General features: G+C 37.7%; 5 protein-coding genes and 1 long non-coding RNA gene across 12 annotated transcripts; 2 read left to right on the forward strand and 4 right to left on the reverse strand.

Moving 5' to 3' along the window:
* Positions 1-648: 648 nt before the first annotated feature.
* On the forward strand, positions 649-3,879 carry LOC149401169 (histone-lysine N-methyltransferase, H3 lysine-79 specific-like protein). Its single transcript, XM_089611195.1, has 7 exons — positions 649-736; positions 1,254-1,615; positions 1,724-1,776; positions 2,034-2,074; positions 2,384-2,807; positions 3,284-3,562; positions 3,657-3,879. The coding sequence occupies exons 1-6, from the start codon at positions 720-722 to the stop codon at positions 3,497-3,499; spliced, it is 1,113 nt and encodes a 370-aa protein (XP_089467321.1). The 5' UTR covers positions 649-719; the 3' UTR covers positions 3,500-3,562; positions 3,657-3,879.
* Positions 3,880-7,897: 4,018 nt separating this feature from the next.
* LOC149401170 (uncharacterized) lies at positions 7,898-10,656 on the reverse strand. The gene is made up of 4 exons (XM_089612242.1): positions 10,176-10,656; positions 9,550-9,647; positions 9,399-9,464; positions 7,898-8,801 (listed from the first exon to the last, which is right to left on the reverse strand). The coding sequence occupies exons 1-4, from the start codon at positions 10,583-10,585 to the stop codon at positions 8,203-8,205; spliced, it is 1,173 nt and encodes a 390-aa protein (XP_089468368.1). The 5' UTR covers positions 10,586-10,656; the 3' UTR covers positions 7,898-8,202.
* An 8,030-nt stretch (positions 10,657-18,686) lies between these two features.
* On the forward strand, positions 18,687-20,598 carry ABCG10 (ABC-2 type transporter family protein). The gene has a single exon (XM_089611808.1). It carries the CDS (start codon positions 18,719-18,721, stop codon positions 20,540-20,542), a length of 1,824 nt encoding a protein of 607 aa, XP_089467934.1. The 5' UTR covers positions 18,687-18,718; the 3' UTR covers positions 20,543-20,598.
* A 121-nt stretch (positions 20,599-20,719) lies between these two features.
* On the reverse strand, positions 20,720-24,570 carry LOC149401172 (cold-responsive protein kinase 1-like). 7 transcript variants are annotated; one of them, XM_089611815.1, is made up of 8 exons: positions 24,410-24,570; positions 24,047-24,103; positions 23,395-23,544; positions 23,187-23,302; positions 22,574-22,784; positions 22,240-22,477; positions 22,000-22,150; positions 20,720-21,373 (listed from the first exon to the last, which is right to left on the reverse strand). In XM_089611815.1, the coding sequence occupies exons 3-8, from the start codon at positions 23,465-23,467 to the stop codon at positions 21,005-21,007; spliced, it is 1,158 nt and encodes a 385-aa protein (XP_089467941.1). In that variant the 5' UTR covers positions 23,468-23,544; positions 24,047-24,103; positions 24,410-24,570; the 3' UTR covers positions 20,720-21,004. The 7 variants fall into 7 exon arrangements, with proteins under 7 accessions (XP_089467941.1, XP_089467938.1, XP_089467940.1 ...); XM_089611812.1 differs by having other exon boundaries at positions 23,395-23,550; XM_089611814.1 differs by having other exon boundaries at positions 24,047-24,107.
* Positions 24,571-31,018: 6,448 nt separating this feature from the next.
* DJ1B (Class I glutamine amidotransferase-like superfamily protein) lies at positions 31,019-34,528 on the reverse strand. The gene is made up of 8 exons (XM_089612840.1): positions 34,319-34,528; positions 34,024-34,224; positions 33,590-33,742; positions 33,311-33,496; positions 32,915-32,995; positions 32,204-32,404; positions 31,988-32,128; positions 31,019-31,429 (listed from the first exon to the last, which is right to left on the reverse strand). Exons 1-8 carry the CDS (start codon positions 34,472-34,474, stop codon positions 31,226-31,228), a joined length of 1,323 nt encoding a protein of 440 aa, XP_089468966.1. The 5' UTR covers positions 34,475-34,528; the 3' UTR covers positions 31,019-31,225.
* A 20,411-nt stretch (positions 34,529-54,939) lies between these two features.
* Positions 54,940-56,299, reverse strand: LOC149401174 (uncharacterized). Its single transcript, XR_016296827.1, has 3 exons — positions 56,105-56,299; positions 55,260-55,334; positions 54,940-55,140 (listed from the first exon to the last, which is right to left on the reverse strand). It is a non-coding gene; the product is annotated as an uncharacterized LOC149401174 (long non-coding RNA).
* Between the last annotated feature and the right edge of the window lie 15,279 nt (positions 56,300-71,578).

Raw genomic sequence — 71,578 nt, forward strand, 5'->3', positions numbered from 1 at the left:
CGAGATCGAGCTGGGCCCAAAATTTATTCCGGCGGACCGATCTACAAAATGGATAATGGGCTTTGGTCGAGCCGAAGCCCATTTGAGATAAATATTTTAAATAATTGAATTTTTTTTTACCCTCACAATATTTTTTATTATTATTTTAGTACATATATAAATTAGAATTTGAAAAAAATGAAAGAAACGTATTGAGAACATAGATATATTTTTATATAAGTATATATATTTATGCGGATTTATATAAATATGTGTATTGGGTAAAAATATTTTGAGATATATATGTATATATATATATAAATTTACAAATTTTAAAATATATATATTTTTTAAAATATATTATGTTCGGTTTTTCATCCGCATGTCGGTTTTTTTTTATGAAAAACAACATTTGAAAATGACGTATTAATTGTCTTAAATCATATTTTGGTTCGTTCAATTTTTTTTTTATCGGTGTGTCGATTTTTCATAAATCAAGAGACTTGAAATGGCGTTGAAATCGACATTTCGAACCTTGGTTTAAATAACTATTTCGTATATATTTTTGACACTAAACCTTCTTTAAGCATACAAAAAGCCGTGAAGGGAAGAAAGTAAAAAATTGCAAAATATGATATTTTTGTAAGATTTGCCATTTGTGCGACAAAATACTAAAAAACCCGAAGTTTGGTTTGCAAAGCGGTTCTTCTCTGTTAGCCTTTACCTTATCGTCACTAGAAATGCCATGCTTTCAACTGTAACTCTCTCTCTCTCTCTCTCTCTCTCTCTCTCTCTCTCGCAATTATATATATATATATATATATATATGTATATATCTGCATTATGATGAACTACACTGTTGGCTCTCTCTTCCAAGCCTGAGTTTTCGTTGTTGTTTTCACTTGAGTTTTTTTTTGTAAAAATTCTTTCGAAGTCCAACTATGTGCAACAAAGCAGAGATAATGTGGCCGAATAGCGTCATTATACACAATGTTGTTTGATTAACATTGTACTAACTCCGTATTCTTTGCTCGAAGCTGTAATATCGGAGCTTGTAAAACTGTCACAACATTCCCAAGATTCGGGGTTTCATGGTTGAACTTTGGACACGCCTTGTTTTTGTGAACGTTAGGTGTTTGCTAAAGTGTCTAAGTGGGGGTATAGGAATGAATTTCAGTGCAAGCTATAATCTTTGACAATAGTACGGCTGATTCATGTCTATGGACTTACTTTCCATCAAATTATTTAGGATTAATTATAGATTTTTCGATTAGGAGATTGTGGGCATCGCATTTCCCTATCGACCACATCCAACAAGACCTCTTGGGGAATCGATTTGGACACGCGTCGGTGCCGTTCTTCAGAGCTCAGCCGAGCCATGAAATGTCTTCAGCCACGACGAGCCCGTCCTTTTCGGTCTCTCTCCTCAGTTCTTCTTCGCCGAGAGTGAGCTCGTTCCGTACCTTGGAGATATGCGCCGACGAGACACCTGACACGAGAAATTCGTCTATGTTCGACGAAGCTGTGGCGATGATGAACATCGATGAAGATCTCAAAGAGAGGCTGAGGCGAGAAAGGATAGGGATGGCGAATAGAGGCCGGGTTCCGTGGAACAAAGGCAAGCGACACACCCCAGGTAACGGGATTTTCAGAGTATTTAATTATTTATTTGTTTGCCTTAGTACATGAAATGTTGGACTGAATTTTGGTTTTTTTTTTTTTTTTTTTTTTTTGCACGACACAGAGACTCGCGAGCGAATCAGGCAAAGAACAAAAGAAGCCTTAAATGACCCAAAGGTGAAGTCATGTATGTAAGAAGTAGTGAATTGGAATATTTTTTTTCATCTTAAGTGTGGGTTCTCGGGTATACTCCAGGACTTGTTTTTTATTCAAGACATCTTCTTTAAATGAAGAACACAAAAAAAAATTACAAGAATGGCAGAATATTTCATTTGTTTTAGAGGATGATGAAAAAATTATTTGTTGACTTTTATTTTACTAGTAACATATATTTTCTTCTTAAACTTTTGTTTCGTTGTCTATTCTCAATTCAGGCCAGAGAGAAGAGGATGGCAAAACACCCACGTTCTCATAGGTGAATATAATAATTCTTGGCTCGGATATTACCAATAATGATTTGATTTTTTCTTGCTCAGATGTCACATTGCCAACATTGTGACGTATTCAAAAGCGAGTATTTGATTGAGCTCTATTTACTTAAGTAGAAAATCGATATTGAGATTATTGGGAACTTAAGTTCGGGCAAGATTTTATGCTGATTCCTCGATTTTTTTTTTTTTAATTTCATTATGCTTCTGTTTCAGAGCAAAAAGTGAGTGCTTTTTTATTGACTGAATTTGAGCTCGGCGATTATGATATAAATTTCTATCCATTTCCATTGAAGCGATCAAGTCAGGAGTAAAATAAGCTTGTCACAAAGACGGGTTTGGGCAAAGCGTTTGAAGTGGAAACGGTCGAGAGCAAAGTTTTGCGATTCGTGGTCGGAAAGCATAGCCGAAGCAGCAAGAACAGGGTGCTTGGGACAAAAGCTGCTACAGTGGGACAGCTACGAAGTCATCCGTGAAGAGCTGACCCAGATTCAGATCGAATTGGCGGTCGAGAGAGAGAAGGAGAGAGAGTTTGCAAGGATTAGGAGAGAGAGCAACCCGAGGACGACGTCTCCGCGGACTCGGAGAGCGGAACGGAAGAGAATATCGCACGAGGAGAAGATGAGACAGAAGGAAGAGATCGCGAAAGCGAAAAGTAAAGCGAGGCAAGAGAGACGAGAATCGAGGAGGCGAGAAAAGCTCAAGGAGAGATTAAGTCTGGTAATAATAATATCATCAAGATCAAAACTTTATCTTATAAAACTGTGTTTGGACTCTAAATATCAGAGAATTAAACTATAATAATTAGTATATAAGTTAGGTTTTTATTTATTTTTAATATAGATAAGTTATGGGTTTTTATAGAATACTTAGAAGTTATATTAGCCTACAAATTCGGGGAATTGGTAGAGAATATTATCAGATATATGGAGAAGAAATTATGATCTTTGGAAGAGCCAAGAGCCTCTCGAATTTCTCGTGATTTACTTGTAATCCGACTGTAATTTCAGAATTTGCAGTTGAAAACATGTTTATTCCATTTAATCACTGATTTTACACTTATCGGATTTCAATTTTGTGGTTCCTAACAAACTGCTCTCCAACAAACACAAATACTCGGTATTTAGTCACTTTCGTTCTTCGTGGGAATTTTTAGTTTTTCTTCGTTAAAATGTGTGTGTGTGTTGTGTATACAGATTCGGCAAAAGATTTTGGTTCAGCATCAAGTGCCAACTTGCCCAGAGGAGAGAGTTGGTTCTTCTCAAAGTCCAGCCTGGGAAAACCTTGATATAGAGGCTATAAAAAGAGAGAGTGCACAGAGAGAAGTTTCTTTGGCCGATCAGATAATGGCTGCCAAAAAGAAAAGAGAAGAACTCGCCGCTTCGTTGACCGTTCCCTCTATCAGATCATAACCATGAATTTTCAAACCTCAAAAACTTACCAAAGCAGAGACAGGCATATAACGTGCATGGCAGGTAAAGTAATTACTTCGGTTAATGGATTGATCATGTTTAGGTTTATTTTCTTTATATGCCTATCTGAATTTGACTTGTGATATTATTTTTGCAGCTTGTTCTCTCATTCTGATTTCTCCGGAGCAGCATAGATGGAACCTTGTGAGTCATCGGCTTTCGATGGCATGAAAGATCTGGTTTTTGAAAAGCCCGAGGAAAAATTAATGAAAAGCTCAGATGACTAGTTTTTAGAAGTTGTACAATATAATAAACCAAAGTACACAGCACACTGATCAGAAGTCTTCTTATTCTTGTATCAATCAGTACCAATTTACTACCCAGGGTTTCAAATCAGCATTTTTTAAATCCAAACTCAAGCATATAAAACTCGGGTTGTTTTCCAACTCGGCTTTCAAAAAAGGAGCTTCTTGGAAGGTAACGGGCTTTGAATACCCGACCCACAAGTATCCTTGTTTGAAGGCATAAAGCTCTGGAGGTTCAAAAAACCCAGCCCCACCCATCGTTTCTTGTTTTCTCACCGTCACCCAGCTCATCCAATGAATTCATTTCCCGTTATTTAATGCCAAAAACAAACCAATATTTGCTCAGTAAATACATGTTTCATCTTCCCACTCGCGTTGTTGCTAAAGAAAGCCGGAGATGTGTTGAAGTTAATTTGCTCCCTCGAGGTTTGACAAACATTTATAATGTTGTGAATTACAAAAATAACTCACAGCAACGAAATCAAGAACAAAAAGAATTAGGGTAACCAGTTTTTGTTTGTATTTCACATGAAAAGGTATTACACCAGGTGAGCTATGGAGGTACAGAGAAACTTTCCTCCCTGATTTGCTCTTTGACAAATACACAAAATTACAAGAGAATAATCATTCACGTGACATGACCGTGACCTTTTATTCTAACTAACTTGCTGACTAGACCACTCCCCCATTACCAAAGTACCCCTAATATCTTATTTAACTACCCTACTACCCTTGTGTCTCCCAAAAGCCAACACATCTAAGGTTGGCCATTTAATTCCCAGACCTTTCCTTGCTCATTTCTTCCTCCTACTGTAGGTAGTTGGTGGTAATGTATCAATACCGACCGCCCGACTTTTTACCTTGTGGATACCATTTGCTCCTGTGCGAACACCCATAAGTCTCTCCGGTGTGGATATCATTTCCCGATCCGCGCTGAGCTGTGTGGGCAGGTTGTGCACTGTCTCTGTTTCCCCTATGACCCGGCGTAGCTCCGACCCGTGAAACACGTCGTGGATCTTCGTCGAGGTTGGCAACTCGAGCTTGTAAGTGACTGCCCGACGCGTTGCAGCACCCGAAATGGCCCGTAATAGCGCGGGGCCAGCTTCTCATTGGCCCGCGCTGCTGCTGTGCATTGACGATATGGTCTGATCTTCAAGTAGACTTGATCTCCTACCGAAAACTCGACCTCCCGACGATGATTATCAGCCACACACTTCATTCGTTGTTGTGCTCGAGAGAGCTGACGCTTGAGTTCGGCCAAGATCTCGTCCCTGTCGATCAACATGGAGTCCAACGCGTCCACCTTAGTCGATCCAGCTTCAAAAGGCAGCAAGGCCGGAGGATCACGCCCATAGACAACTTGAAAAGGCGTGGTGTTGGCACTAGTGTGATATGCCGTGTTATACCAATACTCGGCCCATGGTAGCCACGAACTCCATTTCTTCGGTTTGTCCCCGACAAAGCACTGAAGGTATGTCTCTAATGTCCAATTCACGACCTCGGTTTGTCCGTCCGTTAGGGGGTGGTAGGGTGAGCTTTGTTTGAGGGCTGTTCCGTGGAGTTTAAACAACTCGTCCCAAAATGAGCTCGTGAAGATCACGTCCCGGTCAGATACAATGGATCGGGGCATGCCGTGAAGGCGAACCACCTCCTTGAAGAAGGTTTTGGGCACCGATGGTGCAGTGAACGGATGTCGGAGCCCAATAAAATGCGCGTATTTGCTGAGACGATCCACCACCACCAGAATGGAATCTACTCAGTCGCTCACTGGCAGCCCCTCGATGAAGTCCATTGACACGTCGTCCCATACCCTATCGGGAATCGGGAGGGGCTGGAGTAGGCCCGACGGAGATAGAGTTGAGCTTTTGCAGCGTTGACATACTTCATACTTGGACACAAAATCAGTCACCGAGCGTCTCATTCCGGACCAAAACCAATTCAGCGCCACTCGCTGAAAAGTTCGCAGAGCACCCGCGTGGCCCCCGACCGGTGAGTGATGGTATTCGCTCAAGATTTTGTGGATGAAGGGAGCTCCCGCTAGAATGACAAGTTGACCATGGTATAAGAGCTTGCCTTCAAACAACTCGTACCCCGCTGGAACAGCCTCTCCGACGAGGATTGCTTGCTTGATTCGGCGAGTGTTCGGATCTGCCTCTATCGTGGCTTCGACCTCCACGAAGTCCATGTATTTGTGGACACTCAGCGCGTGACATTCGGCGGAAGACACGCGGGAAAGTGCATCCGCTGCCTTATTCTCTGGACCAGGCCGATATTCTATCGTGAATTGGTAATCAAGGAGCTTGGTCATCCATTTTTGGTGTTCCTCGCTCACGAGTCGCTGATCGAGTAAATACTTTATGTTTTTCTGGTCCGTGCGTACGACAAAGGGGCGACCGAGCAAGTAAGGACGCCACTTTTGGATGGCAAAGACAATAGCCATTAACTCTTTCTCGTAAATCGACTTAAGGCGCGCACGGGCTGTCAAAACTTGGCTAAAGTATGCCACTGGTCGTTTGTCTTGCATTAGCACAGCTCCTACGCCGAACCCAGGGTCGTCAATCTTGATCTCGAACGGCTTGGAAAAATCTGGGAGGGCCAAAACCGGGGTGGTTGTGAGGGCATGCTTCAGTTCATTAAAAGCTTGTTCTGCCGCCTCATTCCACCGGAAAAATCCTTCTTAAGTTGATCCGTGAGCGGCCATGCGATCTTCCCGTAGCCTTCGACAAATTTGCGGTAGTAGCCCGCTAATCCGAGGAAGCCCCGCAATTCTTTGATAGTGCGAGGAGTCGGCCATTGCACCACTGTCTCAATCTTCCGGCTATCAACCTTCACTCCCTCCGCCGAGATGATATGTCCGAGATACTGTGAGTGTTTGTTCCCTCTCCCAGTCATCTTATGCTCTGATACCAATTTGTTGTTAATTACAGAAATAACTCACAGCAACGAAATCAAGAACAAAAAGAATTAGGGTAAAGAGTTTTTGTTTGTATTTCTCTTGAAAATGTATTACACCAGGTGAGCTATGGAGGTACAGAGAAACTTCCCTCCCTGATTTGCTCTCTGACAAATACACAAAATTACAAGAGAATAATATTTCACGTGACATGACCTTTACCTTTTATTCTAACTAACTTGCTGACTAGACCACTCCCCCATTACCATAGTACCCCTAATATCTTATTTAACTACCCTGCTACCCTTGTGTCTCCCAAAAGCCAACACAGCTAAGGTTGGCCATTTAATTCACAGGCCTTTCCCTGCTCCTTTCTTCCTCCTATTGTAGGTACTTGGTGGTAATGTATCATATAACAACTCCGAGACATTTTCAGTCTCCCACTTGGCGGCCTTGTAGCAAAAATAGCTATCATATGTAGATTGTGAGATATGACTGGCGTACTTCTAGCCAAACGACATCTATGAAGCCACTTCTTCTCGTCGAAAGGCGAATCATGCCGAATCAAGGCTAATCAAATATGTCAAAGCTCAAATTTTTTTATTATCGCTCTAAAAAATTCCAAGACTATATTTTGTCATAAAGTTTGCTCATATCCAACTTCAGAGCCATGAAACCCCTCTCCCCAATCTTTTTAAGATAGAGGAGTACCTCAAAATGACACCACAATGTTGTACGACATCAACTTGCCCGAGATGAACATGCTTTGATCTTCGGACACCACTTTTTGAAGAAGAGGCTTTAGACGATTTGCGAGAACTTACGCAATGACCTTATAACTCACTTTGCGTAAAGAAATATGCCAAAAGTCTCCTTCCGTACACAAGTTAACTTAAGACACTCGAAACAAAACAAAATATTACGTAAAAAATAAAACAAAAGAACAAAGATTTATCATTATATTAAAAAAAAAAAATGACAATATAAGTAAGATAAGTAGTTTGCCTTCCCAAATTTTTTTTATAAACCCCGAATTCCATAGACAAACTTTCCAAATTCTATGTTTAGATGCTTTAAAGTATATGTCATCTTCTATTTTGCTACTAATTGGGTCATTATATGCAATTGAAAAAGAACATTCCACAACAGGGCTCACAACCCAGAAGGCACCGGAATCAGTAACTGGTGCCAATCTCCACATTCTAGATTCGAATGATAAGCATCTTAAATTATAAAGAAATATACATGTCTCAAAAGTTTTTTTTTTCTTCCAGGCCATGAGAAAACTCATCAAGGTTTTACCACAACATAATAATAATAATAATATTAATCACTATTCAAGGTACAGGTACAACCAAAGCATATCTCAAAACCAAATGTGCCTCTGTCAAATAAAAAAACATCTGAAAACAAGCCTTTCTTCTTCTTCATCTTACTACTAAAAAAGACAACAGTTTTTTAGCGCTTATCTACAAGACATGACATAAAATTGCTCTCTCTGTCTCTCACATGTCCCTGTTTGGCGTGAAGTTGCTCGGCCCCGACCACCCTCCTTCGTTATTATGCTGCGGCGGCGGCGGTGGAGGCATTCCTCCCATGTTCCCCTGTGGCGGCGGCGGCGGGGGTCCACCGTAGTTGTTACGCGGATCATTCCAGTTGTTCTGTGGCGGCGGCGGTGGCATTCCATTGTAGCTGTTCTGCTGATACCCGCCCATGTTCGGCGGAGGCGGGCCCATGTTTCCGCCAGGTGGCGGACCTCTCTGGTAGTTCGGCGGCGGCGGGCCCATGTGGTGGGGCGGTGGCGGGCCCATGTTGCCGCCAGGTGGCGGGCCTCTCTGGTAGTTCGGGGGTGGCGGGCCCATGCCGGGCGGTGGCGGTCCCATGTTGGCGCCAGGTGGCGGAGGCGGGCCCCGCTGGAAGTCGTTGTTTGGAGGAGGAGAGGGAGGCATGTTCTCTCTCCTCCTCTCGAAGTTTCTGGAGCGGTCGAAGGTGCGAGGACGGTCGTTACGTCTGTTCCTCTCATTGGCTCTCGCGTTGTTCCTTATCCACTCCTCGTGGTACTTGGGATCGTACGGCACCGCTTCTCCGTTGATGAAGGGTTCCCCTGAACCACCAAAAACCATATATATTGAAAAAAAAAAAAAAACGCAACATTGTGATACCACCGAAGATAAGAATCTCCAAATTTCAATTAAAAAGAATCGATTAGAAAACGCAATACAATTGGGGTATTCGAGGGACCAGGGACTATACTATCCCAAAAGGCTAAAAGCCTCTTGTGCCATACTTAATTCATTTCCTGGCTAATTTTTTTTTTTTTTAACAACTTTTATTAATACTAATTCTGACCGTAAATAGTTAACCGATGGTTTCATTGCCCAGTTCCTACCACATACATGATTAGAGAACAATTTCCAAATTGTGTGACAATGTTCAAATGCTAGGAGAATCGAGACGCTCTACAGCTCTTGGTGTGAGAAATGGAATGGAAGACTAAAAATGCTGAACATCACAATACAAACAGGACAAAAGAAACCATATTATAAACCCTTCCATAAAATCTGGCTACACCCTTGAAAACACACAAAGCGAAAACAACCCATATATCTAAACTTTAGATAATAGCCACGACTTCCAAAACAAACACAAAGTGATTACAGAAGTAAGACAAGGTAATGCCAAGAGTTCATCAACGTTTTACCTCCATAATCTTTGTTCTTCACATCCAAATACGAATCAGGAAGGACCCAGCGAACCTTAGGCAATTCTGATACCAACATAGCAAAGACACTGTGAGAAACACACACAATTTTAAGAAAACCAAAAGGAAATCAATGGGAAAACATTTATACCTTTGAGCTTGTAAGAAAGCTCTTCAGAAACCAAAGCCCCAAATGCAAAATAGCATCTAGTCGAAACCGAGTAGATCTTCATCCTCGCTTCTTGCTCACTGTGAGAAAGATATACAAAAAAGTCCATTAGAAGTAACAGTGGAATCTTATTCACCACTAGACCACAAGTTTTAAGCTATCAAAGAACCAAGGTATTTCACGAATCAAATCACCACAACGTCTGGAAAGGAACAATTTTGATTTCATTTCTCGAATGAAAGGCCAAAAAGAAACAAAAAAGAGAGTAAATGAAACGTCGTTCTGACAAGACTTTAAGCTCTCAAACAACAATTATGACAGTAAAATCTTATATACCACTAGAACAAAAGTTTTCAAGCCATCAAACAAACGGAACATTTCACGAATAAAATCACTACAATACAACGGCATAGAGAAACAAATTCCATTTCATTTCTCGACTGAAAAGCCAAAAAAGAAACAATCATAACTGAAATCTATTTACCATTAGACGACAATTCTCCAAGCATCAAATCACTACAAAGACTTAAGAGAGACAACTTTGATTTCATTCCTCGAACGAAAGCCAGCTAAGATACAAGAAGAGAAGGGAGTAAAAATGAAACTACCTTCCGACAACCATAGCTAGGGTTTTGATGTAACTTTCAATGATGTCATCTCTGGTCGGATCACCCTCCGGTGGCTCCATGACGACGAGCCAGTGCTCGAAGTCACATCCATCGAGCAGGATCGTTTCCTTGGGCGGGCGATTGGACCAGTTAGGGTTCGGATCCTTGAGCGACGACGAGGTCGCGTTGCTCGAGAGGCATCGGAGCGTCAGCGCCGGCGACGAACAGGCAGTCACAGCGGAGGCTCCAGCGAGGGGTCGCCGGAGGCGGCGGAGGATCGAGAGGGATGAGGGGCGAGGGTGGACCAGAGCCGCCGTGGCGGCAGAGGAAGAGGCGAAGTAGGACCGAGAGAGGAACGAGGATAGCGATAGGGTTTTGGGGAGAAAGCTAGAGAAGAGATTGGAAGCCATGGCCGAGAGAGAGCTTTTGAAAAACCCTAAAAAGCTCGAGTGGTGAAATGAGAGTGTCCGAGGGTTTAGGAGAAGGCTCTTTATTATGTGTATGAGATAATTGTGATTTTTTTTTCTTCTAAATTACACAAATAACCATTAGAAACAAATTATTATAACACAATAGCCAAACTCTTAAATTTCTCTTGAAAAAACATAGCCTAAGATTTGAGGTATTTTAGCAAAATAGTCAACGCTTTATAATTTGTATAAGATATTGTTACCTTGCATATAAATTTATATGCATGAGTAAAAAATTATATACAAATGATACTTAAGAACGGAAAAACACCATTGCTCGCCATCCGTAGGGCTGGCACGGGAAGTCGGTCACGGCCTGCCATCCTCAAGACCAACGCGGAAGATTATCCTCAGCTTGTATTGTTAAGGGACTGATCTGGTCAATAATTTTAAGGGGGCTCATTTGAAAAATAATTTTAATGGGGTTAATGCTCGTGATGCCCTTTGCGCTTCGATAGTTCATCTACTTTGATTTTCGAGTGGTAGTCTCGTAGTCCTATTTTTTGGCGAAAAGACATGACATGAAATAAGCGACCTCTCATTGGTTTATATTATTTCTTAACTCCATCGCATTTCCGGCTCACATACTTTTAAATGTTAGTTTATAAAAATAATTAACAATTTCTCTTAGAAAAATAAATTCACAAATTAGTTCGACCTCTCAATTATATTTCCTAGAATAAAAAAGGAGGGATAACCAAATTCCACAATTTATGAACAAAATATCTGTACAAATACATCTCTTAATTTAGTGTTTGTGTCCACATAGACTATGTTTGACATTGCTTATTAGGCTTACTTTAAGCTCTTTTTTTTTTTAAGTCAAACCGTATTTGAGTGTTGGGCAAAACTATTTTTTTAAAAGTAAATAAGTAATTTTTTTAAATATTTTAATTATAAACAAATGGTCCCGTTTGGCACAGCTTATTAATCTTTGTTTTTCTTTTTAGAAAAAACTAAACCGCTTGTTTGCGTTTCGTAAAACAGTTTTTATAAATAACTTCAAAAGCGATTTTAGAAACTGTACATGAAACGGAAAAGTTACGAATGTATCTTGATATACAATTACTTTAGAAGAATTTGCTCGATTGCCCCCTGAACTATGGCCTCACTGACGATACACTACTTAAAATATAAAATCTGCGATATTGGACCTCAATATAATGACCTGCAAAATTTATGGGCATTCCGTGTATTTATAGCACAAACCGTCAGTTAAATGCTGACGTGGTAGTCACGTGGTACCCGAGTTGAACGAGTTTACAAAAATACCCTCGAACGTGGTTTTCTTTTTTGCTATTTACTTATTTTGATTAATACACATTAAAATCCATCAAAAATAGGAATTCTCTCTTCCCAAATGAAATCACGAAATCGACTCAGCTAGGGTTAGCATCTCTGATTCGATTTCAAGGGCTAGGGCTCATCGTGAAAGCAAATCGAGTTTGACATCGTAATGGAGAGAAGTCAGAGCACGTGTAATCGCAAGAAAGCCCGTGTGTTCTTCGACGAAACGTCAGTGCAGCCGCCGACATGTACTTGTGAAATAAAGACTGTGGATAGGATTTCACGGACGGGTCATAACCCAGCAAGATGTTTTTTGGATGTCCTATGTACAAGGTTAGTGTTGTTTTTTTTTCCTCAAATTTGGGTATTTGAATATTCTGATATTCTATTTGACTTTTGGTGTAATATTGTTGATTGGTGCAAATTGTTTGATTCCTCAGAATAAAAATGAACCAGGCTGCGGATTTTTTCAATGGTTGGACCCCCCCCCCCCCTACTTGTACCCGATCGACAAAAACGATTACAAAAGTGATGAACACAATCAACGAAATTGGAGAGTCTGAAGTTCAGAGTCCAATTACCTCTGTTAATACTAGCGATTATTTGGTCGGATTGGTAGCTAGTGAATCTTTGCAAATTAAGTTGTTGCTCCGTGTCATTGTATTGCTTTTGTGTTTGTTGTTTGTATTGCTTTTCTATGTGTTGCTGTTCAAGTAGACAATTTGGTGATGTGTTTATATTTGTTGTATTGCAAGTGTAATGTCATCTGTATTGCTTTGATTTTGGAATCAATGTCAGATGTTTGATTTGGTGTAAAGATGAATACAATTTCAGTACTAGCTATTGACCCATAATAATTGACGCAAAAATGACACACATCAAGTCAAATAGATAAATATTCCAAATCAAGTCTTTACACATAATTAAGCATTCTTAAGCTTTTACATACATGAAGCTATTACATTGAGCTACATATTAGATCAAAGTATCAAAGTTCCAAAAACGGCTGTGAGTTTAAAGGATTACACATCCATTAAGCTAGTCCCATATCAAGTTCCAAAAGGGGCCTTTACATATTTATACCCTACTATCAAAACATGGTAATCCTAGTCTCATATCAGTCAGCAAACAATCTTCTACGCCCGGATTGTACTTCATTGTTGGTGTTGCTAGTCCTGTGATTCATAAGCCGAGGGCTCATCTGAAAAAAAAAATGAGCATGAGAATGTCACACAATTATGTCACACTATCCAAATGGTCCAAATTAAATTACTCTGATTCCAGTCGTTTGACTTGTTTGAGTGGGTGCTTGAGTAGAATATTGTGCTAGTTGTGTCATCTGTGATGGTGTTGGTTGTGTCGTCTGTGATGGTGGAGTTCTTTCACCATTGTTTCATCTGCTAGTCCTCGCTTGTCTCTGTGTAGCATTAAAACATGAATTCTTAAAACAATATTTTGTCGCATTAAAACAATACTTTTTACTTGCTCCTCGTGTTGGCGTCTGAAACACGTACGGGCAATGTGACCTTTTTTGCCACATTTGGAGCATGTTGTTGTAACGTAATGCCTTGTCATCTTTGTTCTTTGGCAAGGAATAACCTCATCGTGCTCAACCCTCCTCAATTTTTTCGGCCTACCAGGTTTGACTCTGTCCTCGGGCATCTCCATAGGAGTGAATGTTGTCTTGGGCCACTGATCAGGAGGATTGATGGGATTAATCTTGTTCTTGTATGTCTTTTGGTAGCACTCTTTTTGTACCAATGGGAGACATAATTCAGTGGATCTTCATGCATTTGCCATATGCAACTTATGACGTGTGAGCATGGCTTACTTGCATATGTAAGAAATATAACCATGAATTTTCTCACTGTTTTGGAATAATTGTAAGATTTATAAATGTACCTGACAAATCCCAACGTCTACATGAGCACGATTGTTGACCAAGATCCACTTTATACATGCTCTCATACATGTTAGACACTTGATAATCCAAATCACCAGCCCAATGCGCAATATTTTCTGCACTAAGTACCTTGTTGGCTTCAATAATCTTGAAAATGCGTGGTCCAACCTCTGACTTCCACTTCTCACCGACTACTCGTTGCTTGGTGAACCTTCGCAGTAAATACATTCTAATGCGCTCAAGCATAGAAAGTATTGGTTTCTGCCTAACCAGTAATATTGCCCACGTGCCGTTGAAACTCTCACACAAGTTGTTGAGTGCAATCTCACACTTAGGTCCGGTTCTAAAACGACATCTAGCCCAGTGGTTAGTACCTTTGCTCATTAGCCGCTCATAGGCTTCAAGAACATCAGCCTGGATTAGTGACATTTCTGTTTCAAAATGAGCCGTGGAATATGACAATGCCGCATGCATCATTTTTGTTTTGACAAAGAGTCCTTTATGTACCTGCATAATTGACTTCAAAATTAGCATATTATATGACTACAAATAGACCAGGATTATGAAGTTACCTTTGTGAAGTTACCCTGTAAATGCCTTGCACAATGTCTGTGCTCGGCTTGAACAGACCCCTCTTCCCACATCCATGACAAAGCTTCATGAAGCCCTTTTTGCTTATCAGATATGAATGTCTAGTGATGACCATTCACAATATTCAAATCCATTTTGAGAAATTCTAAAAACCACGTCCATGACGATTTGCATTCGGACTCAACAACAGCGTACGCGATCGGATAAATACCATTGTTTGCATCAATACCAATGGCCGTTAACAGTTGACTTGTATGATGACCATTTATGTGGCATCCATCGAAGCCAATCACATGCCTACAATGTTTGAATCCATCTTTGCAGCCTTTGAAACACACATACATCCGCTTGAATACCGATTTACCATCTCCAACATTCTCATTTTGAAATTGGACAGTGGAACCAGGATTTGTGGCTAATAACTCTGCACCGTAGTCCCAGAGCTTAGCATATTGCTCTTTATATCTGCCTTCAATTGCTTGATTAGCAAGCTTCTTCGCTCTGTACGCCTTATCACGAGTACATTCCACTAGAAAGTCTCTCTGAAGTTGGTTCATGACATCCGGTGCTGACAAGGAATCACAATTCTTGAATTGTTGCATGTACGTACGTGACATCCATTTAGCTGTTGCAAACCTGTTAACATTTACTCGGGGGCAGGTAGTTCATGCTTATAAGTTTTGATTTGGAATAAACCTGTATGAACCAACAATGAAAACTATGAGTACTATACTTGACTAAAACTTAGCAAATAATATGAATACAAACTGTGCATATCAATAGAGTAAAACTATGCATATTAACATACCTGTTTCCCCCGACAATGAAGCGAAGCACGTCCAGCTGCATTTTGGGTCCTCACACTCTGCACGAATTCTGTTGGGGTCGTTCTTCTTAAAGAAAATAGGTTTACCGACGCGTATTGAGTACTCTCTTATGGCTTCTTTAAACAACTTACCAGTTTGGAAGATCATACCCAGCTTGAAGACTGGATTCTGTAATTCATTTTCTTTAAACTCCAAGAAGATTGGGAGTATCTTTTTCCTTTTCTTCACGTCTCTGAACTGTTGGCCACTTGAACTTTCACCGGGTGGTCGTACATCATCTTCAGACGATGAGTCCTCAACACCAATGTATGCGTCCATGTCAAAATCAATGTCCTCCGAATCATCATCTTCATCACTAACCTCATTAATGTCTTTTCCTATGCCTGCCAGTCCAAGGTCAACAACATCACCATCAACTTCTACGTCGTCTTCGCTCATTTCAAAACCAGCATATTGAACGTCTTCACCAGCCTCAATGTCGGAGCCAATAACTTCCCCATCTTCAACATCTTCATTTGGCTCACCCTCTTGATCAGGCTCAACAACTTCATTCAGTCCAAGGCCTTCATTGACCTCAGCAGCTTGAACATTTTGAGTCTCGTCGCGATCGTTTTGCTGATCGTTGTCACTCACCGCCCCCGGTCCAGTTGGGTGAGAACCATCAGGGCGGTCACAGTACACGTCCACTTCCCATTTTGTTTTCCGAGTCTCTGCTATCACTTCTAAGAGCAACTCATAAGAGACTATGCACTCCAGTTTGTCATACAACGTGGACTTCATGAAGTATAGTGGCTCCGTAGTGTATCCCAGCGTGACCGTCAGTAGCTTGTCCAACAAGCCAATAAATATCCGGTCCATGTCTACACTGTCTATGCGTTCTATAATTCCACCTTCATAGCTCCAATCACGATCAGTAGTTGCAAACAACAGCTTACCCCCATAGTGAATGTTCAAGACAAAACCATTCAACAATTCCTCTGTCAAAGAAAACAAAAAAAACCTGATAATTAAATATAGTCAACCAACCAACACAACGCTTACATTTAATATACCCAACCGACACTAAGGACCCATTGTTTACTTAAAGGGGACAACAAACAAAAAAACCCAAAAAAGAAACCAGACAAACAATATTCTTCTTTATCAAACCATGACCCCATTCGACAAATTCGGCTTTCACATTGTGGTACCCAATAATAGTCGTCTTTATCAAACCCATAAAAAAGAGGAAAAATATTCATACCACGACAATCATTTTCCCTTGGTCGAGACTCCTTGGTTTGAACAGGCGATTTTTTTCCTTCGATTTTGGATTCTCTTCAAGCGATTTCTTGGTCCGTGCAGGCGATTTCTTCTTCGATTCAGCGATTCGTTTTGACTTCGCACGAGAAGATGACGCACCCACAGACCTCCCACCACGCTTTCTCGCTGGAGAAGGCTTCCCCAGAGATTTTTCTTTCGCCATTCCCAAAAAATTTCGATATCTGGGGTTTGTGTGTTAATCGATTCACATTCAGATCTGATTTTTTTTTTGTTAGTTACTTTTACGATTTTAATTTACAATTTTCCATTTAATATTTAGATTTTAATTAAAAAAAATAAAATAAAAATACATTTCCTCACCGAACTAACGACATCTCGATATTACCCTTCTTTCAATGAACACGTGCGTTCCACGTGACTATTTAACTGACGATTGGGCCGAGTTTTTGACGAAATGACCTGGATGCAACTTTTACATAGAATAGGGGGTAACTAATCAATTTTTAAAGATCAGGGGGCTTTTTGTAAGTGACGCCATAGTTTAGCGGGAAAAATAACAATTTATTCATTACTTTAATATCCTCATTTTTTTGTGAAATCTCGAAATTATCTCATAAAATTTTTTTTATCTAATTTATATTAAAAATCAAAATATTTATCTAATTATATTAACAAAAATTATTAAAAAAATTTATTAATTTTTTTTTTGTTGATTATTAAAAAACTTTATATTAAAAATAAAATAAATTTTTGTTGTCCATATATATCTAATTTATTATTATAATTCATATATATGCATATAAATCATCATATTAATAATTATTATTTAATTTTTATAAACATGTCTATTTTAGTCTTTTTACCATAATATATTTATTTTACCAAACGTAAAATCAACTTTTGTTACGAACAACAACTGTTCTATAAACACTTTACAAAACACATGTCAGTTAAAAAAAAACAGTTTATGGAAAAAACTGAATCTAAAAACGTTTTTTTTTAAAACAAAGTTATGCCAAACGGTGTCAATAACTAGAAATTTTTTGGACGTAGATTTTGTTTTTTTTTTTATATATTTTCTCTCTCTCTCTCTCTCTCTCTCTCTCTCTCTCTCTCTCTCCTAATACTTTTATTTTTCTTACACTAACTTTTAATTCTATTTGTCAAAAAAAAATTTGATGTCACTAAAATTTATAATTTATTTTTTAAAATCTATAGACAACCTAGTTTAATATATATATATATATATATATATATATATATATCTAAGAATATCTTCTTATTATTATTAATTATATTTTATATAAATAATTATTAATTACAAATATTAATATTAGTTTTATTAAACACTGAATCTACACTTCTGCTAATAGCTACAGTTATTTTACAACAGTTTAACCAACATTGTTTCTACCATAGAATTTAAAAGCCATAACCTCCGGCACGCATATATGTATATAAATAATTACGTGCACAAGTTTCCCTTTTAACAATTGGAAAATAAACAATTCGAAGCGAATAATAATAGGATTGTAAAAAAAAATTAAAAGAGAATAATAACTAAACAAATTACGTTACGATGCAGTTAATACAAAATAATTTCCTTTCTTCTCTTTTGTTTTTGTAATCCAAAACCTTGACCAAGTAACCATATAAACTTAATAGTAATTACTGAATAGTTCTCAACCTTGACCAAAATAAAAAAGAAACTTTAATTGTTGAACATATTTTTTCCCAACAAACTATTGAGTTACGTTAGAAAGTTGGACAAACGGTTAAGGCAAAGAAACCAATATCAAACAACACACCCAACCTTCCATTTCAAATAGTCAATATTATAGCTCAACTGTTCCAAGCAAAACTCAATTCCACACTCTCTTTATTTACCTTTTTATTTTCCTTTTATTTTTTCTCCCCCTCATCTCTATCATCTCCCTATAACCATTTTAAGTCTAAGAAAAACAAATCCCATTTAACAGCAATGAAAAATGTGTTCTGTCAACACTTTCAAATTCCAAACTGACCAAAACTTAAAAGCACCAAATAACTTCGCTTATATATCTCGACTTTGACACTAATACTTTGTTTGGTGAGTTGGTTCATCTCCTCTCTCTCTCTCTCTCTCTCTCTCTCTCTCTCAAACCATATCACACACTTCCAACATATTTTTCTTTGCCTTTCAATATCTTTCTCTCTTTTCCAATGGAGATATTACCCGTTTCTAGTCACCGGAAAACTTCCATTTCGGTGGAAACCAAGAATCTCTCTTTCAAGCTGAAGACAAAGCCTGAGGATTTAAACTGGTTATGTTGTGGTTTGAGTTGGGCCAAAAACATGCCTCAAAGCTTTATTCTGAAGGATGTGAATTGCGAGGCAAATGGAAGAGAAATGACCGCCATAGCCGGTCCAAGCGGAGCCGGGAAAACCACCTTGCTCGAGATTCTCGCCGGAAAGATCTCTCCGACCCGAGTCTCCGGTCAAGTCCTGGTCAACGGCTCTCCCATGGACATCTCAAAAACCAGAAGTTTCCAAAAGATCTCGGCTTACGTCACGCAATTTGACGCCTTGTTTCCGTTGCTTACGGTGCAAGAAACCCTAGTTTACAGCGCGCTCCTGAGGCGGTCCGGGGGCCCGAGAGAGGCCGTCACTAGGGCGAAGCAGATTATGAACGAGCTGGGTCTGAGCCACGTGGCAGGTTCGAGGGTCGGAACGGGAATTTCCGGAGGAGAGAGGAGGAGGGTCTCGATCGGGGTCGACCTAGTCCATGACCCGGATGCGATCTTCGTCGATGAACCCACTTCGGGCCTCGACTCCGTTTCGGCTCTCCAAGTCGCGTCTATCCTCAAGGAAATGGCGATTCATCGAGCAAAGACTGTCGTGATCACGATCCACCAACCCGGGTCTCGGATCCTCGAGCTTTTCGACCGCATAATCCTCCTCTCTGACGGACACGTGGCACACAACGGCACGCTGAGTCACCTCCGTCGGCGGCTCGAGCCCTTTGCTTCCCCTGATAGAAGACTTCCGAAGCAAGTCAACGTCCTCGAATTCGCGATCGATTTTGTCGAGACCCTAGCGGGTAACTTCTCCGGAAAGGAAAACGAGAGACTCGAGGGTTTTGCAATTTCTGGGGGCGGGATTGAGGAAAAGCCATTTTCCTACGCGAACACCCAGTCCGGGGAGGTTTTGATACTCGGGAGGAGATTTTGCAGCAATATCTTGCGGACCAAGCAACTGTTCGCGGCTAGGGTTTTGCAAGCCCTGATCGCTGGCTTGGTGCTCGGGACGATATATCTCAACGCGGGGAATGAAACAGGACGAGTGGCTTTGCAGACCGAGATGGGATTCTTCGCGTTCAGCCTCACATTCTTGCTCTCGTCGACGACCGAGGGGCTTCCGATCTTCTTGCAGGAGAGGCGAATCATGATGAGCGAGACCGAGAGAGGAGCGTATCGAGTCTCGTCCTACGTCCTCGCAAACGCCCTAGTCTTCGTCCCTTTCCTTCTCGTGGTCTCTCTTCTCTATGCCGCTCCGGTCTACTGGTTAGTCGGGCTGAGCCCCGAGATCGGGAGCTTCGCTTACTTCTCACTCGTGGTCTGGGCGGTCCTTCTGGTCTCGAACTCCTTCGTGTCGTGTTTCAGCGCCCTCGTCCCGAACTTCATAATGGGAACTTCGGTGATATCGGGCCTGATGGGGAGTTTCTTTCTCTTCTCTGGGTACTTCATATCGAAGGAGAGCTTGCCTAGCTACTGGGTCTTCATGCACTATGTCAGCCTTTTCAAGTACCCATTTGAGTGTTTTCTGATAAATGAGTTTGGGGGAGAGAGAGGGAAAAGGAAGTGCATTGAAGAGAGCGGTGATGAGGGAAAAAGGTGCAATCTTTATGGAGATGGGTTCTTGAGGCAACAGGGTTTGAAGGAGTCTTTGCAATGGACAAACCTGGCTGTGATGTTGGGCTTCATTGTCGGTTACAGAGTCTTGTGTTTTCTCATCTTATGGTTCAGATGTTACAGAACCAGAAACTAGAAAAAGAAGAAGAAAAAAAAATTTGAGAAGAGAAGAGTTCACTAATAAAGGTAATACATATTTGTTTAAAATATTTGTTTTTGTAGTTGCAGCTTAGTAAATTTGTATTTGTATTATTTTTATTTTCATTTTTTTGTATATGATTATCTGTCCGCTCTTCTATTCAAGATGATGATACATATATAATTAGCTTTCAGTTCCATTTATTCTTTCTTTGCACCAATTGCACTGCAAATTTCAGTCGCATACAATTCACCACTACGTGAGATTTATAGGGTGAATGATGATTAATCCGTGGGGAAACAAATGTGTAAACGCCATTACAGAAACTTCACAAACAACAAATATCACTTGTTTGGCAAGCTTGTAATGTCAAAAGGAATTTTGATTCCAAGCTCAGGAAAAGCAAATAATCAAGAATAGTAAACTTCTATATACCGAATTGAGTCTCTTCTGCTCCCGCTATTTACTTCGGTCGTTTATAGAAGTGAAGGTCATGGTGGCGACGGAAACGACATTAGTGTCCGACGAGGACGTTTTTGTCGAGTCCCCGGAAATCGAGTCTTTCACGCCGGCCTTGTCTTTCCCGTCATCGTTGTCCATAAACTCGTTGAACAAACCCGGTTTCGTAATTACTTTGTTCTCGTCCCAGTCCGATTCCCCGGTCAACATCTCAACCACAGAAGACATGGCCGGTCGGAGCTTGGGCATGTCTTGGGTGCACAGAAGCGCGATCTTCAGAAACTTGCAAGCCTCGTCAAGATCGAGATCGACGGTCAGAAACGCGTCCACCAACTCCGCTAGCTCTCCTTGTCCGTACATAGCCCACGCCTGCGAAAAAAAATGTGGATATTCATTCAAGCCAACATGTTATTAAAAGTTTAAGCTTTAGCACAAATAGTCTCTGAGTATTTGGGTCTGTATGGAACCCGATAAATAGGAATGAAAATTTGAAGGAAAAGGAAAATTGAACGTAAAATCAGAATTTTTATGTTTTGTTTTGAAGTCATGCAAAATACGAGAGAAAATGAAGAAGGATAATGAGAAGAGAAACATAAATGTGTTTTCCACATGTACAAATTTGAATGAATCTCATTTCCATATTCCAAGGAAAATGGAATCTACTTTGAATAATGAGAAATTATCTCATTTGTTACCAATTTCATAATATTTTCCCACTTTTCACCAAAAGACTAATTTGGCCCAAAATGTCACCGATATGTCAATAATGTTGACATCTATGTCAATAATGGTGACATCTAATAGTGAAAGGCAAAAATAGATGTCAACATTGTTGACATAGATGGTGGCATTTTGGGCTAAATTAGTCTTTTGGTGGAAAGTGGGAAAATGTTATGAAATTTGTGGTAAATTGGACAATTTCTCTTGAATAATTTCCCTCTTATTTTCATTTTCCTCCTATATGAGTGACATTCTTGTCTCTAAAGTAATTATACCCGTTCGAGAAGATATTGGTCTCTGGCCGGTAATCTTCTGTTCGTGTTGCTTCGCCCGCTGACGATTTCCAGGAGCAAAACGCCGAAACTGTAAATGTCTGCTTTTCTCGTTACCTGACCTCGGATCGCATATTCCGGAGCCAAATAGCCACTACAAAAAAAAACAAAAAAAACCAAATTAGAACGTTGTTGAGTGACCAATGAGATCAAAGTTTAGATCTTTTTTTTTCTCATACTTACGCTGTACCAGCGACGCGGGTACTAATGTGACTGAGATGGGACGGGATGAGCTTTGCGAGGCCAAAGTCTGAAATCTTGGCGTTGAGGTCTTTATCGAGGAGGACATTGCTTGCTTTGATGTCCCTGTGGATGATATGCGGGTCAATCTCCTCGTGTAGGAAAGTCAACCCTCGAGCCACGTCAATGCAAATTCTACGCCGAGTTTGCCACCCAAACTGGATGTTACTCTGTCCTCGACCTTTTGAAAGGGAAAAAAAACTAAGGCATTACATTAAATCAATACTTTTGGAATCAAAGCAAGACAAACGCAGCTATATTATACTCGTTAGTTTACCGAGAAATACTTGTGCTAGGCTATTATTCTCGAGATACCCATAAACCAAAATCCTATGATCTCCCTCGACGCAACACCCGTTTAGCTTAACGAGGTTTTTGTGCTCTATATTTGCGATCACGCTGATCTCTGTCAAAAATTCCTGCACGCCTTGCTTTGATTCGGCCGATAATACTTTCACCGCCGCAATAGTCCCATCCTTCAGTTTCGCCTGTTTTTTTCAAAATAATAAAGAGAAATCAATCACAGAGTATGGAAGATGTAACAAAGAGCTACAATGTTCGTTCTTTCTTCCACGCATGAGTTTTTTTTTTTTTTCCTTCTCGAGTTTTTTGTAAAAATTCCGTTGAAGTCTAACTATGCAAAAAGCGGAATCAATGTGACCAAATAGCATCATTAAACTTGGTTATAGGCTCGAATTTAAGCTATAATAACGGAGTTCGTAAAACAACCACAAGATTTGGGGTTTTATGTGCAATGCAATCATCATCATCATCATCCTAAGTGCAAAATAGGAAATGCCTATTAAAATAAAGCCCAATTTCGAGTAACTCGAGCGTGATAACATGCATATATATTTCAATCGACCCTCTCTCGCCGAGCTGCGCTATACCTTGAAGACGGAGCCAAAACCTCCCTGACCAATTTTATTTGATTGGCTGAAATTATCCGTAGCGATTCGCAATTCATTGTAAGAGTAGACTGCAAAGTTTTGCGCCGTTGAAAGCACTGTTTCATACATTAATATACCTTCAGTTAGATTATAAGAAGGTGATGTTGTAAAATTCCGATAAAAACGCGGACCGCTCCAAGCTTTTTACCTTCATCGATTTCGACGGCTCGTCTAACTTCGGGCTCTCTCTTGCTCTTGAAAAAGAAAGAGCAACAAGTCATCACCAGCTTTCTTTGGATAACTGGTATTATCACCAATCACCCCAAACCCCTCCTTCCTTCCTTCCTTGTCACAAAGCCTAAACCTTGAAGAAGAAAGAGCAACAAGTCATCATGAAACTCTCCGAGAGAGAGAGAGAGAGAGAGAGAGAAAGATTGCAAAGAATAGCCTGTTCTAATTCATTTCTAGATCCTCTCGATTTTTGGGGAGTTTGAATCTGATTATGTAAGGTTGACCAAATGTCACAAGCCCATATTTCCTACATTTCTTAGACCCATATTTCTAAATTCTCCGGAGCCTGCAAATTTCAACAAGGTTGTTCTTCAAGGCTTATACATTTAAAAAAAAAAAAAAAAAAAAAAAAAAAAAAAAAAAAAAAAAAAACCCTTTCTAAGGATGAGAAGAGAACAGACATTCTAAAACTGAAAAGAGATCAAATTGGACCAAGTTCAGATAACTTATCAGAATTATTGTGTCCTCGAAAATCCACAAAATCCCTGAGCCTTTTTCTAATACCCACACCCACTAATCACCACGATCAATAATAGGCTACAGAGTTTTAGAGAATTAATAACACTTACAGTAATCAAAAAGAGCCTCTCTCTCTTATCTGTGCAGATGATTTAGGTTCTTTATTTCTGTCTTCCGTGTCATACCAAAAAAAAAAAAAATCAGGACCTTGAGTCGAATGATAAAAATCTGAGATTTACAGGGAAAACAAAATAATAATAAATAAATAAATTCATACATTTCTGAGACGATATTTCTAAAGTAGTCGGAGCGTAAAAACTCGAAGATTTCAACGAGGTTCTACAAAGGTTTCACATTTTATCGGCAAACAAACAAAGAGGAAAACAAAAGAGAAAGAAAGTAGTGTATCAAGATAGTCAACGAAGACGGGCTCAAGAATAATCAACCACCACAAACAAAAGCAAAAGACTCACCAGATGGAGATGATTATTGCATAGAAATTACTCGCAGCTGTCAAATGTCAATACTGTTTATATCAAGACTAAAATGGTCTTCATTTACATAGAAGCGATGCGGAGAGTTGAGAGTTTTCAAAAGTGTCGTCTAAGTGATAGAGCTCTTTCCACTTACATAATGCCTATGATAATTGTACTTTTGATTTACTTTAGTGATTTATTCTTTTGTGACTTCATGAATGAAGCTTTTATTAATTCTGGAAAGTAATCTTGGACTCGTGGCTCGTTTTTGTTTGTGTATTAGTTTAGTTGACTTTTGACGGATTATACCAGCAGCAAAAACAAAGTAAAAATTACTAATAGGCCTCCCTCCCAGCTAATATGTAAGATAATTCTTAAATAAATATCTTGGAACAAAATATCTTCAAATTAGTTTTATCGTTTTAATAAATAAAAAAAAATCGATTTCTTTAATGAAATAATCTGGGACAGAAACAATTAAAATCTTAAATAATTTATTAATGATTTTAAAAATATTGCTAAAACAACTAAAATAATTTTTAATTTAAAAATTAATACTAAAATAATTAACAGAAATTTGTTGCAACTACTTATTTCACGGGCTCCTTTTAAAATTTTAACTTAATTTTCATTTTATTATAAAAAGATGAAATTTGATCCCAAGTAATAATAATTTCAATTCTTTTGACCAAAATATACCAAAAAATTGTTTTGGATACTTGTAGTGGACCATGTGAGCAAGTACAAATTTACCCTTAACTTTAATTATTTTGTTAAAAATACCCACTTACACACTTTTCCTCTAAAACTTTGTTCTCTTTAATTTTTATTTTTTATTGGATGAAATGTTTTTTTTTCCAACTAGTAACAACCGTATGTCTATAATTTTACGTTATTGTAGATATATATTACAATTTTCAAAAATTTGTTAGACATAAATATCTACAAATTTATGTAACTGTAGACATATATGTCTACAAATCAAAGATTAAAATAATACTGTGAATTTGTAATTGTAAACATTTATGCCTACAATTTTGATAATTATAGACTTGTATATTTGCAATTTATGTAATTGTAGACATGTATGTATACAAATACAGAAATTGTAGACATATATGTCTTGTAGTTGTAGATATGTATTGTCAAAGAAGCGGTGTGTGATTTTTTTTTTAAAGAATGTTTTGTGTGATTATGAACCAAAAAAACAATAAAATTGAATTCCCACAAAAATGTAGCTTCTCTTCGCCCTTTGCTACAGACCCATAAAATTCATTCACTCAGGAGAGACCTTGTTCATCGAGGCCGATTCTAACTTCGCCGCGTCGTGACACGAACGTTGAATTTGCTGTCAGTGACGTAGCCGAATTCGGATCTGATTCCAGAAACACCCTCGTCGGAGCCGTGCGACACAGCCAGAGGCGGCGAAGATGCGGCGGAGCCTCTCGGTGATAAAGCTCCAACATATCAGAACGACCTTCTGTGAGAGAACGATTTCACTATACAACTCTTGGTGGGAGGATTATATTTTGAGAAAAAAAATTAGGGGGTTTTGGTTAATGTGAGAATAGAGTGCCTGAGGAAAAGAGAACGAAGAGAGAAAAGAAAAAGATGAGGTTAGAATTACATAACAAAATTTCTCTCTTCTGATTTTACTATTAGAAGTGTCAAAAACTATGTTTTAGTTTATTTTGGTCAAAAGTATTCAAACTTCTACTACTAGTGGCCAAATCCCTAAAAATAGCCCACCAGCTCTGGTAAATTAAATTAAATAAATAATATTGCGCTACTTTTTAAAAGAATGATTGGCTCTTGGGCTACTCGTCTAATTGCCCCAATAATTAGAGGGGAAATTACGGAAACGGATTTTAGTTGTTATTTCATGAAAATAACGGATTTTTTAAAATCTTATGAAAATAACAGATTTTATTTTTTTAGGACCAAAATACTCTTATTCAATGTGCTCCGTATTCAAACTATATCTATGAGATGCAAAAACACGCCAAGCTCCGCGGCGCCACATCGGAGCTCGAACGCTCGTGGGAAGCCGTCTCTGCCGTCGTCATGGTTATGACCTAATAGCATAATTATCAATATATTGTATACTATATCTTCGCCGTTGTCGCAACTTCGACACTCCTCTCCGACAATAACAGTATACAATAATCACATTTACAATATATTATATATTATATCACATAATCAGTATAGTGTATACAATAACCAGTATGTAATTAAATAAATATATGTATATATATGATAGAGATTTATATATAATGCTACTAATTAAATTATATATTGTTGATGTTGGACTTCGTCCTCAATCTAACAAGAGAGAGATTTGGCCCAGTACAAGAAAATTGGGCCCAAACCATGTACTTGCTGTTAACAGGTTCAGGTATTACGCCAGCCTATCAGAAGATTCAAATGCCAGCTCGAGATAACCACCCCCTGAAGACTCGGAGATACAGAGCTCGTCAGCCCGATCATTCCGTAACTACTCCTCATACGAATAGGTCTCCAACAACAAGTGTCCAAAGATGCAGTAGTGAGTCCCAACTGACACACAACATGTCCCTAGCAATCTGGAGCTTGCAACCTCATCTCCCAGACTATAAATATAAGACAATCAAGCCCATGCCATGCACGTTACTTTTTCATTCGATCTTTCGATTCTTATCTTCAAGTTAACATCTTTGTACTGCTTTTGAGCGATCATAATACAAATAGCCCCGAGCTTACTTTTTATTCTGATTTTCGTCCTTATTTAATTTCCAATTTCTTAAGAGTAATATTTTGGTCTTGTCACGGAGAATTGAGGCCCATCTACAAATCTAAATCGACTCATTTTCAATCATAAATTTGTCGTGACTGTTTGGTGTGATTTCTCACATCAACATATATCTATATTTTATGTTAATCATATATTGTATACATTAATTTTATTGGACAACGCTAATAAACGCGACAAAAGAAGCCATGTTGGAGCAAAACCTAAGAGCAATTCGAAAATAAACTAAGTAAGGGCAAAAAAGACCATTCACATTTAAAACCCGTTATTTTCATAATGTAAAATGTTCACACGTCGTTTTTGGAAAGGAAAAAAAAGAAAGACAAAAATACGCTACTAAATGTAATTTCTACGTTCACACGTCGTTTTTGGAAAGAAAAAAAAAAGAAAGACAAAAACACGCTACTGAATGTAATTTCTACATAATTAAATTGATAACTCCTCCAAGTCAAAAAGACATAAACATTGATACTATCACTGGAAAATGGACTAGATTGCCCCATTTTTTTAGCAGTAGGCATCCATGCCCAATTCCACATTTGTTTCAAAATCAATGTCCTTTTTTAGTGTAAAATTTTACAGAAATGTGGAGCATTTTTAAGAGGAAAAGATGAAAAGTGCATAAAAGTCTATCAATTCCAAAATAGGGACAATAAATATCATTTTCTTCATAGCACCTCGGTTTTTTTACTTCCATATCTGTGATATTTGTGTCGTTCGATACGAGAAATACATCAGTTACAAAAACAAAACAAGTATTTCAAAGTGAAATCTTTATTATATATTATATTTTATATATTTTCTTCTTCCTAAAAGCTTCAATGTTTTAGTTCAATACAATACTTTCACGACTGGATTGATATAAACATATATATAGTGTTTTAAATGCCGGCAAAATTCGAGAAAAATCGACGGCGACGCCGCTACCGGAGAAAAAACGGCCGGCGAAGACACATATTATCGTTTCGCCGTTAAATGCCGTTAGACATTCGGCAAAACGACACGCCGTTTGCTAAAAAAATGACCACTCATTTTCGGTAGTTTTAATGAACAAAAAACATTTATTTTCGTGGGGTTTCAAATAAAATTAGGAGAAACGAAGATCTGGCGAAATTCGGACCTCCAGTCCAGTGATGGAGACGTACCCATATCCGGCGAGAATCGGACGCTTCGCGTGAAAAAGATGTTACTCGCCTCGCTGATGTTTTTTTTGCCATATCTGTAGCTTTTTGATGGATTTGCAGACCAACACTGGTGTGGTTAGAGAGTGAGAGGGAAGAAGAATATGAGCCCCACCACATTCAATCGACGTTTTAAATACATGTATATATAAAGGACAAGTACATCATTCAACGTTTAAACGTTATTCAACGTTTCAAATACATACATACATATATATACATATAATATATATATACATATAATATATATATATATATATATATTATGGTCAAGGCCCACATTTCGCCGCATTTAAAACATTCAATAATAGGAACAAAGCAAGGTTTATTCGTGCCCCATTTAAAACTGAATTTTGTTTTAATTTCGATGCTATTAGCAAATGGTTGTGTTATTATCAGTGCCCCATTTATTCGTGCCCAATTTATTCGGCATTTAAAATTGATTTTTTTTTTAATTTCGATGCTATTAGTAATTGGCAGTATTTTGTGCTCCACCACATAGATTTATATGCCGTGTCATGGTCAATATTGTCGATCGTTCTCGAAAAACCCAAAACATTAAATTTCACGCGACTTGCGTGGAATTCCAAAATCTGAAGCCAAACGGGCCAGGTCACTAAAAAATCCCGCGAAGGCCCACTCAAAACAGCCCGAAAGTCCAAGTCCAAGCTAGCACACGAAGCAGTGCTCACCATCGCGCGCTCCTCGAAAGAGGCGTACGCTCGGCGCGCTCCTCAAAAGAGCGCGCACGCGGCGCGCGGAAGACATGGCGCGCCGCGCCAATGCACACCCGCGCGCTCCAAAATCGCATCACTAGCCCGAAATCTGCGGCGCGTTCCCCGAGGTGCGTCCAAGGGCCGTCCTAGGCCTCCACATCTATTATAAAATACTCTCTCTCAGTGAAGGAGAGAGAGACATTCATTCATCCTCAAGATTACTTGCTCTCAGAGTTCTGAAACGCTGTCAGAGACTTTCTGCGCACAATTTTCTCTGATCAAGTGCTTAATCTCCCGCGCACAAGTTGCGCCCGGGATTCTCTATTGAGAATCTCCCTCATCTCCAACACATACGGCTGCGCCCGGAATTTTACACTGAGAATCTCCATCGTCTCCAAAAGAGAAAACACACATTCTCTCTTGGGTCACTTGATTCTAGAGTCCTGAGACGTCGCCGATGACTCCTCCGCGCTCCTTTCCTTTGTCGAGCACACCCCCCAGGCTCCGCGCCTCAGACAACGTATACACATGTCTTGAACTAAGTCATGACTTGATCCCGCAACTCGGGTACGTAGGCAGCTCATAAGAAGCGCAGTCACACCCCCATTCACCCTCTTCCCTCCTCATAGAACCCTCCCAATGGAGGAACCACAACTCTAGGCTTTCGAGTTCACACACTTGACTCGGATGCAGCTAATTGGTCCGGCCTTGAGTCGAACTGCCCGAAACTTTAAATCGTTGTTCATTTTCGTGCGACAATCGTCAATATCATGGATTTATTCAACGTTCAGGAACAAAACAAGGTTTTAAGTATATATATATATATATATATATATATATATATATAATATTTGTATTGCGTATATTATTCTGGCAAGTTTTTAAAGGATAGTTATTGCATTTTTTTAAAACATTTTTCTTAAATACATGTACATACATAGAGTAAAAAAATATATACATTTTGTCAAAAAAAAATATATATATATATATTAAACGTACATATAATTAAACTTTTAAAGATATAATATATAGATTGCCATAAACTTTTACTCATACATATATTATCATATATTTTACGAAAATTGAAGATATATATATATATATATATATATATATATATATATATATATTTAATATATTATGCTACATTTTTTCCATTCGGTTTTCCGTTAATTTATCGATTTTCTGTCGAAAACGGCATATCAAATGCTTTATTCCATATTTTTTCTGTTTGATTTTTCATTGACGTGTCGATTTTTCATAAATCAAGATGCTCGAAACGACAACGATATATATCCAACGTGCGTCAACGGAACATTAAATCATAGGAATCTCACTGTATCAACTTTTTTATTTTATAACATACCACTTTGATGAAGTGGCACTACCTCCATGTCGTCTGTCAGGTTGGCCTTATTTAAGGACAATGGATCAATTTCCATCCGGGTAAAAATCTCGGTTTAAGGTTTTATTTTTTATAATTTGTTTATGATTGACTAAAAAATTATAGCAATGTAATAGTAAAATTATAAAAATAAAAATTGATTAAGCTCTTGTGTTGTGTGTGTGAAAAAGCGACTTTATGATTTATCAGGGTCCCACTAGCTACGCGTGTAGCCTTTTAGGGTGGATTTCACGTTTCAAGTTTCAAACGCGTCGATATCATAGGAATGTGACTACCAAACAAAGTTAAATTATTCATGGAACCATTCACCAACTACGCCAAAATAAAATTTACCAGACTCATCCTTTTTTCCGACCTTAAAAACATCTAGAAGACAACAATAATTTTTAGTCGATTTGGTCCACAAACGCAAAAGAGAGTCAATCACGATCTTTCTTACCTTAATGGTCTCAAATCACGCTTTAAATGGCTAATAAATCAAATAAAACTGAAACTATAATTTGGCAAGAAACATAAAAAAGAACCCCTAAAATTAAACTCGGAACTTCGTTGGTTTTACACATGATTCCAGCGTGGTAGTAATAATCTATATGGGGAGAAAAATACCAAAAAGAACGAAATTCCCTGTTCTTTTTTATTTATTTATTTTTCAACTCATTTATTTTAGTATACATAGACACATTGAAGATCACCAGGCAGGGATTATTATTATGAAGCTAATTAGAACTTACAGAGCATGGCTTTTGCGGCCTCTGTTGCTTTCTCAGGGCCGAAAAACTTGTCCACAATGGCAAGACCAAACTCAGTGGAAGTTCCGGGGCCTCTGCTAGTTATGAGGTTTCCATCGATGACCACCCTGTTTTCGACTTCGCTCCGATCCGACAGCTTGTCACACAGCGCCGGAAAAGCCGTCGCCTTTTTTCCCTGGATCAAAGATGAACCATCGTTCTCAAGCAGACTCAAAAGTAAGTTGCACATTTAGGCTATGTTTGGAACTAGGATTTTACCAATAAGAGGGAAGGAAAACCAGATTGAAAAACAGTCATTTTTATTTTATTTTTTTGAAGTGAAGATCTTGGAGGGAAACAAAGTAGATCTCTTACCTGTTGCTTGGGTGTGATAAAACAAAAGTTATGAAAAGTGACTTCTGTTACACATCCAAATTCATTTCGACTTATGGATTTCAGCCCTATTTTTGAAGAAAAATAAAATCTTAATTTTAGTTTATACATTTTCTTTCAAGTCATCCTACAAATTATTTTCTCACTCCTTAATTTCTCTCAATCCAAACGAGACAAGGAAAATGCTATAGGGACTTTCATTCTTATTCGATCATTTCTCCCTATTTTCCAGGTTCCAAAAATATCCTAAATATGATTAGAAATTTCTAGTCTCGAGGTAAAGATTTGCAAGAGAAGCGCAGTGGATTCACGGGTACTGAATAAAAAAGCAAATCGATAAATATATTCTATCGCTAACTACCTTGAGCAAGCCGTGGGGCTCTAGGACTAGAGCAGGGGAAGCACATATAGCACCATAAGGTCTATTTGATTCTCTCTGCTTCTTCAGTAGATTAACCAACTTTTCCGAATTCGCAAATGCTTGTGCGCCACCTAGTCCACCCTGTATAACACGTTATGAGAAATTGCATATTTATGGAAATGATGACTTGACAACCGACGTGATTAGAGAGCTTACAGGCAGAACTATTAGATCGTATGAGCTTTTTGCAGCTTCGTCGAGAAGCATATCTGCCTCCAGTTTGACCTTGCGAGACGCCACAATTTCTAATTTATCTTCGATAGAGGCCACAACCACATTTGCGTCTGCCCAGCGCAGAACATCAATAATCATCACAGCTTCCATTTCCTCAGTCCCATTGGCAATAGGTACAAGAATCTGATGCAGTTCATACAATAGGTGTATTCAAGTATTAATTAAAAATAAAAAATAAAATAAAATAAAATAAAAACTTCAAGGCTCTGAAAGTGACATTGTTCGCCAGGTTTTATGAAGATGAACTCAGCTCATTAGAGGAATAAAAAGCAGGCAATTAGTGCTTCTATTTTAATACTCGTTCTGAAAATTAATAAGGATTTGTCACTCGTTGTGTCAGTATTTTTTTCCCTGGTGCAAGGAGAAAGAAAATAAGCCATCTGTTTCAGCTCAAGTACCAGTGTTGTAAGGATTTATAGTTGAGGCTTTAAACGTGTAATGATGGATAGTTTATTGAAGAAAGGTAGCTCGATAATCAATCAATTAAAATTATCTTCAGGATAACCATCACATTCCAGATAGTCTCATGTATAGAGTTAGCAATGGCAACTGGAAGTTGAGCATGTAGAAACAAACATAACGAAAACATGTAAAGATAACTAAACAAATAAATGAATACACAAAAGGACTTACGTTAGGGCTTCCACTGTATGTCCATTCTACACGATTAAGCTCCTTGAACGCATAGTTGTCTCCTTGATTCGAAGACATTAGCTGGTTGGAATGTTGCAATTAAGCTCAGAAATTAAGATGAAAAAAGAAAGTAATATGTTTTGAGGGCAGAAGAGGGGGAAAAAAGCTAAAAAAGTGCATATGAAGTCTACAAGGGTATTATACTGGTGTCTCTGGGGTGCAGTAAATAGGAGAGGTATTGCTAAAATAAAAAAGAATAAGAAGTAGTTAGTCACTCGCAGATATAAAGCCTTTGCATGAAATCTCTTAATCCAACTCTACCTTTTTTGATGATGTCCTTCACTGAAAGACATAACAATCCATATTTTCACCATGAAAGAATAAGCAAATACATACCAAAGGGCCACAAACTTCATCAGCTTTATCTTTTCCGTACAACTGCTTAACCAGCTCAACAGACCACTCCATGCTAGTTCCAGGACCACGACTCGTCACGACTTTTCCATCGACTTGCACTCTCGCCTCTACAGCATTTGCACCATGTGTTACCAGCTCTTCCATTAATGACGGGTAACACGTTGCCTATCAAAGAAACAACCAAGTACTTAGCCGATTATAAACACCAAAGTGACCGCAAAAACTGTTTTTTAATGATCGATAGCCATATGTGCTTACTTTCAATCCCTTGACTAGACCCCATGCCCCGAACACCACAGCAGGTGAAGCGCAAATTGCGGCATGAAGCCGTCCTTCTTCAGCTTGCTTCTTAACCAAACTTTCAAGAACGCCGCAGTTCTTAAGATTGGTAGCACCACCAGGAATACCTCCCTATAGAGATTGTTAATTCAAACCAAAACAATGCCGATTTAATTCGTTTCGTTTTGCAAGTCATAGCCCAAAGCACAAAACGAATACAATACTGTATATCAACTTTAAATTTCTAGTAAGATACATCTTTTCGATGCAAGATTACTGTGGCAATACAAACGAAGCCTTAGCACAGTGTGAGCTAATATTTTTCATTTTTCTACCTTTGCCTAAATTTTCTCACGGTTCAAAATAATCCGATGAAACAATAACAGAAACATTCATGTATCTTGTGAACATACCGGTAGAGAGATGAGATCGAAGACAGTTTGACTGCAATCAGAAATGAGCGCATCGGCGACGATTTTGAATCCATGGCGAGCTTCGACTCGGAGCTGGTTCTCCACAGAGGCGACGGTGACGTCAGCTCCGCCCCGCCGGAGGACATCGATGGCGATCACAGCCTCCATCGGCTCCGAGCCATTGGCAATGGGAACCAGAACCTGGACAACAAAACGAAAAGACAGTATCAATCGAATCATCGAAAGCCAGAAAAGAAGACGATCAGTAAGTGTCCGAACCAACAAACGTGCATACCTTTCGTGCCGGAGGAGAAGAAGCCATGGCAGTTGCAGAGAAATTGGAGGAGAAAAATCGCCTAGGGTTTCGTCCGGAGTAGCGAAGTACAGAGCAACGCTGTGTGATTGGCTTTTGGAGAAATGGAATGTGTAAAGTGTGAGTTAATACTACCATGTCGGACTTGGTATTAATAATATATATATATTATTATTATTTTAGTGATGATCGTGTAGAGTGATGTTTGACGATGCGAGGAGTACGAGTTACGACTGATTTGATCCGTGTCTCGCTTTCTGTTCAACCAACTCTGCTTTGTGACGTGGAAGTGCCACTATGTTTTGCCTCGTCCTGCCACGTGTGTGTGGCTAAGTTTGGGTGATGTAGCCGCTGCATCACCCAAACTTTGTTTGCAATTTGAATTAAAAACTCATATATATATATATATATATATATATATATATATATATGGATCAAGCGACTAAATGGCCAAACAGAACTTAAGGATTTGCAAAATAGTCAAAGTTTATCAAGTATAAGCAAAATAACCAAACTACGATTAATCTAGGTAAGATTAAATTTAATCCAGACAGGATTAAATTTAATCCAGGCAGGATTAAATTAATCCATGGATTTTATTCAGCCCTAAAATTTAATCATCGTCCTTCTTCGACCTCTTTCCTCTCCAACCTCCTTCCAGTCACCGCAATCGCACAGATCTTACCTCCCGTCGGACTCTCCGTTACGGCGGCGAAGGCGAGGAGATCCACGGAGATTCGGGACTCTCTGTAACGCTACGGCGATGAGGAGGGCCACCGCCGCCTCATCCGACGCCACTCGGAGAACGCTCGAGGCCGTGGTGGGGATGATCCCCGCCGACCGCGGCTCCGTCTCCTCCGGCTCCTCGCCGGCGCCGGCGCCGGAGGCGTCTCGCACGCCACCAAGTCAGAACTGCTACGGAAGTGCGCGGCGCAGCTGGACGACGCGGCAATGGAGGATCAGGTGTTTCCGGGGTCGGGGGGAGGCTCGGCGTACAACGTGGATCTGGTGACGGAGGTGGTGGAGAACTTCATGACGACGTGCCGGAGGCAGGCGGCGGCGCCGGAGGGGGGCGGGTCGTGGCGGCGCTGAGGAAGGTCGGGAGGCTCGTTGATCGGTATCTTCAGGTGGTGGCCAGGGATGTGAACATGCCTGTTTCCAAGTTTGTGACTTTGGCTGAGTGTGTAGTGCCTGATCTGGGAAGAGAGACTATGGCTATTTTGCCTAACCTAATGAAACTATGGCTAGTTCATGACATTTTTCCTATATATATATATATATATATATATATATAGATATATATATATATATATATATATTTACAATAATATTTGGTTATATCAATAAGAGAAATTTACACTAACTCATTTCTCATTTTTCACAAAACACTAGAAAATTCTACTAATAAAAAGGGGAGAGAGAATATTTTTTTAATCCATTTTTACCCTCTTCTTTTTTCTTTACTTTTTATTCTAATTTTTTTTCTTCGAGTCTCGCATGTGTAAAAATATCTGTTTTTTTTTATAAGAAATTTGAGTTGTTTGACGATTTATATGTCAACATTTGACACAATTTGTTGACATATTTATTTCAACAAATCGTCAAACAAACCCAAATTTCTTTGATGATTGCATAGAATAACTCCACTTGAAAATTATGCAAATTTGTGATTTTTTGAACTTTGCGTCGTGATCGGCCTCGAGTTGCAGATGTTTCCTCCATTTTTACACATCTATGTCGTGTTTTCTAAAAAAATGGAGACTGAATCAAATAAAGAAGTTAATCCATTGTCCCTCATTGATTGTAGTCGTCTCTTACAAACTCTCACCAAACTCATAGCATTCACAATATCTTGATATTTCGTTTGGAGAGATTTCGACAACTCAAACTCTCACCAAACTCATAGCATTCACAATATCTTGATATTTCGTTTGGAGAGATTTCGACAACTCATTTGTAGCCCCAAGCAAACTTCATTAGACATAAGTTGAGCTAAACTCAAATGATAACATCACATCTAATAAGTGAATAGCATCTTTGTTCGAAGGTAGTACCATCATTTGCCATAATTTCAAGGACCTCGGTTATAGATGAAAACATGGTGATCAAGCTAACTAATGTATCGTAATGTGAGCCTCAATGAGTATCACCCGAAGGCTTTAGAGAAGTTTCTTGATTTAGACCTCGGTCACTTGAGATCTCACCATCCTTGACTGCTTCAACAATTATTGATCTTTGCTTTTCACGAAGAATATTGATATGAACCTCGATCGACTTGCTCCGAGACCCAATATCCTAAATAGCACGGCGGCGGATCGTTCTACAATTTAGGAACGAGGGTGAATCGATTGACGCCACGAACGGTTGCGAAAGACCGTCTGATGAGTCGGGTTTGAACGCCACAAGACTAGTCTTGATAAGTTCGATAAAAGTTCATAAGAACTCAAGAGAAGACTCTCATATCTTTTTTTTATAAAAATCTGGATTCTTTCATTTAGCTTGAAACCTCCTTTAAATAGGAAAATACAAAGAAAATTCGGAGTACATTGTTGCCCTAGTTTAAATGGGCCTATAAAACATTATTTAGGCCTGATAACATTAAAATTAAAAGCATAACTTAATACCTAACACACATGGGCTTCATTAAGCATAACTAAAGCCCAAAAACACTTTAAAAAGACTCTAACTTCATCTATTATTTTTAACTACGAAAATAACAAATAAATAACTCAAACTGCTTAAAATGACGTGAATAAGCTTTCCTTTATTTGCGCCGCCCTTGACCTCGTGGTTGGGTTTTCTTCTTGCGTCGCTTTTGGCTCTAGCTTTATATTTCTTCCATTCATCTTTGCTTAAGCCATGAAACTCCTCTTTGAAGTCTTCAACTCTTGAATTTGGAATTGGCTCCTTGAAACGCCTTTGTTTCTTTGCATGTGGGATCACATCATTCTCTCTCTCTTGAAGAAGATTTGTCCTCAAATCTTATACGTTGTTGAATTCATAGATGGGAGAGAAAATCTTGACCTTCTTCGTTTGAAACGAAATTACTTCGTCCTCCATATTCTTGTTATCCTCAAAATAAGGAACTGCCAAATTTGGGACTTCTAATTTTATGGGAATAGACTCCTCGATTAGCGTAGTCACTAACTTCGACATGTTGGGCATGTTTCTTCTTCTTTTGTTGGAAGGTCTGGTGTTCAAACCAGATACAAAATTTTTCTGTCAAAACATCCAATTTCTTGTCAATGGCCTCTACCCTTTTCTTTTCAGCAACACTTTTGGACTGTTGATTTTCTTCAATTCGATCCAATCTCTTCATAATTTTTTTTGTTTCTTTCGAAATTATATCATTTGCCAAACTCAAAAACTCATCACAATCCATCTTCTTTTTTTCTTTTCTTTTTTCGATTTTTTTTTCTGGACAAGGTACTTCAGCAAAAAAAAGAAAAGGAATACAAATAAAATGAAAAAAAATAGAAAATTGGATAAGCAAACCTAAACGTAGAGCACAGCTCTGATACCACTTGATATGAACCTCGATCGACTTGCTCCGAGACCCAATATCCTAAATAGCACGGCGGCGGATCGTTCTACAATTTAGGAACGAGGGTGAATCGATTGACGCCACGAACGATTGCGAAAGAACGTCTGATGAGTCGGGTTTGAACGCCACAAGACTAGTCTTGATAAGTTTGATAAAAGTTCATAAGAACTCAAGAGAAGACTCTCATATTTTTTTTATAAAAATCTGGATTCTTTCTTTCAGCTTGAAACCTCCTTTAAATAGGAAAATACAAATCAAATTCGGAGTACATTGTTGCCCTAGTTTAAATGAGCCTACAAAACATTATTTAGGCCTGATAACATTAAAATTAAAAGCCTAACTTAATACCTAACACACATGGGCTTCATTAAGCATAACTAAAGCCCAAAAACACTTTAAAAAGACTCTAACTTCATCTATTATTTTTAACTACGAAAATAACAAATAAATAACTCAAACCGCTTAAAATGACGTGAATAAGCTTTCCTTTATTTGCGCCGCCCTTGGCCTCGTGGTTGGGTTTTCTTCTTGCGTCGCTTTTGGCTCTAGATTTATATTTCTTCCATTCATCTTTGCTTAAGCCATGAAACTCTTCTTTGAAGTCTTCAACTCTTGATTTTGGAATTGGCTCCTTGAAACGCCTTTGTTTCTTTGCATGTGGGATCACATCAAATATCCAACAACATTTACGATGTTGGTGACCATAATAAAGAATGATGTCACTTGAATATGTTTCTTTGCAAGGGCAATAATAGCGAGTTAAACTTGCTGAGCAAAAAAATGAACATAAAACAACACTTTGATTTTATTTTAAAATAAGTGCTTTTAAGCCATTAATTTCTCCTTGCACATTACTTGCCCCATCGTATCATTGTCCTCGTAACCTAGACATACTTAGTCCATGTCTACTAAATAACATTTCAATTGTTGCCTTCAATGACAAAGCGGTGGTATTAGCAACGTGCTCAATCCCCACAAAACGTCAACGACTTGTTCATTCTTATTCACATAGCGCAATATGACGGCCATCCACTCTTTCATTGATATATCACGTGACTCGTCAACTAGAATCGAGAAAAATGAACTACCAATGTCTTCCATAATTACATTTACTGTTAGAGTCGCTACCGAAAAAATAATATGTTTTTGGATCTCAGGCGAGGCAAGCTTGCAATTATCAGGAGCTTTATCCAATACAACAGATTTGATGCCATCATTATGATTTGCAAGGAATTGTAGAAGCTCAAGAAAATTACCTCGATTGCTCAAAGCCTCGAATTCGTCATCATTGCGAAAGGGAAGTCCTTGTCTTAGAAGAAACTGAACACAATCAATCGAAGCTTCTAATCTCTTTCGATATGCATTGTCAATCTTCTCACCTTGGTTATCAAAAAGTCCTTCGAGATGTTGTTTGTGGTTCTTCAAGGCTTCATACTTCACCCATGCTTGATTATGAGATCTCAATGGACCTCTAACATGTTCTTGATTTTTTTCATTCTTCTTAAAATTTTGAAATCTTTTTCCAATAAACGAGTCACCGCCACCTTGATCTCCAACGTTTTACTTGAATAAGTAACAAAAAAGACAAATTATAGCCTTTTTCTCTTTACTACACTCTATCCAATTAACATATTCATCAAACCAATCTACGTTAAATCTCCTTGATTGTTTTCCAAATTTCATCAACGGAAATGAGTGGTCTTGAGGTTGACAAAGACCAATTTGAATGTATGATCGCCGAACTTGATCTCTTATTTTAGAATGACACTCTCAAATTGGAATACGTAATCCAAGATCGGTTGGCCTATCTTCCAAATTGAAATGCACTTTACTGCATATATTACTCGTGCTTTTCTTTTCAATTGGCAAAGATGACTTTTCTCCCGTTCGCTTGAAATGCTTCAACATAGTCTCATTAACTACTACAAAAAATAATGGGTAATATAGCTAAATAGCCTTCCTTATTTAGACAGATTTGGATTTGGCCAACATTCTGTTAATTTCGGGTTAATAGCCAGCCCAATTTATTTACATATATAAAAATACCAAAATAGCCTCCCAACTGTTCCCGCCCATTAATCTCACGAAAATTAAAATCATTAAAAGCAATATCTGCCGTAATTAAACGACAGATACACGCAATGTTCTTCTCCTTCTTATCCTTCTTCTCTTCTGCGCTCGGACCAAACATCGTCTTCTTCTCCTTCTTCTCTTCTGCGCGCGGCCACCAGCACCAGCCCAACCCGAGCTTCTCTTCCTCGCGCGCGCCATCCCGCTTAGACCGAGCGCCATCGTCTTCTTCTCCTTCTTCTCTTCTGCGCGCGGCCATCAGCACCAGCCCGAGCCCGAGCTTCTCTTCCTCGCGCGCGTCATCCTGCTGAAACCGAGCGCCGCCGTCTTCTTCTCCTTCTTCTCTGCTGCGCGCGGCCACCAGCACCAGTCCCTTCGTCCTCCAACGTGTACTCGTTGTTCTCGCTCCGAACGTCCTCGCGATACCTCTCCTCCACCGATTCGGAGAAATAAAAGATTGGAAAAAATGGATGAACGCTCTGGTTTTTAGATCCAATAAGAAAGAATACAAAAGGAAAGTTTTTTTTTGGTGCGTATTTGAGTTGTAAATAAGAGTCATGTAAATTATAAATTGTAAATTGATTCATTTATATGTAAATTGATGTCATGTTAAATATACTGGTTCATTTACAATCTGCAGAAAGTTTGTTTTTGCTTCTAACAATCAAATTTGTGAGAAAAATACACGCTATTTACTGGAATCCTGTTAATAGACAGTAAATACAAAATTTATTTACAGTTTATTTGTATTGTAAATAAGCTGACAAATCAATTAACATCAGATAACGTGAAAATTATGCGAACATAGATCCTTACCAGATTCAATGAGCGAAAATGAAGAATAATTTTTCAGATGAATGAAAATAAAGATAATAAATGCTAATTATATTGAAATATGGTGTATATATTATTTTGCTACAAAAATAGAAACAAATTTTCTATTTCCAACCGCTTAAATTTCAAATACACACGTCCAACAAATCAGGAAATGCAATAACTGTTTTCCAAAACAGTTTATTCCGAATATAAAAAACCGATATTAAATGAGCCAACACACGTCCAAATAACTACTTACCCTTTCGGTTTATTTCAAATTAAAAAAAAAAACTGCCTCTAATATAATGAAAGCGAATTAATAAGGGCAAATGAGTAAAAAAAAATTCAGTTAATATTATGCCACGTAAGCGTATTGATTATTAACGAATAATTAACCAAATGTTGGCTAAAACACAATTGCCAACGTTTGTAAGGCTTATATGGCCAATTTTTTGAAAAATAATTTAAAAATTTGATTAAGGCCAATGTGAATTGCTCTCAGTAAATGAATAAGGTGAGGAAATAAACAAATAAAATAAAATATAGGCATTCAAGAAAACTTGAATAAATAAATATAAATAAAGTCTAACACCAAAACAAAGGAAAAAAAAACTAAATAAATGAAGTCATGTCAAAAAGGATATTAAAATATTGAATACCCAATCTCGGTTGGGTTGGGTGGGGTAAACAATAAAACAACTAACAAAATAAATGTTGATAACATAATAAAGAACAAAAAAAATAAAAATAAAAAAAATAAATCGACATTGACATATAATAAAAGCAAAAAAGAAGTAGTACATTTATCTCTATTTTTTATGGTTTGTTTGTCATCAATCTCAAGCTTTTTTAAAGAGAAGGCAAGTCACAACGACAGTGGCATTGGAAGTTGTAATCAAACAAATAAAAGAAGAGAAGGGTGAGTCAACTAATGGGATATCAGACCTAGCTACCTTATTTTTGGGCTGTTTTGTTATTGGGCATCAAATTTCATCTGGTAGACTAATGGGCTTTAAGCTCGTAATGAATCCCCCCCCCCCCCCCCCCCCCCCCCCCCCCCCCCCCTCTTTTCAGATGCACGACCCCGACAACGTAGACAAAACAAGAAACATAACGCTCTCTTATGCACGATTTAGAGATTTTTAGTTGATGGTTTTAGAATGAGTTCTTTCCTGAATTGAATAGATCTTTCTCTTAACTTTCAATGCATATTCATTTTCCAAAATCGGGCTTGGAAACAAATAGTTATGGTCAACTCAAATTTATTGTGCATTCCGAAAGGAAGCTCACATGACAGTGGCATTAAGATCGATATGACGCGTTGATGAGGGTACCCAGACTTTTAAATTTGCGATTTTTAGCTAACGTTGTGTTGGCATTGGTGCCCACAAGAAGAGTAGTAGTTATAACTTGTTTACATTAGATGTAATAAAGTCTTACGAATACTCTTGCTTGTAACTGCCGAGTAATTAATAAAAGTTGAAATTTTCATTCATTCTTCATTGTTTGGTTGAAGCTTTATGATAAACCTTAGTCTTTAGTCCTTAAACAAACCTGACAACAAATGAAGAGTCAAATATAGATTTGCATGAACAAACTCTTCATGGTTTGCTTAAAACAGCATATTCACAATCTAAGGATCAAAGGGCTATTGATCTCAGTATGATTGTTAGGAGAATCTATGATGTCTGGTTATGAGACATAGAGAGTTGGAGACTCTATAGTTCTTCCTAGGTATCTTCTGAAGATACTGAATTGACCAGTGCACTTCTAGAGACATTGTAAGAACAAGCCATTTAACCTCTTCTGTCTCAAAGTCACTATGTATGAATTGCATCATGCTTACCTCAATCCTGAAATGAGACATGTCATTTCATAGCTTACGTACTCTCAATTGAGAAAGTCAGAAATCTAGATTCACTATATGATATAGATAAGACCTATTGGGGAAGTACTAAGTTATGAAAATGTCATGAACAACTTTGTGAAGACCTCATAGATATGGAGTTCTTGTACAAGATTGCTGAAATGAAATGTATATCACCTCATTCTTTGTTCCTTGGAATGTGTGAATAAATGAACTGGCCAGTGTCCAAATTGAGTCATGACTCTTTTGGATGAATCAATGTGACTTGTTAGCTCCTCGTCAATACATTGTTTCTAACTTATTCACAAGCGACAAATGAGTTGAGGAAATGACAACTAAAAGGGTAAAATGCTAATTTTGTAAATCGCATCTAGTTGATGATATTCATGAATGGTAAACATAGATAATATTCAATGGATCCACTCATCACAATTAAGTAGAATTCTTGAGTAGAAAATATATTAATTTGAACCGACAGATTTTCAGTGTCAACTCTTTAGTGGAGTCAGTTGACATTAAGCTAGAACTTGGAAAAAGTTTGTGAACTTTTGTGTCCAATCACGCTAGCTCAAGCTTTGTTCATTTGGATCCATGATGTCACTAACACGAGTCATTAGAAAGAGATTTGTTAAACTAGTAGCTAAGTCAAAACAAGTTCAAGTGTTGAACTAGACGAATTTTACGAAAATTGTCTAAATGGTAATTTTGTCCATTATGACATAAGATGGTATGAATGTCAATAAATATGTTTTTGACATTGTCATATGATGACAATGAATTTAGTCATACGGCCAACATTATTGAATTTGGGCCTTGATGATTGAATTTCATTTCATGGAATTTATGTGAAAATTCCACATGGGCTTTTCTTATATTGTCATGAACAAATAAAGAAACATCTAGAAGCTTGTTCTAGAGCCCAAAAACCGTGGCCATCATATAAGAGAAATGGAATTTATTTTGTGCATTGATGCCAAAAAGAAAAAGATGAAACAAATTTGCTCCATGAAGCAAGTAATGTGGGCGGCCAAGGCTAACAAAAAGAGGAAACTATTTCCAACCTTGATATTTTGATAGGAATGGAAAATAAGGATTGTGCTCATGAATAATTGATATTCAATAGAAAAGAGGAAACTACCTCTTGAAGGCAATCCATCCTCATATAAATACCATACCCCATTCACAATGTTGAATACATAAGTTTTAGAGATTGAAAGCTTCTCTCTCTAGACTTGGCCGCCCCTCTCCTCTCTCTCTCTCTCTCTCTCTCTCTCTCTCTCTCTCTTCTTGTTCTTTTGTTTTGGCACCTAGGTCCTCAATAGACCTAGTGTTTTGTTTTAGCTCTTTGGCTCCAAGACAAGTTCTTGAGTCATAGTATTTAAAAGTGCCCACACACTAAATCCTAACCAAACTCGAAAAACTCTAGTGGTAAAAACATTCGTGGTTACTCACAGGTTCAAGAAGACTCGAGGGAGACAAGCTTAGTATGGGGGGACGAGCGATTCAACCTTTTCAAAGGCTTCTTAATGCTCAAGCTTCTAACGAGGTTGGTACCGAGTGAATACTCAAAGTAGTTTTTAAATTTTAAATTATACGCTCATGCACTTTGTCTAGGTAGTAAAATCGTTTTACGAGTTATAAAGAAATTTTTATATTCCGCCGCTTGCTAGAAGCGATAATTTTTCTTAATCCTAGATCTATTCCAACACGTTGACCCTAAGATCACATCCTAGCCCAAAATGCTCGGAATATAAAATTTGAAATACCAAATACTCTATGTTATGTCTAATTTCATTCATTACAAAAGTGATTGTATTTTAGTTTTGGCTAAGAGTTAAGCTTTTGGGTTTGGAGTTTCAAGAAGAGTCATTGAAGGAGTTGGAGAGAATAAGAATAAGTAGCTAGTGATAAATATCCAACTCTATAATCTCTATTTGTTGAATCTGTCTGATTCTTCTTTTCTCTTTATTTGATTGATTGAACTCTAGTTTTGTGTCATTTTCATATGTCGCTTGAAATCTTTGCATAACTTATTTGAGATAACTCTAGTTGATCTTGATTGAGACTATTTTGAGGTTGTTTGATTTGGATATTGATTGGTTGTTGATTGTTAATAATAAGATGTCTATAATTCTCATATTGTGTTGATGCTTGTACTCTTTTCTATATTATTTTTCTTAATCACAATCATGAGTAGCTAAACACTTAGGAGGGGTGAGATGTAATCGGTTGTTGGAATTGATCTAGGGTTTAAGAAAAAGTTTAACGCTTCGTTAAGCGGTGGAATTTTAAAAAATTTCTTTTTCAAGTAAAGCAGTTTTTACTAACCTAGACAAAGTGCAAGCACATGTAAATAAAACTAATATGAGCATAATAAATTTACTAACCTCTTTAGAAGCTTGAAAGTTGATGAGCCTTCGGAAGGTTGAAAACGTTCGTCTCCCTCGCAGCACGTCTCTCTTTCTTTCCTCGGCAACTCGAGCAACCACGAAAGTTTCTATCACTAAATCACTCGAAATAAAAGGAATTAGTGTGTGGGCACTGTTAAACACTACGACATAAGAACGAGTCTTGAAGTCGAAGAGCTAAACACTAGGTCAAATGAGGACCTAGGTGCCAAAACAATAAAAACGAAATTGAATAGAGAGAGAGAGTAGAGGGGCGGTCACAAGGTCTAGAGAGAGAGTCTCTCAATCTCTAACTTATGTGGAATGAGAAAAATGAGAAGAATGAGGCTCCTATTTATAGGAGAGGTATCACCTTCAATAAGGTAGTTTCCTCTTCTATAGAATATCACATATTCATGAGCCAATTTCCTATTTTCCTCTATGAGATACTCGGCCAAGGCAGCCTTCTAGAAGACTTGGATTTGTTTCCTTTTTTGTTCCTTGCCTTGCCTTTACTCTACTTGGGCGCCCACCTTGATTCCTCTTAGGGGAAATTTGTTTCCTCTTTTTCTTTTGGCAAGTATCTTGATACATTTATGCACAAAATATTATCTCTTTCTTTGAGTATGTTGGGCGCCTAAAACAATTCTAGAAAGACATTCTAGAAGCTTTTCCATTTGTTCATGACAACATGAAAAAGACCCATTAAGAATTTTCAATAAAATTATTATGAAATGAAATTAATCCACAAGGCCCAATTAATATAATTTGGCCGAGTGATGTTAAGTCATCAAATGACCTTGTCAAAAAATTTATTGACATTCATTTCATCCTATGTCTCAAAAGACAAAAATACCATTTTGACAATTTTCGTTCTTGTTTTGACTTAGCTTCCAGTTTAACTATTCCTACTCGATGTGATTCGTGATAGTGACCTCATGGACCCAAATGAACAAAGCTTGAGCTAAACACTTGGACTCAAAAGTTCACAAACCTTTTCCAAGTTTAGCTTAATGTCAACTGACTCTACTAAAGAGTTGACACTGAAAATCTCTCGGTTCAAATGAATTTATTTTCTACTCAAGAATTCAACCTAATTGTAATGAGTGATCCACAGAATATTATCAGTGTTTACCCTTCATGAATATCATCAGCTAGTCGGGATTTACAAAATTACCATTTTACCCTTCTAGCTGTTAATTCCTCAACTCCTTTGTCACTTGTGAATAAGTTAGAAACAATGTATTGACGATGAGCTAACAAGTCACATTGTTTCATCCAAAAGAGTCAGGACTCAATTTGGACACTGGCCAGTTCATTTATTCACACTCCAAGGAACAAAGCATGATGTGATATACATTGAATTTCAGCAATCTTGTACATGAATTCCATATCTATGAGAACTTCACAAAGTTACTCATGACATTCTCACAACTTAGTACTTCACCAATAGGCCTTGTTCGGAATCACATAGTGAGTCCGAACTCTGACTTTCTCAAATGAGAATACGTAAGGTGTGAAATGGCATGTCTCATTTCAGGATTAAGGTAAGCACGATGCAATTCATACGTAGTGACTTTGAGACATAAGAGGTTAAATGGTTTGTTCTTATCTTGTCTCTAGAAGTGCACTGGTCAATTCAGTACCTTCGGAAGATACCTAGAAGAACTACTCATAACCAGACATCATAGATTCTTCTAACAATCATACTGAGGTCAATAGTCCTTTGACCCTTAGATTGCGAATATATCGTTTTAAGCAAACTACGAAGAGTTTGTTCATGCAAATCTGCATTTGTATCTTCGCAAGTTGTTAAGTTTGTTTATGGACTAAAGACTAATGTTTTATCATAAAGCTTCAAACAGACAAGGAAGAATGAATGAGCGTTTCAACTTTTTATTAATGAATAAGCAATTACAAGCAAGAGTCTTCATGAGACTTTATTACATCAAATGTACAATATAAGGATTACAACTCTTCTTGTGGGCACTATTGACAACATCGGTGACTTGGTTTAGTTAGTTGATCAAGTTAATTTTGCGCTAAATTTTGGGTTAGAATATGGAATTCAAGTGAATTGGGTTGTCATTTATCACAAGTTAGTTTAGCTAGCTAGTTATTGAAATTCCTAGGCTTATTTAAAGACCGAGAGATAATAAACGAGTGAGCTCTGCCATTTCCCTCATTCGTCTACCTAGATCTATAGAAAGACAAGGGACATGCCTGAAATGGTTTGAAATCTCGGGTTTAGTGTGGTTATTTGTTTTCATATGGCCCAAACCGAGAGGTGTAAGTTCGTCAAAAAATTAGGTCATTTCCTACTCGAGTGAGATTAGTGGATAATTAAGAGAGATTTAGACTAAGCATTCACAATCCAGGTGTTCTTATAATCCTCGGCCTAACCAATCGAAATTGATGATCTAACGATGTTGGCCTATTCGCTTTCTTTATCTTTTTTTTTTTATCTTGGTTGGATTTGAGAGCGAGCTGAGCTGTGCGGGAAACGCATCGTCATTTGACTCTTTTGACTTAATTGGGGAGAGAATGACCTTTTAGTTTAAAAATGTTACTTGCATGCTTTACATTGTAGAATTCGAGTTGCTGCAATTGGGATCTCATGTTTTTGAAAATCATGTCCTTCGTGCAGCTGAAGAAAAAAGTATTAAAGATCACACCACAGTGTGACACTCCTCAATCTCAAGTGAAAGATAAGAACAAAAGAAGGATTTGAGAAAGGAACGAATTTTCAATTTTCTCGTTACTGAATTTGAGTGACTATAGTGTACGTATACCGACTAACTGCTTAACAAACTTTTTAACATAGTGTACACGTGTCACATGACAATTGGACACGATATAAAAAAAATAAAAAATAATCGTTGACTACACTGTCACTAAAGAAAAAAGACATTGAGTGAGTATGTGTAGCTGCTTTACAAAGTCCTTTCGCTTCCTTACTATTCTTTCTAAGACACAATCATACACACTCATGTCGATTTGGATTATTACCATCCAAAACTTCGAGTACGAAGTTTATGGGACTTTGAACATCAAGCACCAATGGCCCTTGCTTTGCCTCACTCGCGGAGGGACGACACTGTGTCAGATCGTTTGATGTATCTCACAAGTTTTACCAAGAGCAAGACTTCGATGAGTATTCCATGCCGTCAGGCTCTTTGTCTCCCCAAATATCAGTCAAAATCCAAGTGGTCGAAGAGCACCCTAATTATAATTTGGATGAACTCTGCAAGGAAGTTTGGTACATTGAAGTGGAAGAGTATATCAGAAACAGATATATCGAGACAAATAGATGTTAGGAGACAAACACAAACACATATATTCCAGAATTAAAATTGATTCATCTTCTAAGGGAAAATGCTCTTCGAGCGCTCTCAGGTTGAGTACAAGCTAAAACAGAATTAGGAAATAGAGTTTTGGGAGAGGAATCTGGATGCCGGCGTCGAGCGCTTCAAGCTCGATAGGGCTTCCAAGGCCGATATCGCCAAGGTTCTCAAGAAACATTGTTCCAACCACAGGAAGAAGGAAGAGACACTAAAGAACGGTGAGGTTATTATGAAGTCAAGAATTTCTCTGGAGAGCAAAATAACAAGAGAAGTTTTGCAGGAAACACCGTCAAAGAGGTTCTCGGGGTGAGAAATTATCAATAGACGGTTCATAGAAAATATTTCCATAAAGCAGTTCTCTCGAGGATGAGACATTATCAAGAAATGGTTTTCTAAAAATGTAATCAACACGTCATTCTCATGAGAAATTATTAAGAAATAGTTATGATGGTTTTGCTAGTAGTGATGTAATCAATGAACTTAAAAAAATAGAATCACTGTGAGAGTATAAGTATCCATGCGTTATCCGAGGGAACATTAGATCAAGTCAATTGCTCGATTGAAAAATCACCGGCTGATTACAAGGTCCGTTCCAACTTTAACTTTTGGGCTCTTTTAATGTGATGAAGCCTTTCACTATCATGGAAGATACATGTATTTTTGTCCTTGTATGGGATTTGCACGTCAAGTATTAATAAAGACAGACGATAAGCCGCCTCTGTTGCTTAGAGGGGAGTTAAATATTTAAAAATAGAACATCGTGGAAAGCTCTCCAAAATGGCCATCGAATTCAAGAGGATGCAAAGAGAGATAATCGAACTCTAGAACTCTTGAAGTGTGTCATTGGTATTAGCCATATTGCTAATAATAGGCGGGAAATAATAGACAAAATGCATAATATTAAATAAATAAATAAAATGTAAACTAATAACATAATACGTAGATATGATATACAAATTAAAGTAAATAAACTAAAATAAATAAAACAAGCCGAATCACAAAAAAATCGGTAGGAAGGGAAATGGAGAACACGTCAAGGCTTTTTCGACGATTTCCTTAAAGCATTATTGCTCTCCCACCGGGTGCTGGAATAAGATGAACAACCGCATCCCATGATACAATGACGTACGAGTTAAACAAAGCACCATTGTGTTCAACTCCGGAGAACTTGAACGTATGCCAGAAAACTACCATCAACACCGAGAGAATTGAGAAGAAAGCTGGAAAAAAACAAAACTTAAAAAAAGAGCTATTTCGTGTGTATTTTATAATCAGCCTTTCAGCGCATGGTTATGTCTATTTTTCACTCATCTCAAATGGGAACATGCTCCAGCCTTTTATAGGTTCAACATCATAATAGTTTTGGACCCAAAACCGTTGCACCATATAGCATCTTAGTGCCATAAAAGTATGTTAAAAGATGTTAAAAACGTCCATCTTTAAAGCCACGAAGGCTGATAAAAACATCTAGATTTAATGTCATGAAAGCTGTTAAAAATGTGCAGCCCATGCACAAAACTGTTTCAGAATTAATGATGTATTTCAACACACTTTGAACATTAATTTCTCATTAACTTAACTCCGATTTTGGCAAATAAATAGTCGATCTTATACCTCTTACAATGAGGAATAAGATTCGGTCAAAACATTTCAGATTCGATGAATGGAACCCACTCAAATATTTGCCACAAATCAGCCAATACAATGATATTAAATACTCATTAATATCATTAAAACACTTAAATTTCAACAATTAGTTCACATGACTTATTTATGTTACTCTTCAGAGGTAATCCTTCCAACACCGTATACATGTAGGCCGAGCTGAGACAATTGTCCTTTATCAGACACATGTTCTCACAAAACCGGACATGGAAGATGGTGGAACTCAAATGTTTGAATCAAGGTAAAGGAAATCCCAACATTAGGCTTGAATGACTCTTAAAAATTTTGGATTTTTTCATTTCTGTCAAACGTTTAGCGTTATGAAATTATTTTCTTTGATGAGCTATTATATTTCTATAATTATGATAGCTATTAATTTGTTGTTTTATTTGGAAATGAATATTGATAAATATTTGTAATTGATATGGAATGAATGAGTAGATATTAAATATTATTAGTTAAGGGAGTTATGAGTTTCCTTAGTAAAATATATAAAGGTTCATACTAGTTATGGTCCCCAATGCAAATCAAAATAGTTTGTTCTCTTCCCATAGAGAATTAGGCCTTCAGTTTTCTCGTCGGAGGAATAAAGTGATTTGGCAAAGGAAGATCACGTATCATCCGACTTGTATTCGTCCGACCACCGATCATCAAAAAAATTTCGCATCAAGTGGTGATCAACCAAGATAGATCCACGTATTCTTTTAATCCTTAATAATCTAATAACAAGTTGATTATGGGAAATACTATTAGTATATAAGTTTTCCATCAAGTGGTATCAGAGCAAACATTGTTTATTAGATTATTAGGGTTGGTATATTTTTTGTTTTATTGTTATGCTATAAGAATTGCATCTGAGCTATAATTCTTTTTAGCATTTTTTTTAATGATTGAAATCCTTTTGTTTACGTTTTTTCATCATTCTGGAAAAAAAAATTTGTTGCAATTCTTAATTTCGTTGAATATTACGATAAGTTTTTAGAATGAGTTTTTTTTCTTCCTCTACGTTTTATAATATATATATATATATATATATATATATATATATATGTATAATCAGAACAAAAAACATTGTGCTTTTTTGTTTTGGTCTGAATTACAGTATACATGTATTTGAAGATTCGTTTATATATGTATATATACATATATTTTTTTGAAAGGAAATCTTATATATATGTATACAATAGGATGAATACTTTTGTTTATTAATTTTATTGTTTTATCCATCACTTATATATATTAAGCTGTTTTTTTTATTGACGGTTGATGAGAAAATATACCTAAAAAAATCACTGGAGAAGTTTTTTTTTTCTTGCTTCTTGTTCTTTTGCTACGTTTTTAAAGCATTTATTTGTCTTTAATTGCTTTTGTCATATATGAAATAAAATATAGGGTAACATAAATGCTTGATATATTAGGATTTCCTGGTCTTTCTAAAACTACGCCGAGTATATAAAGAGTCTATACTTAGCTTTAAAGAATCTTTATTATGCCTTTAATTGCTTTGGCTATTAGCAGAGAGTATAAAAGTTTGGTTATCTTAGGAAACATTTTTTTTTCATGCGGTTTTGGAAAGAAATAACGTTTGGGATCTTGATCAGGCCCGATGACAAGATCGGCCCATTCCTACTGATGGAGCAGCTTAAGATGCAAAGACTGGCAAATGAGATCGGTCAAACCTATATGCTTGATGATCATGAGGCGTTCCATGCCAGAAGCGTTCCGAGGCTCCATTTTTTAGAGAGAAAGTTCCAAGAAGTTCCTGGAGGAGATTGAGCAATATTTTGTGAAGAACGAGAAATCAGAAGCGTGTAATACTCTGGGTAAGTTCGTCTCCATTTAAGGAGTACATCATGGAGATGTCTCATCTTGCTTCAAATCTGAAGTCACTGAAGCTTGAGTTGTCTTAGGATTTGCTCGTGCATTTTGTTTCTCTCTCTCTCTCTCTCTCTCTCTCTCTCTCTCTCTCTCCCTCTCTCTCTCTCCCATTGCACTTTGGGCAGTTCAAAGTGAGCTATAACACTTAGAAGGACAAATGGTCATTGAATGAGCTCATTTCTCATTGTGTGCAAGAAGAAGAGCGGCTCAAGCGGGACAAGACTGAAAGTGCTCACCTGGTAACCTCCTCTTGAAATAATAAGAAGAAGAGAACCAAGGAAAATGCGGAACATCCATCTCAGCCGAAAAAACAAAGACGCATGAGAATGAATTTACCTATTTCTTTTGCAGGAAGACAAGACACATGAAGAAAGAGTGTCCCAAGTATGCTGCGTGACGTGTGAAGAAGGGTAAGATTTTGACTTTAGATTGTTCTGAAATTAATTTGGCTTTCCTACCAAAGGATACTTAGTGGGTAGCTTCCGGTGTACTACTCACGTAAGTGTATCCATGCAGGGTTGCCCGTGGAGCCGATCGCCAAGTGATGATGAATGATTCATCTTTGTGGGCAATGGCAATAAAGTTGCCGTGGAGGCTATTGGAATATTCAGATTGCTTTTAAAGACTGGTTTTAATTTGGATTTATTTGAGACTTTTATTCTACCGTCTTTTATACGAAATTTGGTTTATGTTTCTATGTTGCACAAATCTGGTTTCTCTTGTTCATTTGGAAATAATAAAATTAGTCTTCATCAAAATTCAAATTTCTTAGGTTTCGGTTCTTTAATTGATAATTTATACCTGCTTGATATTGTTAGTTCTAACAACGAAATATTAAATACAAGCTCGTATGGTACGAAACGAAAATTAAATGATAATTCTACCACTTTATGGCATAAGCGTTTATGTCATATCTCTAAACAGAGAATTCAGAGGCTTGTGTCAGATGGAATTGTTGAACCCCTAGATTTGACAGACTTTCAAGTCTGCATTGAGTGCATCAAGGTGAAACAAACTACTTCTAGAAAATTGGGTGCCAATAGAGCTACGAATGTTCTTGAACTAATACAAACTGATATATATATATATATATATATATATATATATATATATGTGGTCGATTCCCTACAGCTACTTGGAATGGACAACGGCATTTTATTATGTTCATAGATGATTATTCTCGATATGGTTACCTATATTTGATACACGAAAAGTCGCAATCATTGGATGTTTTCAAGTCTTACAAGGCTGAAGTCGAACTTCAACTTGGAAAGAAAATTAAGTCTGTCAAATCCGACCGTGATGGTGAATACTATGGAAGGTATGACGAATCAAGAGAACAACGTCCAGGACCCTTCGCCCTTTTCCTCGATGAGTGTGGAATTGTTCCGCTATACACAATGCCAAGAAAATCTAGCATGAATGGTGTTGCCGAATAATGAAACCGAACTCTTAAGGATATGGAAAAGAGTATGATTAGTCATTCTTCTTTACTAGAGACTCTTTGGGGGGGATGCGTTGAAGACTGCGGTTTATGTCCTGAATCAGGTACCAAGTAAAGCAGTTACCAAAACCCATTATGACCTTTGGACTAACAAAAGATCAAGCATCAGGCACTTACACATTTGGAGTTGTCCAGCTAAAGCTAGGCCTTATAACATGAAGCAAAGTTGGACTCAAGAACGGGTAGCTGTTATTTTGTTGTTTATGCCGGATGTTCACGTGGTTTCAAGATTTACAATCCCACATTGTCATGCCCCGAAAATGAGGTGTGAACTAAACGCAGATAAGCGCTATTAAACAGACTTTATTAAACACTAATAGAGTAACTAAAACATCCCACAGTGCATACTCAGTTATTTACTTTACAAATCCAATGGTAAACAAAACAGAGTGCGAAAGTATAAATAAACTTTTATAAGCAAAAGCTTATTTACAGACCTGCTAGACAACTAAACCGGGACTTCCAAAATACTTGACGACGCTAAACTCCGAGGTCGTCCTAACCCTTCTTCTCGTTTCCTGATTATAAGAAAAGTTTGAGGAAAATAGGGATGAGCCTGAGGCCCAGTAGATGCTATAGTAATGGTTTGAGTAAAAATATTTTCGAAAATAATACTTTACTTCATACTAATAATAATATTCTTGTCACGTGTAAATCACCATACATGTACAAGTATAACTTGCAGAAAAGTAAATTGTAGAAATGTAAATGCCATAAATTTAAATGTCTCTAGATACATCTAAACGTGTACTATTTCCTGAGCCACTCTGCCAACTTAACCTGTGGCAGACCTCTGATCAGAGCAAGGTGCACTCTCCGCACCGTATATGTGTTTGTGTGAACCGGCTTATCCAGGATATACAAAACGTTTTCTTTTGTAAATACGGGATATATGTATACTATAAAAAATATTCTTAATTTCATAATCGGATATTCCGATTTGAAATTCCACCACATTTGAAAACAATTTTGGGTTTCGTGGCACGTTCGCAACCATTTTCATTTCGAAAATAATATATACTTGAGGCCAAACCATAAAATCAGAAGAGAAGGTTTATATTAACCTACCTCGAGATTAAGCATCTAAAGCTCTTGTCAATGAGACGTTCATTCGCTCCGTGAACCCAAACGTTCACTAACACCGAGAAAATCCACACGTTCACTTACATTGTGAACCCTCTAAATATCTTTAAGCCTCGTATCCTATTCCGATAAATCAAAATCAAATTAGATTCCTAACGGAATCCACATCCTTCGATCAATGAAAATAAAGCATGAAAAATAACAATCCAAGGAAATTTCTGATTTCCTATCACTTAGCTCGGATCAATATCGCAAATCAAGTATCAAATTAATTCGAGTTTGGATTTCTATAATTAATTCAAACATGAGTTTCAAAATCACATTTCCATTTACACTTGTAAAATCCGTAGAAACTCACTCAACAATTCAATAAATTCTCAACTTGTCAATAAATATTACAAGTAAATCCAAACGAGAAATCCAAAACATATTTCCAACTTCTTTGGTACTAAACTCGATTCAAAATTCTTATTACGATTTACACTTCAATCAAGCAAGACTTAACGAATTCCCACAAACATAATCCTGAAATTTGAGAAAGAGAATGTGGAATCAAGGATTTCTTGACTTGATGTAAATCCGGTGAGCTTCTTTGCACGTTTGGCCAATTTTCTTCGTTCTTATCGCCGAGTCGCGCTGCTGAGAACTTAAAAACAAAAACCCCAAATAAATTCCACATTCGAATTCAACCAGAAAAAATCTCAAATCATGATAAAAAAAACTTCAAAACAAACTGAAACCGAAACGAAACATAACGTAACGAACCTCAAACATTTCTCAGATTCGATTTCTCATAAATATTGTACGATCGAGCTCCGAAAACAATATGACATTCAGCCACTAAACAAGGACCAGCCAAACAATTCAAGCCAAAACCAAACATGTCATTAAACCGTCTCGGCCAAACCATCAATGAAAGAATAAATCTCAAATAACCCGAATCATCATCGAACTTCACAATCGAGCTCAAACATATACTAAGCCCACCAACGAACCAGATTCAACAACAACCAACAATTTTAGAAAATCCATCAGCAACCAAACGCAGCTCGTACCACTGCTATAAAACACATCGTAACTCGAGTTCGAAAACTCCAAATCAATCCATTCTAGTTTCATAAGAAAGTAGGTTTCCGTAGCTTTCTAACAAGATATTACAAGTATATATATGACAATAATAGCTATCTCAAAAACAGTCCGTAATTCATTGTTACAGTTCTGAAAATTTCACTTCACAGCTTTGAAGCATTATTTTCGAAAAATCATAACTAATTCAATACTCGATAAAATTACATGTTCTTGATCATTTTAGAAAGCCCACAGAGTCTACTATCCAAGAAAATTAACAACCTTAAACACTTGACCATATCACACTGGGTACATCCGTTTATCAGACTGCCGTTCAGAAAATAAATCGGACCAAAATCAATACAAAAATCCAAAGAAATCAATCTAATTTAGAAATTCGAGTGCCAATCAACACTAACCAAGTACAATCAACAATAATAACAACTCAATTTCACAAAAAATCCTCATTGAAATCGAAAACTTCCAATTTTTCAATTTCAAACCCTAATTATCAAAATCCATTCCGGGTAAGGATTTCTTACCTTGTTTTCGTGAGATTCAATCTTCTCGGTGCTCACTCTCTCTTTCTCCACCGTTCTTTCTCGGATGGGTTCCATCTCTAGCTCGCGGCGTTTTTCCTTCACAGCCGGAACGCGCGCGTCAAAGGATGAGGCTCGGTAGCTTGAGCTGTCTTTTGAGCGCAAGTGAAGAAGAAGAAGGGATTTTTTAAGCTGGTAACCTTCAGAAAGGTATGCTTTTAATTCATGACCTCTTATGTTTGGGTAATATTTTTTTTATTTATTTTTTCGAATTTACGAAAATGCCCTCTTAAAATTATGTTCTTATTCCATCCTTTGACTGCCATTTGAACGAACCAAACCCATCAGGCTGCCCCAAAACCCTCCCAAATCTGAAACCACATCCTGGTGGCCACAGGGAAACGCATGGAAACACACCACCAAGAAGACCTCCAAGAACCAAACCCCCAAAAGACAGGCTGAAACCCCAAAACCCTCCCAAATCTGAAACCACATCCCTGGTGGCCGCAGGGAAACGCAGGGAAACACACCACCAAGAAGACCTCGCCACCACCAACAAGTGAGTAACACACCACCAAGAAGAACTCCAAGAAGACCTCGCCACCACCAACAAGTGAGTATATCCTCCCCGATGCCCTATACTAACAGCCCTCCAAGAAGACCTCAACTATCTTCTATTTTTTAAGCACTTGTTGAATCAAAGGTTTGTCTAAGTCTTCGTATCATTTAAATGTTTGTTGTTAATTTTTTTTTTATTATTTGTTTTTATCTTTTTCATGTTTTACATAAGTATTGCTTTTAAACAGCGGAGATTGTGGTATATATGCTATCAAGTACATCGAGTTTGATATGCAAGGATTTAAGTTTCACGCGATTGATGATTCAATGATGGCTACCTATCGGAAGAAGATGGCAATCGAGATCTATCACGATGATTGGCTACCATAATTATGCTATGTGATTATTTTAATTGTACTCGAATTTAGCTTGCTTGAATTTTAGACTTAGATATATTAGACTTAGAACCATTTGGATGTTTACAAATTTTACTTAGTAGGACGAGTCGAACATGTTAACAATACTTGTAGGACCATTTGGATGTTTACAAATTTTACTTAGTAGGACGAGTTGAACATGTTAACAATACTTGTAGGACCATTTGGATGTTTACATATTTTACTTAGGCTCATTGAATATCTATAAATTATATTCAGTTGGATCAGTTGGAAGTAGCAGTAGGACTGGTTGGACAAGTTATATCACACTTGAGAGGATTTAATATTTTATAAATTATAAACAGTTGTACCAGTTGGACCTGTTAACCACAGCAGTAGGACAAGTCGGGCATTTAAAAATTATAATCATTTGGACGAGTCGAACATGTTAACAATACTTGAGGACCATTTGGATGTTTACATATTTGACTTAGCTAGGCTCATTGAATATCTATAAATTATATCCAGTTGGATCAGTTGGAAGTAGCAGTAGGACTGGTTGGACATGTTATACCACACTTGAGAGGATTTGATATTTTATAAATTATAAACAGTTGGACCTACTAACTATAGCAGTAGGACCAGTCGGGTATTTAAGAATTATAAACATTTAGACCAGTCAAACATGCTAACGATAGCAGTAGAACCGGTTGGATATATTAGACTTAGAACCATTTGGATGTTTACAAAATTTACTTAGTAGGACGAGTCGAACATGTTAACAATACTTGTAGAATCATTTGGATGTTTACATATTTGACTTAGGCTCGTTGAATATCTACAAATTAAACTACTATGACTAGTCAATCATATTAATAAATGATATGAAATAGTTGAATACTATATAAATTCAATATTCATATGAGAATAACATATTGAAGATAAACATACTATTAATATTGTATATATATATTCTAAAGTTTTGTATATCCTAAATTTGATTAGTATTGGGTGATCTCACAAATTATTATCATCATTATTGTTAATGGATCTTGTCATTTGACTAAGAAGAATGTCATTCCTATTAATTGCATTATTAGTGCATTTATTTTTTTTATTGTGCTAAGTTTTATGTTTTTAAGAACTCTAAATAATTATCCAATGTATGAATCAAGTATTTTATTAAGTTGATAACATAAATTGAACTAGTGTAACCAGTTGGACATGATAAAGTTCACGAGTAGGACCGGTCTGACCAGTCGGAAATGGAAAATAACATAATTTGGACTAGTCAGACTAGTTGGACCAGTCGAACCGGTTGTACATGGATGTCGCTCAACAAGATAACATTTGACATCAATGTCATCCATGATAAATTTAGGCGCTATCTTTTCTGACATTGGACACTTGTAACTCAATTTCAAGTTCGTAACTTCTTTATTAATATGAAGTCTTTCGGATACCCTATCGAGTAGATATGAAATTATCGCACACTTTTCATCGTCTAGTAATATGCTCTTAATATCTTCATTCTTTGAGAACCATTCATATGAGCCTTCATCTTTATTTTTCCACTCTCCGTCGTATAAAAATAAATTACAAACCTCAACCATCGTACCTATAAAAATGGAACGAGTTATAAAAGAGGAATTGCATCATATAAAAAAATAACATTAGATTCATAATATAAATTCAAATACTAAAATAATTAATTTATATCATGATAAGATAACTGACACATTCACCTATCAAAAAACTGTGATAAAATTATTGGTTACTAAAAAAAATTAAAATGATAATTTTTTATGGGTTAGTGGCCTCACAGACCGGTCCAATTGCCCCGACCGGTCCGACTGACCCAACTGAACTAGCTCCAGTCAACCCAGTTGGACCAGTTGACTATTGTTCGTGTTCATAACTTAGGAATCGCGAAAATCATGAAAACTTGAAAATTTTCATAATTTATAATTTATTATTGATTATGGATTTAGAGAGTAATGTTACTATTTTAAATATTTGATAGTGTAAGCATCGGGTATACGTAAGCATCTTTAACATTACCATAAATTTCTTACCTGAGATGTTGGCGGCGGAGGTCGCCGGAATCGATTACGATGGAGGTTGTTGAAGAAGTTGACGGTAAAGGTAGCCGGAGATGGCGACGGCGACGACGACGACGACGTTGGAGCTTGGAAAATAGGGCTGCGTTTTTTTTCGTTTTTTTATCAGGCTTTATTAACTTCTTACAAAAGAAAATGACATTTATGTGATATTATAACTTTCATTTAAAGAGGAGGTCATGGACTTAAATTTTGTTAAGAAAGAGTCATTGATTAAAAAAAAATCCATTTTAAGGTCAAAAAACAAAAGGACCCAAGAAGAAGAAGAGCGAAGGAGATGATGGTGGTCGTGGCTAGAGGTTGTCGTTGTTGTTGTTGTTTGTTTTAATTTTTTTTTCTTTTCTTCTTTCTTGCAGGTTGGCACGCGGTTGAGAAGGAAGGGAGAAGAAGAAAAATCGAAGAAGAAGATAAGGAAGAGAAATGTGTAGAAAATTCCCAAACTTTGCAAATAAATCCCTCCATATATTTTCCTCTTATAATTTCTTCCACACTTTCAGTTTCTTTTCTTTAACTTACTTTCAAATTAATCCTTTAATCTCAAATCTCAATTTCTATCCATAGGCTCTTAACGAGATTTTATTTCGGTTAAACACTGGTTCACGTCCATTCCAAACTCTAATTTGCAACATATTATCTTTTAAAGTTCAAGATGTTACACACATCTAAATCTTTTTTCAAACAGGAAATACCCGATTTCTTGAGGATATTGAGTTTAGGGAGAAGGAAATATTAGGAGCGTTGTCTTTGAAGAAGAATCTTCAACTATCGATATTCAAGATATTATACTTTTTACCATTCAAGACATAGTAGAAGATATCATTCCTAACGTTGTCCCTAATCAGGACAACATTGAGATTCTTCCTCATGACCCGCCCATAGAAAAAACTCAACAACCTCAAGAAGTGCCATTAAGGAGATCCACTAGAGAGAAGAAGTGCGATTTCTAATGATTACTAATTTTAGCATCGCGCTACGCGCGAATGATTTTAGGATATTATAAATGATAATAGCAAGTAAAATTTGTAGAGTTTAACTTGTGTTATCAAGCTTCGTTAACAATGGGCACTAAAGAAACCAGCAATTAAGAAAAAACCCTTAAAAATCATGAATAAATAATAAAATGTAAAAAATTTACATTGTACATTGGTTAGACTTTCATAGGTAAATAAAACTTGCGTTCGCTTTCAATGAAATATACACTACTACAAATTTGGTTTTCTGATGCGCATGACTATCAGGTGCGACTAGTCGCACCTAAAAGTCGCATCTAAATGACTTTCGGGTGCGACTAGTCGCACCAGATTCTCAACCCGAAGTATAAAAAATTTCGCTAAATTTTTTTTTGCTTTTGAGTATCAGGTGCGACTAGTCGCATCTGATAGTTTAAAATTACTATCAGGTGCGACAAAGTCGCACCTGATTGTTTAAAATTTTAACCGGTCCAATTGTCCCCCTCATTTTTTCATTCAGTTTTAAAAACAAGGACCACCAGATGATAAGAGGACAAGGAAAAAAAACGCAGAAGAGAGAGGTAGAGGGAGATCAGAAGTGAAAGAGAGAGAGAGAGAGAGAGAGAGAGAGAGAGAGAGAGAGAGAGAGAGAGCTCGGGGAAGAAGAAACGAAGACCGGATCTTGGTTTCGAGGTAAGTGTACGTTCGTCATCTTCTCCATCTTGTCTACTTCTTTGCTCTTCATCTTCAAAACCCATACATGAAGATCAAGGGTTTGAATCTCTTTCTTTTTCTCTCTCTCGGTTTTGCTGTCCTTGAAGCTTCACGGAGTGGTACAAGGTCGAAGGAGAAGGATTTAAGCTCGTATTACCATCTTCAATTCAAGGTGAGGAATTGATTTTTTCCCAAATTTTGAATCCGAAAATTAGGGTTCTTATTTTTGAATTGGGGCTTTCCTTCTCCGAGCTGTTTTGATGTGTTTTTTTTTGTGATTGGACTTGAATTCTTGGTGGTTGTACTTGGATTAATGATGAGTTGTGATGATTTCTCGAACAAGATTGTAAACCAAGAGATACGCCCATATCCAAAGGAGACAAGTTCAGTCTCAAACAAAGTCTCAGTAATGATCTTGAAAGAAATGAGATGCAAAAGATTCTCTATGCTTCAATTGTTGGGAGTCTTATGTACGCTCAAGTTTGCACTAGCGCCGACATTGCATTCATTGTGGGTGTCCTTGGTAGATATTTGAGTGATCCAGGCTTGCAACATTGGAAGGTGGCAAAACGTGTAATGCGTTATCTTCGACAAACAAAAGACTATATGCTCACTTATCGGAGATTAGAGAGTTTAGAGGTCGTAGGTTTTTGTGATTTCGATTTTGCTGGATGTCAAGACAACAAGCGCTCCACATCAGGCTATGTTTTCATATTGACACGAGGAGATATCTCATGGAAGTATGCTAAAAAGAGACTTGTAGCTTCTTTAACCATGGCAGCGGAGTTCATAGCTTGTTTCGAGGCATCCAACCATGAAATTCGGCTACAGAACTTTGTCACTAGATTGCAACTTGTAGATGGCATTGACAGGCCATTGAAGATTTATTGTGGCAATAATTCTGCAGTTCTTTACTCCAACAACAACAGTAGCTCGACGAAGTCAAAGTTCATCGACATCAAGTTTCTAGTTGTGAAGGGGAGAGTTCAGGATGGACAAATTTCCATAGAACACATAGGAACCAATTCATGTTAGCAGACCCATTGACTAAAGGTTTAACGCCTAAAGTATTTCATGAGCACACTGCTCATATGAGCGTTATTCTAGATAATACATTGGTTTAGTGGGAGTTTTGTTTTGTGTACTATATGTTCTGTATCCATGTTTTGAGTGATGATTTCTGCAGAATAAAATTGATTTTTTCATCATTGTCCTAAATTCTAAAGCTTGCAATATTACATTGCATGAAGAAATAACCTCACTAAAGACTACATTAGGACCAGTTGAAAATGAACATGCCTAAGGTCATATTGCACGTTATTTTCATGCTACTCATCCATATTTGATCTATGTCATTAAGTGTGCAGGTATTGTGATCATGGTAGTTTAATCACAACATTCATATGACTCACAAAAAAGGTTTAAAATCTTTCTTTGAAATAAAACAAAACTTATTTGATCTCTTGCTAGTTATAATTCCTTTTGTACTTAGATGAGTATATGATTATCTGCCTAGGTTATCTTTACTTGGGATTGTAACTTACAATATGTATGGTTGTTAATGGGCTTAGTTAAAAATGACTCGTTGATTGTGACTGTAACATGATACTCGAGTGTGTAATGTCAATTTATTCATTGGAAATTTTGGTGGTGTAATTTGATTAATTGTTTCAAAGAGTCCAAAAATTTGTTTTCTTTTACAGGTCAAGTGGAGAATGTGTCTCGTATTGCTGTAGTTTATATAAACTTCAATGTAAGCAGAGCAGCATATGTTGGAATCGTTCTAGGGTTTAAGAAAATAATTAACGGTTCGGTAAGCGGCGGAATTTTAAAAAATTTCTTTTACAAGTAAAACCAGTTTTACTAACCTAGACAAAGAGTAAGTACATGTAATTAAAAACTATTATGAGTATAGAAGTTTACTAACCTTTCTTGAAGCTTGAACTTTGAGAAGCTTTTGGAAAGTTTGCAACGCTCGTCTCCCCTCGCAGCACGTCTCTCTTTCTTTCCTCGGCACCTCGAGCAACCACGAAAGTTTCTATCACTAAATCACTCGAAATAAAAGGAATCAGTGAGTGGGCACTTTTAAACACTACGACTTAAGAACGAGTCTTGAAGTCGCAGAGCTAAACTCTAGGTCAAATGAGGACCTAGGTGCCAAAACAATAAAACGAAATTGACTAGAGAGAGAGAGGAGAGGGGCGGCCACAATGTCTAGAGAGAGAGTCTCTCAATCTCTAACTTGTGTGGAATGAGTGAAATGAGAGGAATGATGTGCCTATTTATAGGAGAAGGGTTGGCCTTGGAAAAAAAGTAGTTTCCTCTTATTTTCCAAGCCTTTATGAGCAATCCCTTATTGCCCAAATCTCCAACATGGGCGCCTACATCAAGTCAATCCCCAAGGGATTAGTTTCCTCTTTTGTTTCCCTCTTGGTTGCCTTGGCCGATTCTCTTTGTTTCCTCATAGAGGAAATTTGTTTCCTCTTTTTCTTTTGGCAAGTATCTTGATACATTTATGCACAAAATATTCTCTCTCGGTTGGGTATGTTGGGCGCCTATGTCCTTCTAGAATGGGCTTCTAGAAGCTTTTCCATTTGTTCATGACAACATGAAAAATGCCCATTAAGAATTTTCAATAAAATTCTTATGAAATGAAATTAATCCACAAGGCCCAATTAATCATATTATGGCCGAGTGTTACTTGTCATCAAATGACCATGTCAAAAAATTTATTGACATTCATTTCATCCTATGTCTCAAAAGACAAAAATACCCTTTTGACAATTTTCGTTCTTGTTTTGACTTAGCTTCCAGTTTAACTATTCCTAATCGATGTGATTCGTGACAGTGACCTCATGGACCCAAATGAACAAAGCTTGAGCTAAACACTTGGACTCAAAAGTTCACAAACCTTTTCCAAATTTAGCTTAATGCCAACTGACTCCACTAAAGAGTTGACACTGAAAATCTCTCGGTTCAAATGAATTTATTTTCTACTCAAGAATTCAACCTAATTATGATGAGCGGATCCACTGAATATTATCTATGTTTACCCTTCATGAATGTCATCAGCTAGTCGGGATTTACTAAATTACCAATTTACCCTTTTAGCTGTTATTTCCTCAACTCCTTTGTCGTTTGTGAATAAGTTAGAAACAATGTATTGACGAGGAGCTAACAAGTCATATTGTTTCATCCAAAAGAGTCAGGACTCAATTTGGACACTGGCCAGTTCATTTATTCACACTCCAAGGAACAAAGCATGAGGTGACATACATTGCATTTCAGCAATCTTGTACATGAATTCCATATCTATGAGAACTTCACAAAGTTACTCATGACATTCTCACAACTTAGTACTTCACCAATAGGCCCTGTTCGGAATCACATAGTGAGTCCGAACTCTGACTTTCTCAAATGAGAATACTAAGGTGTGAAATGACATGTCTCATTTCAGGATTAAGGTAAGCACGATGCAATTCATACGTAGTGACTTCGAGACATAAGAGGTTAAATGGTTTGTTCTTATCTTGTCTCTAGAAGTGCACTGGTCAATTCAGTACCTTTGGAAGATACCTAGAAGAACTATAGAGTCTCCAACTCTCAATGCCTCATAACCAGATATCATAGATTCTTCTAACAATCATACTGGGGTCAATAGTCCTTTGACCCTTAGATTGCGAATATATCGTTTTAAGCAAACTACGAAGAGTTTGTTCGTGCAAATCTACATTTGTCTCTTCGTAAGTTGTTTAGTTTGTTTATGGACTAAAGACTAATGTTCTATCATAAAGCTTCAAACAAGGAAGATTGAATGAACGTTTCAACTTTTTATTAATGAATAAGCAATTACAAGCAAGAGTCTTCATGAGACTTTATTACATCAAATGTATAATATAAAGATTACAACTCTTCTTGTGATCACCATTGACAACAAACTCCCACTTGACTCAAAGAAGATGTGTGTAGTCTTTCATGCCTAATCCCTCTCGATGTTGGTCGAAGACCTTGTTCGCTAGGGCCTTTGTGAATGGATCTGCTAGGTTGTCCACCGTTGAGATCTTCTTCACTTCCACGTCTCCGCGCTGCGCGATCTCTCGAATCAAATGGTATTTCCTCTCAATATGCTTAGAGCGCTTATGGTTTCGAGGTTCCTTTGAGTTAGCGACAGCCCCACTATTATCACCATAAAGGGTCATGGGCTCGTCGACGTTTGGAACAACTTCCAAATACTTAAGGAATTTTCTAAGCCATACAGCCTCTTTGGATGCTTCACAAGCAGCCACATATTCTGCTTCCATTGTGGAGTAAGCAATGCAAGATTGCTTAATACTCCTCCACACAACAGCTCAACCATTAAGGATGAACACAGATCCCGAAGTGGATTTCCTGGAATCCTTATCCGCTTGAAAATCGGAGTCGGTATATTCCGTCATAGTAGTCAGGTCAGTACCTGAGTATGTAAGCATCAAGTTCCTAGTTCTTCAAAGATACTTAAGAACATGCTTAACAGCAATCCAGTGCTCGGGTCCAGGGTTGGATTGGAAACGGCTAACTACGCCAACGGCGAAACAGATGTCAGCTCTAGTGCAAAGCATAGCATACATAAGGCTTCCTACGGCAGAGGCGTAAGGAATTTTCCTCATGTCTTCAATCTCTTGTGCAGTCTTGGGAGACTGGTCCTTAGAGAGTGAAACTCCATGCCTAAAAGGTGTTTGACCCTTCTTGGAGTCTTGCATCGAGAAGCGATCCATCACCTTATCAATATAAGATGCTTGGGAGAGCGACAGAGTCCGGTTTTTCCTATCTCGAAAGATTTGGATCCCCAGAATGTACGCGGCTTCTCCTAGATCCTTCATATCGAATTGCTTTGCCAGCCAGACCTTAACCTCAGATAACTTACCCACGTCATTACCAATGAGTAGTATATCATCGACATATAGTACCAGAAACACAACTTTGCTTTCGTGCATTAACTTGTAAACACAAGGCTCATCTATTGACTGTTCAAAGCCGAAGCTTTTCACAGTTTCATCGAATCTGATATTCCATGACCTAGATGCTTGCTTTAATCCATAAATGGACTTAAGCAACTCACAAACCTTGGTCTCTAGACCTTCTTCCACGAAACCGTCTGGTTGAGCCATGTAAATGCGCTCGTCAAGATTGCCATTCAGAAAGGCTGTCTTGACATCCATTTGCCAGATCTCATAGTCGAGAGCTGCAGCTACGGATAGGAGTATGCGGATGGATTTAAGCATCGCGACTGGAGAGAAGGTTTCTTCATAGTCAATCCCTTCTTGTTGGGTATAACCCTTCGCCACAAGTCGTGCTTTGAACGTCTCGACGTTCCCATCAGGACCCCTTTTCTTCTTGTATATCCACTTACACCCTACGGGTTTAATCCCTTCAGGAAGGTCTACAAGTTTCCAGACTTTGTTGACATACATCGAGTGCATTTCAACTGTCATGGCGTCAAGCCAAAGGTTTGATTCAGGAACAAGCCATCGCTTGGCTATAGGAAACAGGATCATCCATGTCAGAGACGGCTACAAGAGAGTCTCCATAAGACATGTACCTGTCAGGCTTTTGAGTAGCCCTCCCACTACGTCTAAGTACTACTTGACGAGATTCTGATGAGTTAGGTTGTGTTTAAGTTGGGGTAAGAACAGTTCTTACAGATGAGGTAGAAGCTTCCTCACCCAACTTTTCTTCAAGCACAATTTTGCTTCTAGGTTTTGCATCCTTCATAAAGTCCTCCTCAAGGAAACGAGCATTCGTGCTAACGAAAGTCTTATCGTCCTCGGGACTATAGAAGATGAAACCCTTGGTTTCCTTTGGATATCCCACAAACAAGCACAATTCTGACCTACTAGCCAACTTGCTAGTCTTTTGCCTTAGCACATGTGCAGGGCAACCCCAAATTCGGATGTGGCCCAAACTTACTTTACGGCCAGTCCATCTTTCATAAGGGGTACCAGGAACCGTTTTAGACGGAACTTGGTTCAGAATGTAAGCGGCTGTTTCGAGGGCATATCCCCAAAAGGAAAGAGGGAGTGATGAGTAACTCATCATTAATCTAACCATCTCCATAAGAGTTCGGTTTCTTCTCTCTGACACTCCGTTTTGTTGAGGTGTGCCAGGTGCGGTAAGCTGAGAAGCGATACCTTCTTCTTTAAGAAAGTCATCGAACTCTTCAGACATATACTCACCACCTCGATCAGATCGAAGGGTTTTGATCAGTTTGCCAGTTTGCTTTTCCACTAAAGCCCTAAAGACCTTAAATACGTTAAAGGTCTCGGATTTGTGTTTTAGCAAATAGACAAAACCATATCGCGAGTAATCATCAGTGAATGTAACAAAGTATTCGTATCCACTACGTGTCTGTTGACTGAGCGGACCACATACATCAGAATGTACTAGTTCCAGTAGTTCAGTGGCTCTTCGACCCTTATCAAAGAAAGGTCGCTTGGACATTTTTCCTTCTATGCAGGATTCACAAGTAGGTAGTGAACCTATTGCAGAGGCTTGGAGTGGACCATCCCTCACAAGTCTCTTAATCCTATCTAGACTGATATGACCAAGTCTTAAGTGCCAAAGGTATGTTGATTTTGCTAGATCGGAGGATTCAGAAAGTTTGATCCTCTTTGGCTCCCTAACTAGATCGTTATCTATTTCGGTGTCTAAAAGAGAAGGTTGAGTGGGATAGATGTAGAAAAGAGCATTCTTCATACATGCATCAGTGACAAAAGAATTATCAGGAAACGAAATACGAATTCCATTCTTAATGAACTTTAAACAATAATCTTGCTCACGAAGACGAGCAACGGATATTAAGTTCTTCCCAAAGGTAGGAATAAAATAAACATTATTCAAGTTTAAATTGTGCGGTCTTCAAAAGACAGCGTCACGGATCCCACAACCTTTGCAGACACCAGGCTCCCATCACCCCATTTGAAACAGAACTCGCCTTCCTCTAAGCTTTTGGTTTTCTTGAAACCATTCAAGGAACAACAAATATGGTTAGTAGCAGCGGAGTCAAGAATCCACGTTGATACATTATCAGCTACTAAGCATGCTTCGGTAACTAGTACAATACTATGTTCCTTTGCTTTGAGATAGGCAGGACAGTTCTTTTTATCGGCCTTGTGAGGTCTCTTCTCAGTTCCAGAGGCGGAGGCTTTTTGCTCAGTAGCATGTGCCTCTCCTTGATTCCTCTTTCTCTTAGTGAGACCTACAGCAGTGTGAAGTTCCATCATAAGCTTGGTAACAGTGTACTCTAGCTTGTTTATAGAGTAGTTCATCTTGGAGGTATCAAGAGACGCGAGGAGAGTTTCTAAGATCATATCTATGACATTCTTCCCATCAATCTCAGATCCTAGGATTTCCTTTTTATTCAGATAACTAATGATCAGTATCATTATGTCTCTTACAAGAGTCCCAGCCTTCATGTGACAGTTCATAAACTGTCGGACTGCTTGTTGCCTTACTTGACGCCTTTGCCCTCCAAACATCTCATGGAGATTGTTGAGCATGTCGGTGGCAGTCTCGATGTTGTTGTTGCAACACATTGTTCATTGATGCTAAGATATAGCACCTCACAATCTCATCGAAACAGAGCCAGGCCGCCAAGCCGTCTTTGTCCTCTTGAGTCGAATCATCATTCGTTTGAGGACAGGGGGTAGTGAGTGCCAATTTGTGCTTGTTAAAGGTAGGTATTATGTCGAGGTTATGTTTCCAATTAACGTAGTTTTTGGTTTCGAGTTTGTTCGAGGAAAAGATGATCGAGAGAGAGTTAAGAGACATGTTGCTTATAAAAGTTGAAACAAGTTTATGATTAGTCTTTGGTTTAGGATTTAAGTTTTATTAAGGCTTTATAAAATCCAAAGGTGTTATAAACCAAACGATAATTTACTCCCTCAAGAGAAGGCCGCAAAAAAATCTCCATTTATAAGTAAATGACACATCATTAATACTTAGCCAAGATGTCAATACATCAATTTTGACTAGCCACCTTTTAAATTGGTTTGATCACTCACATCCTTTCGCAGAGCCTCAAGGGAGGATTACTAGGGATTGAGCCTAAGTGTGCAACCAACCACTTAGTCCAAAAGGTCAACTTTGAAAAACAATCCCCCGAGGGGAGGCCTTGCCATTATTGTCTCACTCTCGGACGTAGCTCATTGAGCAATGATCGAAGCAAAAACGCCTTGAAGTACTCCCATTTAAGAGAGGGTCGCAAGAGCGGCTCTTAGTCCCACGTTTAATTGCTTCTTCCATTAGTATTGGGGATCGTGGGTTACAAACAACAAATATAACCCTCCCACTTAGTTTTTGGAGTTGATTCATCGACTCTTATAAGTTCGGAAACAAATTTCCTAGTTAAAGAGCGACAGAGCGGACAACTAGAAGAGAATCCTAGATCGACATGTTCAGAGCAGTATTAGTGCATAAAGGCACAAGGTACATACTCGATCTTTTCCTATTTTCTATTTCGGGAAAGTGCATGAGGGAAGTGTGAACTTCAACTCACTCGAACACTTGAAAGTTTGAGATTACACATCTTTTTATTTTTCGGCTTGTCTACAAAGAGACCTCCCACTCAAATTTTCAAGAGCATATAGATTTTGAACATATGTGATATAGTTTTGAAAACATTTTGAAAACTTATTTGATTTGGATGACAAAATATTTTCAAGTTTGAAAGTGAAAACGGTTTTTCAAAATTCAAACTAGTTTTGTAAAAACTCAATTCCAATTAATCTTTCAAAAATCAAAACTTTTTAATCTTACACATCATGTTTATAATCTTATAAAAAACAATTTTGCTCAAGAAAATTTTCTCATTAGAGTTCTATAACTCATGGTAGTGGGGCTGAAAATCCGGAATTCTAAAAAAAACTGGAGTTTCGGAACAGCCGCGCACCTCGGAGTAAAATCGCCATAACTGGCGGCTCCGATGTCCTTTTGACCTGAAACCGGTGGCATTGGACAGAGGACAGACAGAGATTTGATTTGATTCAAGAATCATTAAATTTCGATTTCTGAGCAGAGAGTTATGCAACTTTTAATGCGGGTTTACTCCAGCTCGAAGAAAAAGAAATAATTAAAGCTTGGTCCTTTTTAGGTGCGAAAAAGAATCGAGTGTAACGGAACGTTTTAGGATGTTGTTAAAACTTTTATTTGTGTTTTATTAGCAGGGTAATAACATGGTATACAAGAAATAACAACAAGCATAAAACGATTCAAGCAAAAATAAGAAACTAGTAAAACAAGAAAACTAGTCACAAAATTTTACTCAAAATTTCTCAAACCTTTAAAACACGTTTTTCAATATAAAAAATTAAAAACTTTTAGAACTGATTCTAATGTGTTTTAATATCATCCCAAACTCATAGAAAATCAACATGATTTTTAATTTAAAGGCAAGAGCAATAAATTAAAAAAAAATCTAAGATAACAATTCTAACTTGTCACAAAATTAGTAAACTTTCGAAAACGATTTTCAAGCTCATATTTTTAAATACATGTACATGCTAATCTTTGACCATAGCTCTGATACCATTTGTTGGAATCGGTCTAGGGTTTAAGAAAATAATTAACACTTCGGTAAGCGGCGGAATTTTAAAAATTTAATTTTACAAGTAAAACCAGTTTTACTAACCTAGACAAAGAGCAAGTACATGTAATTAAAAACTATTATGAGTATAGAAGTTTACTAACCTTTCTTGAAGCCTGAACTTTGAGAAGCTTTTGGAAAGTTTGCAACGCTCGTCTCCCCTCGCAGCACGTCTCTCTTTCTTTCCTCGGCACCTCGAGCAACCACGAAAGTTTCTATCACTAAATCACTCGAAATAAAAGGAATCAGTGAGTGGGCACTTTTAAACACTACGACTTAAGAACGAATCTTGAAGTCGCAGAGCTAAACTCTAGGTCAAATGAGGACCTAGGTGCCAAAACAATAAAACGAAATTGACTAGAGAGAGAGAGGAGAGGGGCGGCCACAATGTCTAGAGAGAGAGTCTCTCAATCTCTAACTTGTGTGGAATGAGTGAAATGAGAGGAATGAGGTGCCTATTTATAGGAGAAGGGTTGGCCTTGGAAAAAAGTAGTTTCCTCTTATTTTCCAAGCCTTTATGAGCAATCCCTTATTGCCCAAATCTCCAACATGGGCGCCTACATCAAGTCAATCCCCAAGGGATTAGTTTCCTCTTTTGTTTCCCTCTTGGTTGCCTTGGCCGATTCTCTTTGTTTCCTCATAGAGGAAATTTGTTTCCTCTTTTTCTTTTGGCAAGTATCTTGATACATTTATGCACAAAATATTCTCTCTTGGTTGGGTATGTTGGGCGCCTATGTCCTTCTAGAATGGGCTTCTAGAAGCTTTTCCATTTGTTCATGACAACATGAAAAATGCCCATTAAGAATTTTCAATAAAATTCTTATGAAATGAAATTAATCCACAAGGCCCAATTAATCATATTATGGCCGAGTGTTACTTGTCATCAAATGACCATGTCAAAAAATTTATTGACATTCATTTCATCCTATGTCTCAAAAGACAAAAATACCCTTTTGACAATTTTCGTTCTTGTTTTGACTTAGCTTCCAGTTTAACTATTCCTAATCGATGTGATTCGTGACAGTGACCTCATGGACCCAAATGAACAAAGCTTGAGCTAAACACTTGGACTCAAAAGTTCACAAACCTTTTCCAAATTTAGCTTAATGCCAACTGACTCCACTAAAGAGTTGGCACTG

This window comes from Urtica dioica, chromosome 4 (assembly GCF_054948205.1).
Source record: "Urtica dioica subsp. dioica isolate 48M chromosome 4, U.dioica_male_clone48M_v1_H2, whole genome shotgun sequence".
NCBI classification, from domain to species: Eukaryota; Viridiplantae; Streptophyta; class Magnoliopsida; order Rosales; family Urticaceae; genus Urtica; species Urtica dioica.

Excerpts from the sequence above, each read along its gene's own strand:
- LOC149401169 (XM_089611195.1), top strand. Across the intron at positions 1,777-2,033 it reads AAGCCTTAAATGACCCAAAG|GCCAGAGAGAAGAGGATGGC; the intron begins GTGAAGTCATGT and ends TTCTCAATTCAG. Across the intron at positions 2,808-3,283 it reads TCAAGGAGAGATTAAGTCTG|ATTCGGCAAAAGATTTTGGT; the intron begins GTAATAATAATA and ends TTGTGTATACAG.
- ABCG10 (XM_089611808.1), top strand. The coding sequence starts at position 18,719 with ATGGAGATATTACCCGTTTCTAGTCACCGGAAAACTTCCATTTCGGTG.
- LOC149401172 (XM_089611815.1), bottom strand. The coding sequence starts at position 23,467 with ATGACTTGTTGCTCTTTCTTTTTCAAGAGCAAGAGAGAGCCCGAAGTT. Across the intron at positions 22,785-23,186 it reads GTTTTGGCTCCGTCTTCAAG|GCGAAACTGAAGGATGGGAC; the intron begins GTATAGCGCAGC and ends TGAAAAAAACAG. Across the intron at positions 22,478-22,573 it reads CCTAGCACAAGTATTTCTCG|GTCGAGGACAGAGTAACATC; the intron begins GTAAACTAACGA and ends CCCTTTCAAAAG.
- LOC149401170 (XM_089612242.1), bottom strand. The coding sequence starts at position 10,585 with ATGGCTTCCAATCTCTTCTCTAGCTTTCTCCCCAAAACCCTATCGCTA. Across the intron at positions 9,648-10,175 it reads CTAGCTATGGTTGTCGGAAG|TGAGCAAGAAGCGAGGATGA; the intron begins GTAGTTTCATTT and ends TCTTTCTCACAG. Across the intron at positions 8,802-9,398 it reads GAAGAACAAAGATTATGGAG|GGGAACCCTTCATCAACGGA; the intron begins GTAAAACGTTGA and ends TTGGTGGTTCAG.
- DJ1B (XM_089612840.1), bottom strand. The coding sequence starts at position 34,474 with ATGGTAGTATTAACTCACACTTTACACATTCCATTTCTCCAAAAGCCA. Across the intron at positions 33,743-34,023 it reads TCGATCTCATCTCTCTACCG|GGAGGTATTCCTGGTGGTGC; the intron begins GTATGTTCACAA and ends CAATCTCTATAG. Across the intron at positions 32,996-33,310 it reads ATGAAGTTTGTGGCCCTTTG|CTAATGTCTTCGAATCAAGG; the intron begins GTATGTATTTGC and ends CATTCCAACCAG.